General features: G+C 42.1%; 1 protein-coding gene across 1 annotated transcript; it reads right to left on the reverse strand.

The window, feature by feature from the left end:
• Positions 1-4,492: 4,492 nt before the first annotated feature.
• LOC145798030 (uncharacterized) lies at positions 4,493-31,343 on the reverse strand. Its single transcript, XM_082885479.1, has 4 exons — positions 30,939-31,343; positions 30,755-30,853; positions 30,370-30,546; positions 4,493-4,516 (listed from the first exon to the last, which is right to left on the reverse strand). Exons 1-4 carry the CDS (start codon positions 31,341-31,343, stop codon positions 4,493-4,495), a joined length of 705 nt encoding a protein of 234 aa, XP_082741605.1.
• Positions 31,344-72,089: the final 40,746 nt, after the last annotated feature.

Consider the following 72,089-nt stretch of genomic DNA (forward strand, 5'->3'; position numbering starts at 1 on the left):
AGGATGAAGGTCTCATGCCAAGTCACTTCATGTAGCCAGACCTTGGCTTAGGACTTTGATTGATAGCTCTTTTGTAGTTAAAGGGATTGATCCCAGCTGAAACGGGTAATCAGCTTGTGTTTGTATCATATTTTCCTATCAAATATTTAAAAAATTAAATAATTATTAGTAAATTAAATAAGATTATAACAAATAGTATTCTAAAATTTTGTTAATAAAAATTGCAGTATATACTCACATAATTAGCTTGAGCTTTAGATGAGATCCACTCATGTGCTTCCTCATTATAGTGAGTTTCCTTGCAAAACTCTACTAGATCAAGTAACATCTTCTTTTCTTGTGCCTAATTTGATAGACCAAATATTCAATAAATAAAGCTAAGAATCTAATATAATTCTTAAAGCGCAAGGATACGTATCAGTTTTTCTACTCTAATAGGGATTGACCTAGAACCACACCTATGTTTTGCCTTCATCTTTTCTCTGTTCGCGATGTTGCCTTTTAATTGTTCCTGTAAGGAAGAATGACCAATATAACAATGAAATGTATCATTAGTAAGACAAATATGTTGGCTTTTGATTGTTCCTGTAAGGAAGAATGACCAATATAACAATGAAATGTATCATTAGTAAGAAAATTTTAATGCTTAATAATAAAGTAACATATAAAAATGTTAGGGCAAGTTACATGGAAACCAATACAAGTTCAAATTGCAAAGTATTCCAGAAAGCAAAAATACCACAACCACAATACACAAAATTATGTTGAACACCTAGATAAGGCAGATTTGACACATAATTAGTAATAAGAAATTTACACAATCAACTGAGATTTGAAAATTGATGCAAGCCAATTATCACATAATATGTTGCTTCAAACTCAATAATCTTCTAAGTGACTTCTTACATCTCAGTTTATAAAACCTACAAGAGAATAATAGAAACCAAAATCCCTATGCTGATTGGCCCACCATATGTGTGGCTATAAACTGAATTTGTTCCTAGTTTTCTAAACTGTAGATTCATTGGGAATCTACATGCTAGGCCACCAGTTATGTTCCTAGAATGAATTACATTATTCCTCTCTATCCTTTTCCTACATATCTTTTCAACTTAAAAGATATTTCAAATTATTTACTAGTATCATTCAATTCTTTGAAAAATATATTAGAGGACTTGTTGAGATTTCATTATAAGATGGTTTTTCTAGGTAAAAAAAGAATAACAAGAAATTAAGACTTCATTGGGATTATAGAATTTTGAAAATGCATAATTTGAAGCCAAGCCTATAGGATAAAGCACACAAGTTCAGCATCATGACCATTTCATTGCAAACTTGGCATAAGTTTATTAAAGCAATTTTAGATAGCCACTAATCTAATAGATTCATTATTACCGTTCACACTTCTCATACATGTGCCAAGTACCATTCATTTTTCCTTGTTTCATCTTGACAAAATGTGGAATTTAGTCTATCAACGTTGTTTCCCACCTAGGAAACATATTGAAGTTCAAATACCATGTAATTGGGCTGATGTCCAAGCGTATAAGCTAGTTGGTACTTGGTAGACATCCCAACAAAGAACTTTCAAAATCCAAAAAGAAATAAACCAAAAGGAATGAAAACAATTTGGAGGAACTAATCTCAAATAAGCAATTTACACCATTCACAAACAGGGGGCATATAAGCATGGGAAAAATAGATTGTGAAAAAATTCATTTATATTTCACAATATATGGAACAATTACTAATACTAAGCTCATAACCCTTTCTTTCTTCCACAACTCTATCAAATCTCAAGTTCTGTCTCAATACCCTATATTAGTTACTTAGCTAGTTGCTTACCATTATCATGAAACTTCAGATCAAACCCAAGAACAAACAAGAAGTAGTAAAGGCACATACCAGGCCAAATACTCTACAGTAGTTGTACTCGATTGACTATCCTAACTCAAAGCATGCACTTTATAGTTCAAAGCAAAAGTTTTCTAAATAAATACAATCACAGAAACTAAAGTCCTAGTTCTTTATTCTAAGATGTGAAAGGTGCACTTTAAGGAACCATAAATTAATCTCCTATTATGTGAGCCTTCCAATCCATGTTTACTAGTTTCCCTATTTCATTTTCCACTTATTTGGTGTTTATTATGTTCCACTTAAATGCCTAGAAGATAAATCTTTCTAGTTTTTTTGGAATCTCTCCATATTCTAATCAAACTCTCTCTTCGCCCATATAATAATATAGACAAAAATGTTACCGGAAATTCTTTAGTGTCCCACTTTTTATCAATAAGATCTATCCGCTTGGAAGAATCGACATCCTTCAGTGGGTGGTTTCTTGTGTACTCCTCCCTTTTAGCATCCTTCAGCTCCATGAATTGTTTGTGTAGACTATAGGTATGGTTACTTAATCTTCGACCAAAATTTGTGTTCACTGCCTTTTCTATATCAACAGGGTCTCCTTGTAAATCAAATTGATCCTACAAAAAATAGATAAGTCATAGATAATTCCTAAAAAAAAAAAAATTACGATTAATAATAAAGAGATTCCAATCTATTATAAAGATGATTAAAATGTCCTATAATAGAGTAGACAATATACATTCAAGCGTTAAAACATCGCCCTCTTAACAAAGGCATCAACATACTTCCACCTGCAAACACTTGGATCTGGTAAACGTGTTAGCATTTCTATACCAATCTTTGAGGCTAGTTTTGAGGCATAGTCCCCTACTGGTGCACAAAATTTCGGAAGGATAGGGACATTAAGCTTTCCATCTCTATCAACAAGGCCTTGAACCTCTTTTCCTTGAGTTGGGCCACGAACATGCTTAACAGCTAATATTGTGAAGCCATAATATTGAATTAGTTAGTATGCGAACGAATTTAATTAAGATCTCAAATCAATGTAAATAAAGAGTGTGTCTTACCAATAGTACTACCAGTAGTCACCTCAAGTTGGGGCTCCACATTGAGAGGTGGTGAGAGATGGCTACCCACCTCTAGATGTGAAGAGGTATCCCCCTTTTCTGGTGCATGGGTCGATGCCTCAAGATGAGATTGTGAACGGGCTCTCAATGGCATCTCTAACAGCTGAATAACATAATAAAATATGAATATATATGTACAACGATATACATATATATGTGTGTATGAATTGAAAGTAACAAGAAAGAATATATTTCACAATGCATAAATGTATAGTACCTTATGCTCAAAAGAATCATAAGATTCAGTGTCACTACCATCTTCAGCCTCTGACGGTTGATAATCATTATTATTTTCCTCAATTTGTATTTTTTTTTCCTTTCTCAATTTCATATGTTGAACTGTAGCCTTCAAACAAGTTGTTATATTTTTCACTCCCAGAGCATTTATTCTCTCACAGTTTTTATTAATTGTCTTAATTCTTTCTTTCTCATAGTTCATTACCTTCTTAGTTGCGATACTTGATTTGGTCAACTTTTTTTTGTAGTGTCCATTTTGCGCAACTATAAAGCATAATTGAACATTTTTTGGGTAGATAAGCATAGTTGAACGTTAGATGTAAAGAAAAGATAATTATATATTTCTATACATAAAGCAACAATCTCAGCAAGTGGATATGTCATATAGGCTCTAAATCATTGAAATATGGCTAGAGTGAGATGGATGACTTTTCTTTTACCTCTCATATATCATAAAACAAATTAATTATAAAGCCATCATACACATGATATGGCCAATCAACAATAAACCTACATAAGAGTGGATGAACCCCACAACTAAAATTTAACTACATTAATTAAGAACAATGTTCATATAGAAAGTGCAAAATAAAAACTACAAAACCTAGTCCACATTAAGATCCATATCATAATCCACATCAGGTTCATCACACTCTTCATTTTGTTTGTTATCTCTATTCTTTATTATTATTTCATCAGATGACCTAACCCTTATAACAACTTCCACTTCAACACCATCTCTATAACATTGAACATTAGGGTCGATGTTAATTGGAACAACATCAATAATATTTTCTTGTTGGAACACATCTTTTTCTTCTAGTTGATCCAATGGTTCTCCATCACCCACCTTTGGTGTAACAAAGACCCCGCTATGTTGCACTCGTTGAACGACTTTCCATGGTTGACCCCATGGTGGCAAATTATAAGGAATGAGTACTACAGGCCACAAACTATATGAATTGATCATGTTCTCAAAAGGGTTGAACCCATCAACAGCCAATCCTAGCCTCAGATTTTGAGGCTCCAGGGAAAACTTAGGATATTGCACATCAAATTCCTTCCACTCATCACTATCGGCGAGATGCCTCAATACTCTGTCATCTACACATTTGTCCTTGTGCCATCTCATGTCTTCAGCAATCCTTCCTTGACATGTACAATCTTTTCAACCTTGGTGTCAATGGGAAGTACCGCAACACCTTAAGGGGAATCTTCTGACCCCTATCATGATTGATCTTGTATTTGGATGCCTTACCTTTTGGTCATTTATCCAACCTTGCATTTTCCTTCCAAAAGAGTACACAATCATTTATACAAGCATCAATTAACTCGTATGACAAGCCCAAATCACGAAGTATTTCTTAGCTTCATAAAATGACTTTGGAGCCAAATTATCTTTCGGTAAAAGTTTTGTTAAAAACTCCAACAATGTGTCAACTAACTTATTACTCCAATGGTTTGTTACCTTCATATTAAGCAGCTCAATGACAAACTTCAACAGAGTGTAATTTGTGCAACCTAAGTACACCTCACATTTGGCATCATCCAATAGTTTATCAAACGTCTGTACTTCCTCATTCTGGGGTGCATCGTTTGGTTCTCCTCTTATTCAATCTTCCACTAAGGTATCAATACCCCCTAAAACCTGATCTTCATCAATTGCCATTTCATGGTGAGCCTTATTTGATACACGGGGTTCCCTATGCTCATGCCAAATATTGTACATTTCCATAATCCCATATTGAAGCAAATGAATTTGCACATTTCAAAGATTTTAGGAATAATAGTTCACATAGTTCAGACATGGGCACAAAATTTTACCTTCGTGGTCAACAAATGCCATTGCAAATTTAATAAATGATGTCACCCCATCAATATATGGTTGACTCATCCTTCCATCAAGCGTCTTACCCAATGCAATCCAACTCTTGTCCATGTCTAATTAGAGATGAAAGATCAAGATTTTTAATTTGTCTATGTCATGAAATGCATCATGTGTACTATTAACCTATTCCATTTAGGAATGCACAATATGTATCATACAAAGAAAATCATATGACTTCATCAATCTCTAATAAAAATCCAGAGTATCTCTCCTTAGTTCTCCAAGTATATAACATAGATTGAGATAGAACAGAAAACACTATATGTGTAGATGTCCCCGAACGTCCCGGGACAAATCCCGTTTTGTTCATTGGGCTCACTACAGCTCAGACTCAAATGTCACGATTCTGAATCTAATCTCGCAAAGTGCAATGCAAGATCGATAAATCACCAAAGAGTCCAAATCCGGCAAATTGTTTTGAAAAATTGATTTTTAAAAAGAAGTGCCAAACATGGACTGCTTTGCCAGATACAGAGTCACCACCTAAATATTTTATTTTGGGAGAATTTAGGAAGCCCTGACTCGTGCCTAAGGCCACGTGTCCGTCATCACCAAAGTTGCCTCGGCTCAGGAACTTGGGTACGATTGAGGAAGGTCATGCAATGAGCACCCCCGCTCGCCCGATCAAAGATCGGCCACTACTAAACATGATATCTTGTTTTTGAAAACACATGCATTCTTATTCCAGTTTATTAGCCTAGAATTACTATGTGATGCGCACAGCGAAACAAGTATAGACTAGATCGCCTGAGTTGGAATAAAACATTTCATATTTGTTTGTTTGAAAATGGTTTGATGGTACTACTCGCAAGTAGGCTAAGACGTGGATTTTGCCACCCTCAAGTGGGCTTAGAAAACATGGTGATTTGTCACTCTCAAGTGGGCTTAAAACTCGCAATCAATGAATTGTTCCAATTCAAGCAATCCAACCTTCACCCATAGGCATTCAGGAAGTTATATCACATAGCAATTAGCCTCATGGCAAGCATGCTATCATGGCAATCACTCACACACATGCAAGGATGCTAAAGCATAAACACTTACTGAGTACTCCGAGCCAAAACAGAAACTAGTTAGCAATCAATGCATGATCCTAGTTCATGTTAAGAATGCCTAATGCAACACATACAAAATGCAACTAAGATAGGCTCGGCCATTCTAAAATGGCATATGAGATGCTATAGATAACATGTATTCAATTCAGAATTGAAATACAATGCAGTTAGTATGATGCGCCGAGCCCGGTGCATGCAAGACAAATGAATGAATGCGAACATGTGAAGCATAAGGATGCTAATTGAAACATGCCCTAAAACTAACCATCGTAAGCTGGTAAATAAAATGGAGAAAGACGTGGGGTTGGAAGACATGCATCACACACACGCACACTTATTACAACAGTTGGCCCTCTCGACGGAGGGTCCAAATAAATAATACAACACCAACTAGCTAATCTAAGCTAATCTAATTAAGTTAGTTATTACACAATCAAAATGAATAATCAATTACAGTTAATTATTACACAACTCTAATTAATTAGCAAATTAACTAAGTAAGCAATTAAACTAGCATGCAAACTACATGAATGTGGACTGCCTTAGCTCTGCCTTAAATGATAAAGGATGCATACATGCTCGAGTCGCCTTGTCGGGAAATTCAATGCGATGCCCCGGCTTGCCTTTGTTTGCAATTGATTTCAGAAATTTGCACAAAGCTCCAGAGAGATGAAACTCTACCTCAGGAATCTGTGGGAGGGCTAACAACCAGCTGTTGGACTTGGAGACCACCTGCCGACCACTTTTGTGGTGAAAAACCAGAAAAAGTGGTCGGCCAGCCACAAAACCTGGTCGGCCGACCAGTTTCCTCTCCTGGATTCTGGTTTTCTGCGACAAAGGGAAAGAGAGAGGCGCGACAAAGTGTTTGCAACATATGTGTGCATGACCACTCTCCCCGTCATTGCATAAGCTCTAGGGAGTGTAGTCCTCGATCTTTGGGCCACCAATCACGCATTTGGATGCATGATGACCGAGGAGCCAAATTGCACGACTCAATGTGAAATGAATGCACACACAAGCACCTAAAGCCAACAACTCTGTCATGGATGGTCAAGAGTGTTGGTGACCGGGAATCGAGGCACGTTTCATCACTTTGAGTACGAAACATCCCTTGTTTCCTGTGTTTGGACTAACTCCTATTCCAAACACAATGCAACGAACATGGCATGCACAATGCGACTTTAAGTATGCAACCTAAATGCTATGCAACTAAGTGATGCAAACATGCAAAGGATGACATGCAAACATGTAACTAGCATACACAATGCTATGAACTAACATACACAATGAAATGAACAAGGCATACACAATGCAATGATCAATCATGCAACAATGTGGCATACTCAATGCTATGGAATACAATGGCATACTCATTGCAAAAATGGACTTAAACCAAAATGAATGGGCCTCAGCCACACCCAAATCAGTGGCCAATGATGATGAAATCAAGGCACCAAAACATATGCAAGCATGCAAGAAGCAAAGGGCCCAAAGCCTAGGGCACAAGATACAACTGTATGAAAACATGGGAAGGATGGAATATGGCATACAACAACACATGTTCCAACTCTGAAATGACATACAAAATGGTCCCAAATCATGCAAACAACTGGTGTTATGCATGTTGAATGGCTTAAATACCGAAACTGGTGAAGTGCATTACACTAGAGGTATGCAAAGCAATGCCCAAATGAACAAACCAACCCCAAACAGTCCCTATGCAGGCCCGAAACAGTGGCAAAATGGACTAAGATGATGGCTTGAAATATACAAAAATGGAGCTCATGCAATGGCCCATAAATGAGGAATACAAACACAACTCTCAAATGCATTTAAAGAGTGGAAAACATGGGAACATGGCATAAGTATAGGCTCTGAAATAACATACTCAATGATGCCAAGACATGGAAACACCTCAAGTTAAGCATGCAAGGGGCTCCAAAACTCAAGGCTAGGCAAGGATATTACACTACAAGTATGCAAGGCAAGCATCATTCTACCAAGAGGCCTCAAAACAGAGCTAATGCAGCCCAAAATATGAACAAAATCATATTGAAGTATGGCCAAAATATGCTAGAATCAATGGCCAAAACAACATGCAATGTAAGCTAGTGAGCATGGTTTACACTACAAGCATGTGAAGCATTCAAGAGGCCACTAAACCAGCCAAAGACAGAGCTATGATATGCCAAATAATGACCAAAAATCCACTAAAATATGACCAATACATGCAAGAATGACATGCTCTTTTGATAAGCTATGAAGAGGATTATTCTACACATGCAAGAGGCAAACATGAGGTGACCAAACCAGCCCTAGACAGAGTCTAGGCAAGTCCTCAAAGTCACTGAAAATGGCCTGAAACAAGGCTAGGAAGTATGAAAATATAGACTCCTTGGAAAGGCCAAATATGCAAACAAACAAGGCCAAAAGAGAGAGGGTCACCCCTCTCTGATTTTGGCCCTCAAAACAGCATGCCAACCACTGAAAATCCATTGGATTTCAGTGGCTAAAAGGCCAAGCAAAGGCCAACACAAAGGCCTTAAGGCATGGCTCAGAACAAGACTAAATGAAGCATGCAAGAGGGTAAATAACCTCCAACAGGAAAATTGCCTTAAACAAACATGAATAATGCTTAAAAATAAAGCTTTCTTTTAGTTGACAACAAACCTCAAATAAGCATGCAAATGAGGCTAAGAGAAGGATCAAAATAATGCTTAAAAAGGGAGAAAATGAGTTACCCTTGAAGCTCAACAAAGACAGCAACTTCTGGACCAAAAAATAGCTCCTTAACCTATGAAAATGACCTCCAAGAACCTTACGTTGATGGTGGAAGTGTTAGGCTATGAGGTGTGGTGCAAAAGGGTCAAGAACAATATACTTCCTAAGCCTAAATATAGAGACAAAGAGAGAGATATGTGTATGTGCCTTAACCAAAATCTAAACCCTCACCAAAGAGGGGGAGGCCTTCCTCTATAGACAAAGGAGGCCAAAGCTTCTCAAAGAAGCTAAAAAACAAGGCCAAAGATCCTCCATACACGTGTATGGAGGATGTAGTCTTTGCCTTCCAGCGGGCACAGGTGGTAACAACTCACAGAGACAAAACTGAAGGGAGCAGGCCGACCAGTTAAGGTGGTCGGCCGACCACTTTCCCTGGTCGGCCGACCAGGGTGAGTGGTCTCCCTCATGGAAAAGTGGTCGGCCAGCCTATTTGATGGTCTCCCAACTGAATGCAAGCTAGTGGTATGGTGCGAGACCAGTAAATGTGGCTCAAAAATCAAGGAGACCAATTTCCCGACAAGAAAATCAGCTGGCGGAGAGAGAAGTGGTCTCTAAGAGAAAAGGTGATCTCCCACCCTTGTACCACCTCCCAAACAAGGAAAACAAGGTCCATGCCAAAAATGAACCAACACGGATGCAAAACGAGAGTTCGGAGGGCAAAGCGCGCGGCTAGGTGCCCTGAAAACTGGCTGTTGAGCACCAAAAGTGGCGTGCGACCACAAAAGTGGTCTCCCGGGCCACAGTGTTCCTCTAAACAGAGGAAACATGGTATGCTCCAAAAATCAGGGCAAAAGGAGAATGTTAAGCAGTCCCGAGCCGAGGCACACGGCCGACGGCCTCGAAAATCGGAAACTAGTCTCCAAATAGGAATAGTGGCCTACGACCACGAAAAGTAGTCTGCGACCACTGAGAGATGGTCTACAAGCCCTCTCCCTCCCTTCGGGAAGAGAAAACAAGACCTAGCCTGCAAACCGAGTCAAAACACAAAAAGTTCCGAGGCTCGGAGGCAAGGTTTTCAGCCGAGAACTCCGAAACCTCTGGACAAGCACAACATGCACCATCATCGAGCGCTCAGTCGATGATGTCTGAGTCTTAAGGTCGGTCAAAAATGGGGTGTCTACAATATGTAACGAAAACTATATGTATAGACAACAAAACATGCTACCAACTTTTTTTTATAAAAAAGATTCAAATTAGAATTTACATATTAGTAGGCAAGTCACACATGCATGGTATGACTTAAATTTGGAAGAAACCCCAATTGGCTTACAACTTTTAACAAACACCTCAGATGCACACAATCAAAGGGAACATTCTTGGCTTAAGAGAGAGAAGGAAAGAGGGTTTGTTTGTGTGCCTAGGGGGGAAATAGAACTATTCCATCCAAGAAAAAAAATTACTTAATGCAATGATACAAGATAAAGAATAAGAACAATTCACATCACACCCAAAAGTAGCAAATATAAGAAGACACCCAAACCGGCCATTATTATTCTTCTATATCTCCCTCTTTGCAAACACCCATTGCAATTATAATTCCTACATTGCAGAAGAATACCATAAACCTAGTAAGTTCATTGAATGAGATAAAAAATAACTAACTCCAATTCCCATTCGTCCAAAAAAAAAAAGTAAATAAATAAGGATAGAGAAACAACAGCAAATAAGAACGATAAATAGTGACAGGGAGAGAGTATAAAACTAACCTATGAGTTTCTTTCTTTTATTTTTTTGTATGCGACTTCACTTTTACTTGTATTTTAACTAGGGAGCTTCGTGATTTACATGTTGAAAGCTATCCAAAAATTGGATCTTTAAATTATCATGAAATCTAGAAATGGTTTGCTTTGAAATTTGTTCTTAGATTTTATTTTATTCATAATGAGAAATCAATAGCTTAGTTTATTTAACAGAGAACATAGAAAATCCAAGAACTGCAGACCCATTAGAACAACATACTAATAATGAAAACAAAATGAAAATGTCAGAGAAAAAAAATTAAATGCTACAAAGGGTTCATTATAGCAATCCGGGCTTAGACCTGGTCCATTTATTGCTTATGAATCCAGGAAACCATATTCATGATGGTCGTTCTTTTCTCTTCGTATTTGGTTTTGGCTTAGGGGGTCGACACCTCCCTTGTTAGGGTCAACGCTGCCTTCTTATCTTTGTTTTGTTAAGCTCCAAGGTTGACACCAGTGTTGGAAGGGTGGACACCATCTTGCTGCTATGTTCTTGGAATAGCTACTAAAATTTAAGGTCAACACCAGCCTTAGTGGTGTTGACACTTGTCTCTTGTTATTGGCCTTAAGGGTCGACAACAGTCTGGGAAGGGTCAACCCTTGTATACAACAAAATCTGGGTTTGGTTGCCGAAATTTAGTGTCGACACCTCTGGTCCAAGGGTCGACGCCTTGTCTGCTGCAAGCATTGTCATTTCCTCCTGAAAGGTTGACACCACCTACACAAGGGTCAACCCCTGCGAGTTTTTTTTTTTTTTTTTTTTTCAGATTTTAGTTCGGTTTTGGGCCCTACTTCTTGGGGATTTTGATTTGTTCTTTTGGGTTGACTTTGGGACCTTATTCCACTTTAACCTAGCACTATAAATAGGGCCCTCACTTACCCTTTTCTTCACTTTTTCTTTTATTTTCCCTCTCTAAACTGTGAGTCCCTCTTTTCTCTCTCTAACTCACTTTTTCGCTCAAAGATCTTTAGATCTACTCACTTGGAAGCATCTCCTCACCTTGCTCCTTTGAGATTAAGTGTAGAGCTTATTGAGGGCTTCATTTTAATCGGAGCAAATCATCATTTCGTCTCCGTCGACTTTTTGGGCTTTCTTCCTTCTTCCTCTTCTAAGTTTGAGGTAAGGATTCTCCGCACCATCTTATGAATTTTAACTTAGCTATTTGTTATTTTTAAAACAATAGTGTTTTTGGAGATTTTAGACAAATCTAGGATTTTGGTTGGAAATCAAAAAGTGGGGTTTTCAAATGGTTTGTTGGAAATGCTTGTAGAAAGGTGTTTATTGTTGATCTATGATGAAGTGATGGGTTTTCACCTTTGGAAATGATTTGTAAAGAAAAAGGAAATTTTGCCCTAGAAATATCAAATGTTGATCTTGTAAAGATAATGGAAATGATGTTGGGTTTTAGGTAATTGAAATGATATCTTTCCTTACTCAAAATTGATTTTGAAAGAAAACAAAGTTTTTCTCTAAAACCATGGGTTTGGCATGTGTTGGAAAAATATTGAAGAATGATGTTGGTTTTGTAATATCACTCACATCTTGATGATGGTGGAGTTGGATATGTTATATTACTCACATCTTGGAAATGATAATAATGTATACTGTTATTGAAATTTTTTATTTATTAGAGATATCTGTTTTGGGCTATCAGTGGAGGATATCTATGATTGTTCTATTTATCCGCCCTAGTACTTCACCTTGGGGAGCACCGGCTCTTTTTGCCAAAAAAGAAGATGGCGCGTTGCAACTTTGTATCGATTACTGGAAGTTGAACTGGGCAACTAACAAGTACCCAATGCCTTGTATAGATGATTTGTTTGATCAGCTGAAGGAGTCTTGTTGCTTTTCTAAGATAGACCTGAGATCGGCTTATTACTAGTTGAGAGTAAGGGTAGAGGATATCTAGAAAATGGCATTTCGTATGCAGTATGGCCATTATGAGTTTCTAGTGATGCCCTTTGGGCTAACAAATGCACTAGCCATGTTTATGGATTTGATGAACTAGATCTTCCGTGAGTTCCTAGACCATTTTGTGGTTATCTTTGTTGATGACATCTTGATTTACTCACCCTCTGAGGAGGAGCACGACGAACACTTGCGAGTGGTGCTTGAATTGTTTAGAGCCCACAAATTGTATGCTAAGTTTGGGAAATATGAATTCTAGTTGAGAGAGTTTATGTTCTTAGGCCATGTGGTATCCGGGGAAGGGATGCCTGTAGATTCATTCAAGATAGAGGCAGTGCAAGATTGGGAATAACCTAATAATGCTTTTGAGATCCATAGTTTCTAGGGGTTGGCTTGGTATCACCGTCAGTTTGTGAAAGATTTCTCTAGATTAGCTTCACCGTTAACTAGATTGACAAGGAAAGGAATTAAGTTTGTGTGAAGTGAAACTTGTGAGAAGTTTTTTCAAGAGCTTAAGGTTAGACTTACCACTGCTCTAATATTGATTATTCCGGAGAGAGGCTGTAGACACCCCATTTTTGACCGACCTTAAGACTCAGACGTCACTGATTGAGCGCTTAGTGATGTTGCATAATGTGCTCGTTCAGAAGTTTCAGAGTTGCGGCCGTGAGCCCTGCCTCCGGACTTCCGAACCCTCTTTTATGCTTTGCCTCGGTTTGCGAACCAGGCTCGATTTTCTTTGTTTCTTTTCCTGAGGGGAGGGAGAGGTCCCGTAGACCATCTCTAAGTGGCCGTGGGCTACATTTGGTGGCCGTAGGCCATTTTTCCCATTTCGGAGTCCGGTTTCCGGTTTTCGGAGCCGTCAGGCCGTGTGCCTCGGTTCGGGACCGCCTAACCATCTCCGTTTGCTCTGATTTTTGGCATACTTCCTATTTTCTCCCTTTTGAGGGACACTGGGGTCTGAGAAACCCACTTCGTGGCTGAATGCCACTTTCGGTGCTTAACAGCCCATTTTCGGGACCCCGAACTGCGTGTTTTGGCCCCCGAACATTCATTTTGCAACGGTTTTCGTTCATTTTTGGCAAGTACCTCTGTTTTATCACTAAGAAGGTCACTGAAGGGTGGGAGGCCAGTAATTGTTGCAGCAACCAGTTATACATCCTCCGACGCCCTCCGGCGCCCGTTTTTCGCACTTCCGGGCTAATGTTGAACACCTTGGGGTCACATTCTTGAAGTTTGAACCACATATTTGTGATGTACACACTTGGGAGGACCCTAAAAAATGGTGGCTGGCCAGTAATTCAATTTGACCCTTTTGAACCCCTCCTTCCAGGCTAATGTTGAACACCTTGGGGCCATTTTCTTCAAACCCAAACCACATATTTGTGATGTACACACTTGGGAGAACACTAAAAAATGGTGGCCGACCAGTAATTCCATTTGACCCTTTTGAACCCCTCTTTTCCGGGCTAATGTTGAACCCCTTGGACCCACATTCTTGAACTTTGAACCACATATTTGTGATGTACACACATGGGAGGACCCTAAAAAATGGTGGCCGGCCACTAAATCTGCTTGACCCTTTTGACCCCTAACCGGCCGGCTAGGGGGTGTGGCCGGCCGGCCACCTACAGCAAAAGTAACTAGCCGGCCGAGTTCCTTGCACTGTTCACTTTACAGCTGTATAGCTTTATCCCCCAGAAAATATCAATATCCGGGGGATATTTTGTGGGGGAAAGTTGCCCTCCTTTTCCCCCACCTTTACACCCCCTTTTTGGCCCTTATAACCAGCAAGCTATATCACATTCAAGGGTTGGAAAATTTGTTCTTCAAGTCTCAAGAGCCATATCTCCCTCCATCCTTCTCATTTTCCGAAAAAACCTTAAGTCCTATACCTTGTGTTCTTCATCACCACCAAGCTCTACCATCACCACTTCATTTCCAGCAACAAGGAGAGCTTCTCAAAGGCTAAAGGAGCTGCAAATTGGTCCAAGAAGCAACAAAAGCTTTGGTCTTCAAGGGTAAGTGACATTTCTCCTCTTTTGACCCTTTTTCTTGATCCATTTGTAAGCCCTATATTCTTTTCGTTTCAAGCTCCGGCCCTAACTGAAAGCGGCCCTCTTTTGAGCTCATCTTCACTTTTCATTAAGGGCTCAACCCTGTTTGAGCCCTCCATGATGCACTTGCTTCATTGATCCTCTTATATGTCATAACCTTGCATGCTATTTTTGGCCCATGAGTAATCTGTTTTTGAGCATGTTGTAAACTTATATTAGGCTTATTTTGAGCCCCTCTTCAACATTGAAGAAGGGCTCAACACCATTTGGGACTTCCATGTTGTACTTACCTTTATACTCCCCTTTTGGTCCTATTTTTGCATGCAATGGCAGCCTACCATGCTTTTGTTTTTGGCCATTTTACAGTTCTGAAAAAGTGCTTATTTTGGTCCATTCTTCATGTTTCATTTAGGTCCTTTCATGGTTTGGGACCTCCATATGCCACTTCATGTTATATCTCTCTTTTATTCCCCATTCTTGCATGTTTTGTTAGCCTACCATGCTTTTGTTTTTGGCCATTTTACAGGCCTAGAGATGGCCTTAGTTTGGCCTATACTTCATGTTTCATTAACATTTTTTTTCTGTTTGGTGATTATTTTGTATACTTCATGTTATAGCACCTTTTGAGCCTCAATCTTGTGCCCTTTTTTTAGCATGTTTGTATATTGATTTGAGGTTTTCCATATACTGTAAACATTCATATTTTTGGTCCCTCTTCAATATTGTAGAAGGAAATTTTTCAGTTTGGATTTTTCTTATATCACTTGCTTCATTACCCCTCTCTTGGCCCCTATTCTTGCATGCCATTTTTTCCCTACCTATGCTTGCTGTTTGGCCATGTTTATAACTGTGAAAGTGCCCTTTTTGGGACTGCCTAGCTTCTGTCTTTGCATTACATGTCCATATTGTGCATGTTTGGCATAGCTATAGGCCATTTTGGGTGCCTAAATTCGCATTTCGGGACAATTTCATGCATTTAGTGTCATTTCGCCTCATTTCGGGACTGCTTTCCCCCATATTTTAGTGCTGAAATTCTATTAGAATGATTGCTTTCCATTTCATGTCATCACATCGCATTCTATCATCGCCTCGGTTTGCGTGCCCGTGTGCACGCATTTCGAGGCACTTCATTTTCATCTACCGGCATCCTATGTGAGTGTGGCTGAGGCTCTCTCATGTTGGTATAAGCCCATATCACATTTCCATGCCATTGCATTGCATATGCCATTGCCTCGGTTTGCGTGCCCGTGTGCACGCATTTCGAGGCACTTCATTTTCATCTATCGGCCTCTTATGTGAGTGTGGCTGAGGCTCTCTCATGTTAGTATAAGTCCATGTTGCATCCCATATCACATTTCCATGCCATTGCATTGCATATGCCATTGCCTCGGTTTGCGTGCCCGTGTGCACGCATTTCGAGGCACTTCATTTTCATCTATCGGCCTCTTATGTGAGTGTGGCTGAGGCTCTCTCATGTTAGTATAAGTCCATGTTGCATTCTATATGCCATTGTCTCGGTTTGCGTGCCCGTGTGCACGCATTTCGAGACACTTCATTTTCATTCATCGGCCTCTTATGTGAGTGTGGCTAAGGCTCTCTCATGTTAGTGTAAGTCCATGTTGCATTCTATATGCCATTCCATGCCATTTGCATTGCGTATGCCATTGTCTCGGTTTGCGTGCCCGTGTGCACGCATTTCGAGGCACTTCATTTTCATTCATCGGCCTCTTATGTGAGTGTGGCTGAGGCTCTCTCATGTTAGTATAAGTCCATGTCGCATTCTATATGCCATTTCTATGCCATTGCATTGCGTATACCATTGCCTCGGTTTGCGTGCCCGTGTGCACGTATTTCGAGGCACTTCATTTTCATCCATCGGCATCCTATGTGAGTGTGGCTGAGGCTCTCCCATATTGGTATAAGCCCATATCATATTTCCATGTCATTTACATTGCATATGCCATTGCCTCGGTTTGCGTGCCCGTGTGCACGCATTTCGAGGCATCTCTTTTTTACAGCATAGTGCATACTAGGTTGTATCTTAGATCGCATTCTGTCATTTTCTCAGTTTGCGTGCCTGTGTGCACGCATTTCGAGACATCTCATTTTCATAGCATAGTGCATTCTAGGTTGTATCTTAGTTGCATTCATGCATATCATGCATATTGCATCGTGTTCGGGATAGGAGTTAGCCTGGGCACGGGAAACGAGATGCGTTTCGTACTCCGAGTGACGGAACGCGTCTCAATTCCCCAGTCACCGACACTCCGGATTATCCATGATGGAGTTAGGTTTTAGCTGTGTTTTTATGTGCATTCATCCTATATTGAATTGTGCATTTCGACTCCTCGGCCATCATGCCTCGGTATGCGTGATTGGTGGCACGAGGATCGAGGCATGCATATATTTAAGAAATACATTGCTATGCCCCTTTCCTGCTCTCTGTTGCAGTAAAATGAAGAATCAGCAACTTTTCGGAGCTCGGCACGCTTTCCAAGAATAACTGCTAAACAGAGGCTAATTGGGGCATCCCGGTGGATTTCCGCGCGAGACAACCCGGACATGCATCATCCATCAGAAGCAAGGCAGTCCCTGGCTTGCATGCCAGTTTTATTAAGCTTTCTTAGTTAATTCATTAATTAATTAGGAATTTGTATATTATTCGGACTGTAATATTCGGGACTGTACTATTCTTTCATTTGGGACTGTATATTTATTCGGACCCTCTGCGCGAGGGCACAACTGTAATAAGTGTGCGTGTGTGTGTTGTATGTCTTCCAACCCCACGTCTTTCTCCCTTTTATTTATCCGCTTTTGATGGTTAGATTAGGGCATGTTTAAATTAGCAAACAGTATGACAGCATGTTTGCATCATTCATCTGTATTGCATGCACCGGGCTCGGCGCATCATACTAACTGCATTGTACTTTCAATTCCAAATTGAATACATGATAGTTGTAGCATTCCATATGCCATGTTTAGAGTAGCTGAGCCTGCTATAGTTGCATTTTTGCATGTGTTGCATTAGGCATTTCTGTATACTTAGGATTCATGCATGAGTTCTAATGAGTTTCTGTTTTGGCTAGGAGTACTCGGTGAGTTTTATGCTTTAGCATCCTTGCATGCGTGTGAGTGACTGCCATGATAGCATGCTTACCATGAGGCTATGTGCTTATGTGATATCACTGCCTGAATGCCTGTGGGTGAAGGTCGGGTTGTTTAAATTGGAACAAATCATTGACTGTGAGTTTTAAGCCCACTAGATAGTGGCAAAATCACATTTTTCTAAGCCCACCTGAGGGTGGCAAATCCACGTCTTAGCCTACTTGCGAGTAGCATCATCAAACCATTTTCAAATAAACAAGCATGAAATGTTTTGTTCCAATTCGGGCAACCCGGTCTATACTTATATACTGTGTGCATCACATAGTAACCTAGGCTAATAACCGGAATAAGAACACACAAAGTTTTCAAAAATAAATATCATGGTTAGTAGAGGCCGGTCTCTGACCGGGCGAGCGGGGGTGCTCACGAAGTGACCTTCCCCAATCGTACCCAAGTTCCCGAGCCGAGGCAACTTTGGTGATGACGGACACGTGGCCTTTGGCACCGAGTCAGGGTTTCCTAAATTTCCCATTAAAAAACATTTAGGTGGCGACTCTGTATCTGGCAAAGCAGTCCATGTTTGGCACTTCTTTCAAAAAATCTGTTTTTTCTCAAAACGATTTGCCGGATTTGGACTCTTTGGTTCAGACTTAGAACCGTGACTACAAAATCGAGTCCGAGCTGTAGCGAGGTCCCCCGCGGGCTTGTTACAGTTTCTGGCGACTCTGCTGGGGATTTAGAGAACTTGACTCGAACTCATGATATCTGTTTTTTACTACACTTGTGTGTTTCTTTGCATTGCATTTGCATTGGTGCGCCTAGGACACCGTGTTTGCCATCTGCTATTCCTGAACGGTTTGCCGGAGGCTTGTCTTGTCAAGGCATGACCATAAGGCTGACCGGTTGTGGGCTCTGCCAGTATGGGAACACAAACCCCGGTTTTACCGGGGCACCCTCTTTGACCTTTCGACCTAGTGCATATTCGGATCCATAGTGACCATTCCAAATTAGGACAGGTTGCTTACCCGTTTATAAGTTGTTTGAAACCGTTCTGTGCGTAGTGAAACCCTAGTTCCTGACAAAATAGGACAGGGAAACCCTACCCCAACATAGGGGTGTTTTGGCTCTCACTTATCTGTTATGTGCTTTAGAGTGCGTCTCTACAAGAATGCATGTATCAGTATATGAGTTTGGGTATCAGGCCTGCGGGCATCAGTTCAGTATTGTCAGTATCAGGCCTGCGGGCATCAGTTCAGTATATGAGTTTGGGTATCAAGCCTGCGGGCATCAGTTCAGTATTGTCAGTATCAGGCCTGCGGGCATCAGTTCAGTATTATGGGTATCAGGCCTGCGGGCATCAGCCAGTATTTGAGAATCAGCTATCTGCGGGTATCAGATTCTGTTTTAGGAGACAGTGATACAGGGATAATAATCAGTGTTTGAGGACAGTGTGTATTCAGCTTATCAACTGTGTGTTGTTATGCCCGACTGTGTGTCATGCATTTTATTTCAAGCTGTTATGCTGTCCGTTTATCTGTTTATTTATTTCCTTTTCGCTTTATTTATCTTTTGCTAGGTCAGTTCTAGCACAATTGCTTCCAACCCAGCAGGCATTCCCCAAGCACTTTGGACACGAGGTCGTCGACTCCATCGATCTGAGGATCTAATCGACGGACAGCCAGTGTTCCATTCTCTACCCCCTGTTACCAGAAGAAAGCAGAAAAAGCGCAGTGTATCTGAACAGAGATCACCAGAACAGTGGTTTCCCCCATCAGTGGACAGTCGGATTGAGATCCCCATTGAGACAGATCTGCCAGTAGTTCAGATAGATCAAAACAGTATGACGGCACCAACAGGAGTTGAGGAAATGATGTGCCAAATGCAGGAAACCATGCGGGCCATGCAGCAAGATGTCGTTCGCCGGGATGAACTCGCTAAGAAACAAGCTGAGATTATGACCCAACAGGCTGAGCTGATTACCAGGCTGCAACAACAGAATACAGCATCTGCTTCACAACAAATTCCTCCTCCGGCGAGGGCTCCAATACCTGAGCAGACACCTGTTGTTCAGAACGCTCCTCCAAACACTCAGAATACTGTGCCGACTATCCAGAATCTGCAAGAGGACACAAATCTTCCAACGGGGCCAGCTCCGCCCCCGCTTCCGCCACAATTGTCCAAGGTCCATACATCCAATCACCCGGACTCTCCCTTCGAGGTCGAGGTTGATCATACAGCTCTGAAATTGAGCAAACTGGAGAAGCTCTTCAAGAAATCCCAAGGGGTCAAGGCTATGCCGGATATCGAAGATGGATATACCAAGGAGGCCGTAACACTCCCCGATAGGTTCAAAATTCCACCGCTTTGACGGGTCCGGCGACCCCATGGTCCATCTCCGACTGTTTGCAGACATCTTGCGGCCAATGGGCCTAACACGACCACAGAAGCTTTCACTATTCGGCCGAACCCTGTCGGGTGTGGCCGCCCATTGGTACGCAAAGTTACAAGATGAAGTGAAGAAGAATTGGGATGAAATGGCTGAGGCCTTTGTCGCGCAATATTCATACAACACTCAGATCGAGATCACAACCCGTGATCTTGAAACGACAAGGCAAGAGCCCAAGGAAACTTTCTCGGACTTTGTGATCCGATGGAGGGCAAAGGCGTCAATGATGACTTTAAGGCCCACGGACAAAGATCAAATCCGGATGATTGTGCGCAATCTCCACCCAAAGTTGATGCAGAGAATGATTGTAGTCCCCTTCCCTACTTTCGCAGATTTACATGAGATGGGGGTGCAAATCGAAGATGCAATGAAACAGGGTCTGTTTGACCACGACAGAGAACAACCGAGGAGGACGTTCAACCGTAACAACAATGCGGGCCCGAGTGGCGCTGCAAATACAAGAGCCTCGGAAGTTAGTATGGTCACCACCACTCCCCCTCCCCCTCCAAGGCCCATGGCTGCCACACCCTTCTCCGGCGCGTCCGGAAGCAACACACAAACCAACAGATTCCAACCGCGAGGCCAAAGAACCTTTACCCCACTATATATGCCCCTGACCAAAGTTCTGGGAATATTGATCAGAAAAAATCATTTGAAACCCCTGGAGCCAAAGCCATTACCAAATCCACTCCCCCCCTCTTATGACCCAGCAAAATACTGTGCGTACCACCAACAACACGGTCATGACACTGACCGCTGTTACAGATTGCGTCATGAGATCCAGGATCTTATTGACAAACAGGTGATCGCGCCTCCTGATAAACCCAATGTCACAACCAACCCTCTCCCACCACATAACCAACCTCCCCCTCCCAACAGAATTAATTTTATCCAGACTGGGGTCGCATCTTACGATCCTAGCATCTATATTACGCCCACCCACCTACCCAAGCCGGAGGTGCTCCTCCCCAACTGCACTGACTTCTTGTGCATGGTGGACATCTCCAAAACCCAACCAGAACCGATGGTGGTGACCGTCGAAGACGGGGCAGGGCAGATTTTGGGAGAGAATGAGATTGTTGAATCTGAGACTGGACAGAGTTTTGCTAGGGGAGCCTATGATCCAAGCAAGTACATCCTATCAACGAGCCGAATTGGGCTAGGTATAGAATTTCCAGAGGCAGGAGAGCTATGCATGATCCGGGGGGATGGATCTGGGCTATGGGCAGATGATCTGACAGCCGTAGAGGAGGACTTTGCCAACCTGCAATTTTTCGATGACCAGGAACTGGGGGATGCATCAATCAACTGGTATGATTATGAGGGATCAGCGGAGGCCACTGGATGGCTCGAGGATCAACCAGATGCAGTGGGGGAAGCCCAACCAGAACAGAGCCCGGCAGGGGCGGAAGTATCAGTTGTGGCCGGAACGGCCGAAAGTCAAGTTGTATCGCCGGAGAGCGCCGGTGCTAAGAATTCCGCTCGGGACATGGGCATTATGGATATGGGAATTGTTGAACAAACAGCTGTACTGATGCAGCTGGAACGAGAAAAGTTTGAGGAGGCTGAGAGAATTAGGAAAGCTAAAGGCCCTGAGGGGACTGAAAGTGCTGTGTGCACGAAGATAGAGAATGCTGCGAGCATGTTGACAGGGAATACTGCAAGTGCAACTAAACCGGAGCCAGACAGGTGTCTGTTGGCTGCCGATGGAATGTGGTGGGAAGACGATGACTTATGTCTTGCCCACACGGATGAAGACTGGGGAAATAATCAACCGGATGACACTTGGTACCTCGATGAGGTTGACCATATGACGAGAAGTGGGCGGTACTTTAAACCCCCACACCTGGACCAACCCGAGGCATCCGGGAAGGATAGAGAAGCGGAGAAACAGAAGGAGAAGCAGATTGAAGATGAAGCTGTGCTGAAACAGTTAAAAAAGATACAAGCAGACATCTCCATCTGGGGATTGCTAATGGCATCACGAGTACATAGAGAAGCCGTCCTATCTGCTATGGACAAGTCCAAACTCTCCATAGACACCACGCCTGAACAGCTGGTTGGGCTGGTTTTTTTGGGAGGAGGTTCCCCGGCATTAACCTTTTCGGACAAGGAACTACCGCCTGAGGGCACAAATCATAACAAACCTCTCTATATTTCTGTGGAATGTAGAGATAAGTGGATACCGGTGGTACTTGTTGATGCCGGGTCTGCGATTAATGTCTGCCCGACCAGAACGGCATATGCAATCGGGTTGAAGCTCGTGGACTTCGTCCCAACTACCCAAGTGATCAGAGCATACGACAATACCAGCAGAGAAGTGATGGGGACTGTTAAAATTCAAACCAAGGTTGGTCCAGGACAACACAGCATCGAATTTCATATCTTGGACGTTCCCGCAACCTTTAACCTACTTTTGGGGCGACCGTGGTTGCACCAGGTCAAAGCAGTCTCTTCCACTCTACATCAGATGCTAAAATACCCTCACGGGAAAGGGGTAGCGATCGTTTTTGGGAATTCATCAATCCATCCGCCGCCGGAAGTGTCCACACCTGTCTTGGAGATCGAGCACGGCACGGAGGATGTGTTTTTGTCGGGGTTCACTTTGGCCGAGGCTCAAGTGGTGCAGAATGTCATGGCTGTGAATGAGGGTATGTACGTTAGTGCTCAATCTATCTACCTCATGAACAAGCTAAAACATACTCCCGGGATGGGATTAGGGAGAAGTGGCCGGAAGGGCATCTCAGTGTTGGCCGAAGTGCCACACAACCCTCACGCCTTTGGACTGGGTTATCTGCCCACCAAAGAAGACTGGGTGAGGAAAGGGAAAGAAATGGCCGGAAGGGCCAGAGCAAAGAAGGCCGGGAAGCCATTTGAGTTAATGCATAGGCCCATCTGGGGTACCCTAAACAGACGCTTCGTCCGGGAGGGGGAAGATTTTCCATTCTGCGGCTTCCCGGAGCCATGGCTAAACGCGGGGGGGAAGCGCGTGCCTGGTTTTGAAATCTTCTTCGACATACAATTATCTGGGGATGACGTTGCCGAAGCGCAAAAAGACCCACCAACTGAGGTTGAGCAGTGTAGAACAGTGGATCCTGAGAGCACAGAGCTTGAAATGGGGGTAGCACTGGCGAGTCTACTATCAGATCCTCCGATCGACCAAGAGTGCTTGGGGGATAACTCTTCGGTTTCTATGATTGGAGATGAAATAGCTGCGGGCTTTCCAGCGCCGATCTTGGATGCATCTATCGCACCTTCTCTCATCTGGCAATATGAAGAAGGCTTTTTATCTAGCAGTTCCGGGTCAGGTAGTGAGCCGGAATCTGATTCTACCGAATCTTGTGCGTCAGAATCAGATTCCAGCTCGACTGAGTCTGAGTCCGGTATTCCTGGGGGTGATAACCCGGATGCCACAGTCCTGTCTAGGTCGTCATTTTCATTTTCTTTTGAGTCTATTGTAACAGAGGAATCTGACGGCTTGGAAATATTTAATGAGAATGATGTGGATGTGGTTTCTGAGTATTTTTCTGTGCCTTTGATTTATTGCTTAAATCAGGATTTTCAAAATTTTGATGAAAACAACGAGGGAGAAATTCCCCCAGTTTTGCAACGATTAATTGATCAAGAGCAGGAAAGATTTGTTAAACCTTTAATGGATGAAATCACTACTGTGAATGTTGGTACTGAGAAGGACCCGCGGCTGGTCCAGATCGGGTCCACGTTGTCTTCGGAGGAGCGCGAGCGCTTAGTCGCTTTATTAAAAGATTTCAAAGATGTTTTCGCGTGGTCCTACGAAGACATGCCTGGAATCGATCCTGAGATTGTACAGCACCGGATCCCTCTTGATCCCGAGGCCCGCCCTGTCAAACAGAAACTCAGAAGGATCCGCCCGGACTGGGCTCTCAAAATTAAGGAAGAGGTCACCAAGCAAATTGACGCAGGGTTCCTGCTGGTATTTGAATACCCAACTTGGTTGGCCAACATTGTTCCGGTGCCAAAGAAGGATGGCAGAATTCGGGTCTGTGTAGACTTCAGAGATTTGAACAGGGCCAGTCCGAAAGACGACTTTCCCTTGCCACACATTGATGAATTGGTGGATTTCACGGCAGGACACGCTTTGCTTTCGTTTATGGATGGTTTCTCAGGCTATAATCAGATAGTAATGGCACCCGAAGACCGGGAGAAGACTGCGTTCACTACCCCGTGGGGTACATATTGTTATAGAGTGATGCCATTCGGGTTGAAAAATGCTGGAGCTACGTATCAACGGGCAGCAACTACAATATTGCATGATATGATCCATAAAGAGGTCGAGGTGTATGTGGACGACATGATTGTCAAGTCCAAAGAAAGAGAGGGCCACTACACCACCTTACAAAAATTCTTTCAAAGGATCAAAGAGTTTCGGCTGCGACTGAATCCCCAGAAGTGCATGTTTGGTGTTACAGCAGGGAAGATGCTAGGGTTTCTGATAACACAAAGGGGCATCGAGGTCGACCCTTCCAAAATCAAGGCCATCTTAGAAATGCCACCACCAAGGATTGAAAAGGAGGTGCGAGGCTTTCTGGGTAAAGTGCAATTCATAAGACGGTTTATTTCTAAATTAACCTTGACTTGTGAACCACTTTTTGGTCTCCTGAAGAAAGGAAAGAAATTCCAATGGGACGGCCGATGTCAAGCAGCTTTTGAGCAGATCAAAGAATATCTACAGAACCCGCCCGTGTTGTCACCACCAGAGCCGGGGAGACCGTTGATATTGTACCTTTCGGTAACTGAGACTACCATGGGCTGCATGCTCGCGCAAGAGTCAGAAGACAAAGTGGAAAGAGCCATCTACTATCTGAGCAAAAAGATGCTGGATTACGAGACCCGCTATACACCGCTGGAGAAGGCTTGTTTGGCCTTGGTATGGGCAACCAGGAAGCTGCGGCACTACCTGTTAGCTCACTCTGTAATGTTGGTTTCACGATTGGATCCCATCAAATATCTCTTCGAGAAACCAACACTTATGGGTAGGCTAGCCCGTTGGCTGCTGTTGCTCTCCGAATTTGATTTAAAGTATGTAACGCGCAAGTCAGTAAAAGGGAGAGCGGTAGCGGAGTTCCTTGCCGACCACCCGGTTGAGGGGGATGAAGCGGTTGAGTATCTATTCCCGGATGAAGCCATTCTGCACGTCGAAGATGAAACTTGGACGATGTACTTTGACGGAGCGTCAAACCAGTATGGGTATGGGATAGGGGTGTTGCTGATAGCGCCTGACGATTTTCGTATCCCTTTAGCATTCAAGCTCCGGTTCAAAGTCTCGAACAATGAGGCAGAGTATGAGGCATGTATTGCTGGCCTGGAAGCAGCCCTAGAACTAAGGGCAAGACGGTTGGACGTCATTGGGGACTCGAACCTTGTTGTGTCTCAAGCAAAAGGAGATTGGAAAGTCAAGGAGGAAAGGATGATAATTTACCACCAAACCTTGGATTTGTTAATTCCTCGGTTTGAGAAGCTAAATTTCACCCACCTCGTAAGAGAGAACAACAGGTTCGCAGATTCACTAGCAACTCTATCTTCTATGATAGACATCCCGTCCGGAGTCCGGATGCGTCCAGTCATTATTGATCAAAATTTTGCGCCAGCATACGAGTCGATTTCTGCCATAGATGAGGTTCAAGACGGCAACCCCTGGTATTACGACATCTGGAACTTCTTGGAAAAGGAGACATATCCACTAGGGGCAAATGCCAAGGATAAGAGGGCCATCAGAAGAATGGCTGCTCAGTTCATTATCTACGGGGGTAAGCTGTACAAAAGGGGTCATCTGGGAATGCATAAGCTCTGTGTAGAAGCTGAAGAGTCGAAACGCCTGATGGAAGCCATCCATGGGGGGGAGTGCGGTGCACACATGAATGGAGTAATGCTAGCCAAAAAGATCCTCAGACAGGGCTACTACTGGTCAACCATGGAGGAGGATTGTATTAGTTTTGTTCGGCGATGCCACAAGTGTCAAATTCATGCAAACCGCATGAACATCTCGCTGTCAAAGCTGTACAACATGACTTCACCATGGCCTTTTTCAGTTTGGGGAATTGATGTGATCGGAGCTGTTACCCCGAAGGGGTCAAACGGGCATGAGTTTATCCTAGTAGCGATAGATTATTTCACAAAGTGGGTCGAGGCCCAATCATACGCGGTGTTGAAAGCGTCGCACGTCGCAAAGTTCATCAGAAACAACATCATCTGTCGCTACGGGGTGCCAAACGAGATAATTTCAGATAATGGTTCCCACTTCAAGAAAGAAGTGATAGACTTGTTGGAAAAATACAATGTGGCTTTCCATAAGTCATTTACATACCGGCCGCAGACCAACGGAGCGGTTGAGGCCGCCAACAAGAATATCAAGCATATACTGCAGAAGATGGTGGGAACCTATCGGGATTGGCCAGACAAGCTGCCATTTGCTCTGTGGGGCTACAGGACTTCAATCAGAACTTCTACTGGAGCAACTCCATATTCATTGGTCTATGGAATGGAGGCCGTTCTACCCATCGAGATTGAGGTTCCGTCGTTACGAGTATTGGCTGAGTGACAAATAGCCGAAGCAGATTGGCAGCAGAGCAGATTTGAAGAACTCATGCTCTTTGATGAAAGAAGACTGAAAGCACTGTACCACATCCAAGGCTATCAACGTAGAATTGCCCGGGCTTTCAACAAGAAGGTTAAGTCCAGGAATCTGAAAGAAGGAGATTTGGTGCTCAAAGACAACCGAGCTCCCATCCACGACCCAAGGGGCAAGTTCAAACCCAATTGGACTGGTCCTTACATCATCAAAGCTATCTGGTCAGGTGGAGCTGTGGTTCTGATGGATCTAGATGGCTTGGAGTTCTCACAACCGATCAATATGGACAAGTTGAAGAAATACTATCCTTGAGAGGCTCGCTAGGCCGAAAACCCGAAAGGGCGACCTAGGCAAAAGTCAGAGCACAAAGAAATTAGAAAAAATAAAAACTAAGCTCGCAAGGTTGGAAAACCGCAAAGGGCGGCCTTGGCAAAAGTTAGAGCGCAAAAGGAGAGTGAAAATACTCGAGTGAACCTCGGCCTGAACTACGTAAGGCTTGATTCCCATCTTTGGGATACGTAGGCAACTTCACCTTGAAGTTCAGCCGTAAACTTTTCCCCGATCAACTCTGTCCATTTTGATTGTTTCAGTCATCTTTATCCATCAGCATTTATCGTGATCTCCGGTACAATGCTGTTCAGACTAGGGGCAACTTTCCGTTGCCGCGACAGTGCAAAGTTACTCAGACTAGGGGCAACTTTCCGTTGCTATGAAGTGCTGCATTGTTCTTCAGACTAGGGGCAACTTTCCATTGCCGCGACAGTGCAAAGTTACTCAGACTAGGGGCAACTTTCCGTTGCTATGAAGTGCCGCATTGTTCTTCAGACTAGGGGCAACTTTCCAGTCGCAGGGATCTGGGGTTGTGCATCTCAGTGACAGATCTTCGGCGTGTCCAGTTCTGATCCACAACGAAAATAGTTTTGAAAAGTTTTAATAAAAGTTGACTTTGTTCAAATCAATCTTTTTACGACTAAGACCATTTTTGGACCAAAAGCGGAAAATTTTCAGTGCCACAACTTTCAATTTCATTGATTTCAAAACTGAGTTCTCCTGCTCTTGCATTACAATCGAGGTTGCTTTTTTTAGTACATTCATAAAGAAAACTTGAAAACACTAATAAAGCAATAAACTTGGGGCATAGTTGAATCAAGTATCTCTGCGTCCCCTCCCAGAGCTGGACGAAGCATCTGATGCCAAGCTAGGCCCAACCTGTGCCTCCTCATTGAGCCAATCCAAGCACTCATCGGACAAAGTGCAACTGAAAGTAGAAGCAGGGGCCAGGAGCTCTCTAGTCCTCCATGCTGTGGCATATCGGGCAAGGTGTGCACCCCGGATCGGGAAAGCGGCTGGGTACTCAATCCCCTCCGGTGGGCAAGTCTGATCATGACCAAACTGACGCAAGAACCGGAACGGAAAATAGAATACGCAGTGGGTTAGACCAATCAATTGGATCCCAATCAGCCGAGACATACTATAGCTCATTGCCGGGAGGTTGAGCCAAGGACAACGCCAAGCAATGCCGTCTGCAGACAAGTTGCACATCCAATCGAACCACCACCTTTCGTCAAGAGCATTGACTAGGCGCTGTCGAAAGAAGTAGCCTCGAGCTGAATAAGCTGGGCAAGAGTCCACAACCTGCAACTTATCCATTAACCATACCTAGGGGAGGGATGGAAAATGAGAGAATAAAGAACAGAGAGATGTACGATGAGAGAAAAGTAAGACAAGGGTTTTGTGAGAAAAACCGAGCCTGAGGGTCGAGTGATGTGAGCAAATATATATGTGAGGTCGGGTGGGAAACATTACCTGCAGCAGCAGTGGACTCCCGGCAAACCTAGTCGCCTCCCGGCGATAAACAGAATCTAAGCCCATCAGTGTCTCGGCCAAGGTCATGGCAATACAGCTCTTCCCTTCTCTCAAGCCTTGGGCGACTTCAATCAGGCGAATGCTAGCCCCGCCGAAGCCCGAGGAAAGCAGAAAGTGAGACAACAAACATAAGCAGAGGGCGTGTTGCCGGAAACCCTGCCAATAATGGTTGCTGCGGTCACCAGCGTCGGAAAAATGATGGATCAAGCCGAGGATGTCCAGTTCCCCACTGCAGATCAGAGATCGAGCGTCATGCGCCATGAGCCCACACATTCGCCCTAAAGCCTGAGCATGGCCAAAACGGAGCTGGGGCAAGATCACTTCAGAGCATTCAGACTCCATCAAAACCTGAAAATCTTCGAAAGTGGGACACATCTCTTGGCCGCCAAAGCTAAAAACGTGCGTCACTGGGTTCCAGAACCTTGCCGCGGCATGGAGAAAAGGGAGATGCAGTGGAGTACGGCTCAGCGTGAATAGTGCATTCAAACCGAAACCCCGGAAGTTCAGCTTTTCCGAACCATCTAGAGAAGAGATCCAAGATGTGAGATTTTCCGCGAGAAACGCCTCCATCTTTGTCTAAAACTAAGATGAAATGAATGTTCCCGAAGTTGAGGCTTTTATAGAAGGAAAAACACTATTCACGGGGACACGTGTCAAAAACCAGCTGGCTGCAGGACTAAGTGGCCGGCCGGCCACTTTTTTTGGCTGGCCAGCCATTTACTTTTTACAAAAATGGCCGGCCAGCTGTCTCTCTCCACAAAATTGGCCGGCCGGCTCCCAAAGGTGGCCGGCAATGCTGCAGTGTATCCCTTTGGCCCTGTTTTACCCTTCGAGGGAAAATTCCAAGCATTTCCGTGCAACGGGAGAGTCAAAGGCCTTCATTTCCCTCTGTTTCGGATGCGTCCCGGTGCCCAGATCGTCAGAAGTACACTCTGTTGTTGCCAAGTTTTGTTTATCGAGTTGTTGTTTTGATTATCGAGTTGTTGTTTTGCTTATCGAGTTGTTTGTCGAGCGGACGTGTTTCGTGTTTTCGAGTCATTACGCTCTGTTTAAGCAATCTTTGTTTAAAGTCTTGTTTATTTGCGTTGTCAACGTTGTTGCATTTTGCTTATCGAGTTGTAAACTTCCTAAGGTTCTGTTATATCTTAGTAAGTTGAGTTGCTTAGTTTGTTGCGTCGGTTCACTACCTGACTTGGTGATTACATAATGCACATTTCCATTCAATTTTATTTTTGTGCAAAATAAAATGATGCGATACGATGCTAAAGTTTAAAATACAAACACCTTTTCAAAAGCTATTTCATTCCATCATGCTTTACAACGAACAAAGGTACAAGTTTTACAAAAAATAAAACTGCCTAACAATGTGCAAAGTGCTACAAACTACTAGCAGAAAGAAAAATAAAGCAGGAAATAGCAGCATCAATGACCTCGGGAGCGGGAACGAGAAGCACTCCTCATCCTCTTCTGCGGGACAACCTCTGCACCATCATCATCATCTGAGTCGGAGCTGTCATCCTCAGGATCCCCCTCAGCCTCGCCTCTGTTCCCCGAACCAAGACCGGAGCCCCCCTCCTCAGCAGATGTCTCTGACTGACGGTCGGTAGCCTCCTCCTCCTCCTCCTCAGCATCCTCCTCATCCTCATCAGGCTCCACCTCTACAATGTGAGCCCTGCGTCTGCGGACAGGCCCTCCTCGAGCTCCTCGAAAAGGCCTAGATGGCCCAGCTCCTCGGAAAGGCCGGGATGGCCCCGCCCCCTGAAAAGGCTCGGGTGACCCAACTCCCTGAAAAGGCCCAGATGGCCCAGCTCCCCAAGGAGGCCCAGGTGGCCTGGCCTGCGGCTGACCGGACCATGAAGGCATCTGAAAACAAAAAGTTCAATTCAAATACATCAGTCCAAATATATACATCAAATGCAGTTACAAGCAAAGGCTACGTGAAGTGGGTGCATGTAAATACAGTGTACAAGTGGGGTGTGTGTCACATGTGCTCTACACAAGTAGTCTATCGATGCAGTAGAAATCAGCATGTCATCAGAAGTATGATAAATGCCAGAAAACTGAAGGGTACCTGAATGCCCGCGACAGACAACTGTGCCTCCCTACGCAGGACCATGCCCTCGAGTGTGGCCACCAGTCCAACCACCTCCTCCATGTACCCTCGCGATGGCTGCAAATATGAGCTCATAATCATCAATGAACAAAAGAATGTCTAAACATCTGAATGATGAATGAAAAAAAACAGTGGAGCATACCAGCTGTGAGTCAGGATCAATGGCGTATCGATCACTGGGCATCGGAGGCTCTAGCGGGATCGGGGTCGGAGAGATAGCCCCATACTGCCACGCCATCAACTCAGTCGGCATATCTGGCCATCCAGGATGAGGATAAGTAGACAGAACCGGAGGAACCGGTCTACCCCCACCTCTAGATGTACCAGCCCTACTAGTAGAAGGGGCGTCTGCAGCCCGAGCCCGGGCCTGGCCCGAGGATGACATACCGGCAGGCCTCGTCATCGGGGTGCGAGCTCCCGTCAATGGAGGCATCAAATATATGTGACGGTAAGTGGCGTAGTCCCCCTCCTCAAGATATAATAAAGCATCGCTACCCAGCATAGCGCCGACTACCTCCGAGTAAGAGAGCCTGTCAGCAGTCCGCATATTGACTGGGGGGACTGCGGGAGGATCCTGAGAAAGATACCCCCATACCTGGCGCAGAAAGCGTTCCCCCAGGAACCATGCCCTGCCAACCGGCCCTTCGAGCAGGACCGTATACTGGGAGATGCCCGACCCTCCGGTATACTGAAGTCGGAGACCATCACCCAGGGGCGCCCAAGGCTGCCATGAGATCTGCGGATGATAAATGCATAAATCAATCAGAAATCGGGAATATACAGAGCAAATCAAAGATGAAAATGAAAGGAACTGAAAGTTCTGAAGTACCTCCGAATGCCGCACAGTGTCAAAGAACTGTCGCAGGTAAATGAGGGTCTCTCGAGGTCTCGGCCGGTGCGGGCCCTCGAACACTAGTGAGTATGGGGTCATGGGGAGCCCTGCCACCTCCAACTCTGGGGCTAATGCTGGGAAGTATACATAGACCCATAGCTGAGAAAAGCAGTGCAGAATGTAAGTACGAAATACTGAGAGCAAAATACAGACTGTAAAAGTGCGCTGTGTGTGAAATGTACAAGTAATGAAGAGCAGAAATGTAAATCAAGGGGACAGAAAAGTACCTCCCAGGCTCTCCAGTAGCCGCCAAGTAAATCTCCCCGCCCGCGGGAGGTCGCGCTCATATAAAAGTAAAGGGTAGCCAGGCCGGCGCCACCCCAGTTATATCGATGGACCTGTGATAGGTCAACCAGAGCGCTCAGTAGGTATAGCCCGACTGTGTTCCCTCTATCGGCGAACAGAGTAGTCCCGAAGAGGAACATAAGGAAACCACGGGCGTACTGCTCCGTCTCCTCAGGAGTCTCGGGCACCATCTCCGCCCGCCGGAAGTGGGAAGAGAACCAAGTGTATCGGACTCTCCCAGAAACCCTGTCAACGGGCGGGCGAGCCCCCAATAGATACATCCAAGCGGCCTCCCACTCGCCCATATCCTCATCATAGGGGATGGGCCAACCTCCTATGTCCAAGCCAGTCAACACAGCGAAGTCTAGGGGCGTCATGGTCATGTCCCCGGTAGCAGAGAAATGAAAGGAGTTGGTGGTGTCCCACCATCTCTCTACCAAGGCTGCCATCAGAGTCCTCCTGGCAGAGCAACGGGACAACCCAACGCAGAAAGCCCCGAATCCTGCCAAGTCTACCAAATCTCGGACGGCCTCCGGGAGCTCAGCGTACCAGTCCCGTGCGGCGGTGGAGCCATACCCCCGTACGCTGCGGGAACCAACCTGCATTCAGAATGAATACATGTGTCAATAATGAAATGGGATGTGTGCCGATGAAATGAAATGGGCTGTGTGCCGATGAAATGAAATGGGCTGTGTGTCGATGAAGTGAAATGGGCTGTGTGCCGATGAAATGAAATGGGCTGTGTGCCGATGAAATGAAATGGGCTGTGTGCCAATGAAATGAACTGGGCTGCGCGCCAATGGAATGGGATGGGCTATGTGCCGATGAAGTGAAATAAGCTGCATACAAATAAAATGAAGTAGCCGTGTGTTCAGAAGTGAAGTGTACGAACTGTGTGTTCAGTATAATCAACTTTCAACTAGTGTGGGCTGCGTGTTCACTATTCTAACCTGGGCTGCATGTTCAGAAAATTTTAAGTTTGGGCTGCGTGTTCGAATTTCAACTAGCGTGGGCTGCGTGTTCACTATTCTAACCTGGGCTGCGTGTTTAGAAAATTTGAAGTTTGGGCTGCGTGTTCACTATTTAATCTGGGCTGCGTGTTCAGAAAATTTGAAGTTTGGGCTGCGTGTTCGAATTTCAACTAGCGTGGGCTGCGTGTTCACTATTCTAACCTGGGCTGCGTGTTCAGAAAATTTGAAGTTTGGGCTGCGTGTTCAACTTTCTATCAGTGTGGGCTGCGTGTTCACTATTTAATCTGGGCTGCGTGTTCAGAAAATTTGAAGTTTCGACTGCGTGTTCGAATTTCAACTAGCGTGGGCTGCGTGTTCACTATTCTAACCTGGGCTGCGTGTTCAGAAAATTTTAAGTTTGGGTTGCGTGTTCGAATTTCAACTAGCGTGGGCTGCGTGTTCACTATTCTAACCTGGGCTGCGTGTTCAGAAAATTTGAAGTTTGGGCTGTGTGTTCAACTTTCTATCAGTGTGGGCTGCGTGTTCACTATTTAATCTGGGCTGCGTGTTCAGAAAATTTGAAGTTTGGGCTGTGTGTTCGAATTTCAACTAGCGTGGGCTGCGTGTTCACTATTCTAACCTGGGCTGCGTGTTCAGAAAATTTGAAGTTTGGGCTGCGTGTTCAACTTTCTATCAGTGTGGGCTGCGTGTTCACTATTTAATCTGGGCTGCGTGTTCAGAAAATTTGAAGTTTGGGCTGCGTGTTCGAATTTCAACTAGCGTGGGCTGCGTGTTCACTATTCTAACCTGGGCTGCGTGTTCAGAAAATTTGAAGTTTGGGCTGCGTGTTCAACTTTCTATCAGTGTGGGCTGCGTGTTCACTATTTAATCTGGGCTGCGTGTTCAGAAAATTTGAAGTTTGGGTTGCGTGTTCGAATTTCAACTAGCGTGGGCTGCGTGTTCACTATTCTAACCTGGGCTGCGTGTTCAGAAAATTTGAAGTTTGGGCTGCGTGTTCAACTTTCTATCAGTGTGGGCTGCGTGTTCACTATTTAATCTGGGCTGCGTGTTCAGAAAATTTGAAGTTTGGGCTGCGTGTTCGAATTTCAACTAGCGTGGGCTGCGTGTTCACTATTCTAACCTGGGCTGCGTGTTCAGAAAATTTGAAGTTTGGGCTGCGTGTTCGAATTTCAATTAGCGTGGGCTGTGTGTTCACTATTCTAGTCTGGGCTGTGTGTTCAGAAAATTTAAAGTGTGGGCTGTGTGTTCACTTTCGAATTCGGGCTGTGTGTTCGACAAATCAGTGTTTGAGCCGTGTGATCACCTCTTAACTAATGTGTACTGTGCGTTCGCAATTAATTAATGAGCCGAGTGTTCAGAAATTCGAGTGTTGAAACTACGTGTTCAGGATGCAAGCAAAGTACTATGTCGTAAGCTAAACTGCGTGTTCAAGCATGGCAAAGGTGCTGAAATGTACGGAAATTGCAGAATGAAGTAAATACCTCTCGGGCCTCATGAGAGAGGTCATGCTCTGGCTCTCGGAGAAGCAGATCCCCGGGCGCTCGCTCGTCAAAGCTAGTGAAGTGACGGAAGACGGCACGAGGGAGGACGTGTGCTGGCGGATTGTACCTCCCGGGAATAAAAGGTCGGGTCCTCGGGGGTAGAGTCATGGGATCAAAATCATCCCCGGCACCTGGAAAGCCTCCGCCGTGGGGAGAATTGCCCGCCATTTTCAAAGAATCTGCAAAAGGAGCAAAAATGAGCGAAAATGAGCCAAAATTGGAAAAAGTCAACAAAAGTCAACTCTCGGGAAATGAAAAAGTCAACAAAAGTCAACTCCCGAGAAAACCTTCCAAATATTGAGACAAACTTACCTCAAGTGGCGAAAATGAGAAAAGAAGCTCCGAAATCGAAATTTAATCGCTTCAAAGTGCTTGAAACAGAATGTTTTTGCGAAAACAACTTGCGTGGGGCGTTGGAAAACGCGTAAGGAACTCAGATCTGGAGAAGAAAGTGTTGTAGGAGGCAAGAAAGGAAGGGATCTCGGCTGCATTATATAGGCCCCAACTCTTGGATTGAAGGAGCATCAAAAAGGAGGTGAAAATACCAAAATGCCCTCGGATTTGGGCATATGGCCGGCCGGCCACTTTTTCTAGCCGGCCAGCCATTTCCTTTTTGGAAAACTGGCCGGCCAGCTATTTGCTTTTTGGAAAACCGGTTGGCCACCTCCCCTTGGGAAGATAAACGGCCGGCCATGTCCCTCACAGGCTCACCTAGCTCTCTGCAAATTTTGAGGAAGATCGGAGTTCCCGGGACCTGAAAAAGTTTAAGAAAAGTACACTTCCGGTCGCGAAATAGCTCCGCCGGGACTTCAGCTTCAAGCTCTGACATATGTCTCATCATCATTCATCGAAATCGAAGTATATCCTTTTTGAATGAGTTGTAGCCTTTCCGGGAAGCGGATCGGAGGCCGTGATCGAGTTACCTTCGCCGAAACACGCGTTTCCGTACTCGTTATTTCATGACAAACGGGTGCCCTGATTCATGCTCGCTTTGTACTATCATGCACATAACTTGCATTCCCATGAGCATACTCACATTCTTATGCACATTTCTTGACATTGGCATACCTCTATGTTTGAGCATACGTTGTCACCCATGTTCCACTCTTGCACTGCGATGCATTCACTCACCGGCGCTGCGTGTGTCGAACTTTCGGAATCACATTAAATGTATGTTGGTAGCATATTGTTCCTGTTGCAATTTCTCTCTTTTGCAGGCACGATATTGTATGTACGGTTCAATTGAGGCTGGTGCGACCAGACGAATCGCGCAGGTATCGTATCTTCTCCGTGTGAGACGTGGCGGGGATTGAATAATCCTCCGCATTTCTTAACTGCATGAAATGTAGTTGTTGCTTTGCATTCTTGCTTAAAACTGTTGCATCTATTTGCGAATATTTGCCTCATTACAGCTTGCTGCATTTGCATGATCTTTGGGTTACCTCCGGCCCTTTGCATATCATTTGCATTTTGCCCCTGCTTGCGGGCACATCTTTGTCTATCTTGTCTGCTTTGTCTAAGTCTTCGGCCTTGTAAAAAATGGGTCGTCTCTGGGCTTTGACATTCACTCCCGTCACTTGTGACTTCCGAGTTCTGTCAAAGAGGGGCAACTGTAGACACCCCATTTTTGACCGACCTTAAGACTCAGACGTCACTGATTGAGCGCTTAGTGATGTTGCATAATGTGCTCGTTCAGAAGTTTCAGAGTTGCGGCCGTGAGCCCTGCCTCCGGACTTCCGAACCCTCTTTTATGCTTTCCCTCGGTTTGTGAACCAGGCTCGGTTTTCTTTGTTTCTTTTCCTGAGGGGAGGGAGAGGTCCCATAGACCATCTCTAAGTGGCCGTGGGCTACATTTGGTGGCCGTAGGCCATTTTTCCCATTTCGGAGTCCGGTTTCCGGTTTTCGGAGCCGTCAGGCCGTGTGCCTCGGTTCGGGACCGCCTAACCGTCTCCGTTTGCTCTGATTTTTGGCATACTTCCTATTTTCTCCCTTTTGAGGGACACTGGGTTCTGAGAAACCCACTTCGTGGCCGAATGCCACTTTCGGTGCTTAACAGCCCATTTTCGGGACCCCGAACTGCGTGTTTTGGCCCCCGAACATTCATTTTGCAACGGTTTTCGTTCATTTTTGGAAGGTACCTCTGTTTTATCACTAAGAAGGTCACTAAAGGGTGGGAGGCCAGTAATTGTTGCAGCAACCAGTTATACATCCTCCGACGCCCTCCGGCGCCCGTTTTTTGCACTTCCGGGCTAATGTTGAACACCTTGGGGTCACATTCTTGAAGTTTGAACCACATATTTGTGATGTACACACTTGGGAGGACCCTAAAAAATGGTGGCCGGCCAGTAATTCAATTTGACCCTTTTGAACCCCTCCTTCCGGGCTAATGTTGAACACCTTGGGGCCATTTTCTTCAAACACAAACCACATATTTGTGATGTACACACTTGGGAGGACCCTAAAAAATGGTGGCCGGCCAGTAATTCCATTTGACCCTTTTGAACCCCTCTTTCTGGGCTAATGTTGAACCCCTTGGACCCACATTCTTGAACTTTGAACCACATATTTGTGATGTACACACATGGGAGGACCCTAAAAAATGGTGGCCGGCCACTAAATCTGCTTGACCCTTTTGACCCCTAGCCGGCCGGCTAGGAGGTGTGGCCGGCCGAGTTCCTTGCACTGTTCACTTTACAGCTGTATAGCTTTATCCCCCAGAAAATATCAATATCCGGGGGATATTTTGTGGGGGAAAGTTGCCCTCCTTTTCCCCCACCTTTACACCCCCTTTTTGGCCCTTATAACTAGCAAGCTATATCACATTCAAGGGTTGGAAAAATTGTTCTTCAAGTCTCAAGAGCCATATCTCCCTCCATCCTTCTCATTTTCCTAAAAAACCTTAAGTCCTATACCTTGTGTTCTTCATCACCACCAAGCTCTACCATCACCACTTCATTTCCAGAAACAAGGAGAGCTTCTCAAAGGCTAAAGGAGCTGCAAATTGGTCCAAGAAGCAACAAAAGCTTTGGTCTTCAAGGGTAAGTGACATTTCTCCTCTTTTGACCCTTTTTCTTGATCCATTTGTAAGCCCTATATGCTTTTCGTTTCAAGCTCCGGCCCTAAATGAAAGGGGCCCTCTTTTGAGCTCATCTTCACTTTTCATTAAGGGCTCAACCCTGTTTGAGCCCTCCATGATGCACTTGCTTCATTGATCCTCTTATATGTCATAACCTTGCATGCTATTTTTGGCCCTGAGTAATCTGTTTTTGAGCATGTTATAAACTGATATTAGGCTTATTTTGAGCCCCTCTTCAACATTGAAGAAGGGCTCAACACCATTTGGGACTTCCATATTGTACTTACCTTTATACTCCCCTTTTGGTCCCATTTTTGCATGCAATGGCAGCCTACCATGCTTTTGTTTTTGGCCATTTTACAGTTCTGAAAAAGTGCTTATTTTGGTCCATTCTTCATGTTTCATTTAGGTCCTTTCATGGTTTGGGACCTCCATATGCCACTTCATGTTATATCTCTCTTTTATTCCCCATTCTTGCATGTTTTGTTAGCCTACCATGCTTTTGTTTTTGGCCATTTTACAGGCCTAGAGATGGCCTTATTTTGGCCTATACTTCATGTTTCATTAACATTTTTTTTCTGTTTGGTGATTATTTTGTATACTTCATGTTATAGCACCTTTTGAGCCTCAATCTTGTGCCCTTTTTTTAGCATGTTTGTATATTGATTTGAGGTTTTCCATATACTGTAAACATTCATATTTTTGGTCCCTCTTCAATATTGTAGAAGGAAATTTTTCAGTTTGGATTTTTCTTATATCACTTGCTTCATTACCCCTCTCTTGGCCCCTATTCTTGCATGCCATTTTTGCCCTACCTATGCTTGCTGTTTGGCCATGTTTATAACTGTGAAAGTGCCTTTTTTGGGACTGCCTAGCTTCTGTCTTTGCATTACATGTCCATATTGTGCATGTTTGGCATAGCTATAGGCCATTTTGGGTGCCTAAATTCGCATTTCGGGACAATTTCATGCATTTAGTGTCATTTCGCCTCATTTCGGGACTGTTTTCCCCCATATTTTAGTGCTGAAATTCTATTAGAATGATTGCTTTCCATTTCATGTCATCACATCGCATTTTACCATCGCCTCGGTTTGCGTGCCCGTGTGCACGCATTTCGAGGCACTTCATTTTCATCTACCGACATCCTATGTGAGTGTGGCTGAGGCTCTCTCATGTTGGTATAAGCCCATATCACATTTCCATGCCATTGCATTGCATATGCCATTGCCTCGGTTTGCGTGCCCGTGTGCACGCATTTCGAGGCACTTCATTTTCATCTATCGGCCTCTTATGTGAGTGTGGCTGAGGCTCTCTCATGTTAGTATAAGTCCATGTTGCATCCCATATCACATTTCCATGCCATTGCATTGCATATGCCATTGCCTCGGTTTGCGTGCCCGTGTGCACGCATTTCGAGGCACTTCATTTTCATCTATTGGCCTCTTATGTGAGTGTGGCTGAGGCTCTCTCATGTTAGTATAAGTCCATGTTGCATTCTATATGCCATTGTCTCGGTTTGCGTGCCCGTGTGCACGCATTTCGAGGCACTTCATTTTCATTCATCGGCCTCTTATGTGAGTGTGGCTGAGGCTCTCTCATGTTAGTGTAAGTCCATGTTGCATTCTATATGCCATTCCATGCCATTTGCATTGCGTATGCCATTGTCTCGGTTTGCGTGCCCGTGTGCACGCATTTCGAGGCACTTCATTTTCATTCATCGGCCTCTTATGTGAGTGTGGCTGAGGCTCTCTCATGTTAGTATAAGTCCATGTCGCATTCTATATGCCATTTCTATGCCATTGCATTGCGTATACCATTGCCTCGGTTTGCGTGCCCGTGTGCACGCATTTCGAGGCACTTCATTTTCATCCATCGGCATCCTATGTGAGTGTGGCTGAGGCTCTCCCATATTGGTATAAGCCCATATCATATTTCCATGTCATTTACATTGCATATGCCATTGCCTCGGTTTGCGTGCCCGTGTGCACGCATTTCGAGGCATCTCTTTTTTACAGCATAGTGCATACTAGGTTGTAGCTTAGATCGCATTCTGTCATTTTCTCGGTTTGCGTGCCTGTGTGCACGCATTTCGAGACATCTCATTTTCATAGCATAGTGCATTCTAGGTTGTATCTTAGTTGCATTCATGCATATCATGCATATTGCATCGTGTTCGGGATAGGAGTTAGCCTGGGCACGGGAAACGAGGTGCGTTTCGTACTCCGAGTGACGGAACGCGTCTCAATTCCCCAGTCACCGACACTCCGGATTATCCATGATGGAGTTAGGTTTTAGCTGTGTTTTTATGTGCATTCATCCTATATTGAATTGTGCATTTCGACTCCTCGGCCATCATGCCTCGGTATGCGTGATTGGTGGCACGAGGATCGAGGCATGCATATATTTGAGAAATACATTGCTATGCCCCTTTCCTGCTCTCTGTTGCAGCAAAATGAAGAATCAGCAACTTTTCGGAGCTCGGCACGCTTTCCAAGAATAACTGCTAAACAGAGGCTAATTGGGGCATCCCGGTGGATTTCCGCGCGAGACAACCCGGACATGCATCATCCATCAGAAGCAAGGCAGTCCCTGGCTTGCATGCCAGTTTTATTAAGCTTTCTTAGTTAATTCATTAATTAATTAGGAATTTGTATATTATTCGGACTGTAATATTCAGGACTGTACTATTCTTTCATTTGGGACTGTATATTTATTCGGACCCTCTGCGCGAGGGCACAACTATAATAAGTGTGCGTGTGTGTGTTGTATGTCTTCCAACCCCACGTCTTTCTCCCTTTTATTTATCCGCTTTTGATGGTTAGATTAGGGCATGTTTAAATTAGCATACAGTATGACAGCATGTTTGCATCATTCATCTGTATTGCATGCACCGGGCTCGGCGCATCATACTAACTGCATTGTACTTTCAATTCCAAATTGAATACATGATAGTTGTAGCATTCCATATGCCATGTTTAGAGTAGCCGAGCCTGCTATAGTTGCATTTTTGCATGTGTTGCATTAGGCATTTCTGTATACTTAGGATTCATGCATGAGTTCTAATGAGTTTCTGTTTTGGCTAGGAGTACTCGGTGAGTTTTATGCTTTAGCATCCTTGCATACGTGTTAGTGACTGCCATGATAGCATGCTTACCATGAGGCTATGTGCTTATGTGATATCACTGCCTGAATGCCTGTGGGTGAAGGTCGGGTTGTTTAAATTGGAACAAATCATTGACTGTGAGTTTTAAGCCCACTAGATAGTGGCAAAATCACATTTTTCTAAGCCCACCTGAGGGTGGAAAATCCACGTCTTAGCCTACTTGCGAGTAGCATCATCAAACCATTTTCAAATAAACAAGCATGAAATGTTTTGTTCCAATTCGGGCGACCCGGTCTATACTTATATGCTGTGTGCATCACATAGTAACCTAGGCTAATAACCGGAATAAGAACACACAAAGTTTTCAAAAATAAATATCATGGTTAGTAGAGGCCGGTCTCTGACCGGGCGAGCGGGGGTGCTCACGAAGTGACCTTCCCCAATCGTACCCAAGTTCCCGAGCCGAGGCAACTTTGGTGATGACGGACACGTGGCCTTTGGCACCGAGTCAGGGTTTCCTAAATTTCCCATTAAAAAACATTTAGGTGGCGACTCTGTATCTGGCAAAGCAGTCCATGTTTGGCACTTCTTTCAAAAAATCTGTTTTTTCTCAAAACGATTTGTCGGATTTGGACCCTTTGGTTCAGACTTAGAACCGTGACTACAAAATCGAGTCCGAGCTGTAGCGAGGTCCCCCGCGGGCTTGTTACAGAGGCCTTGGCTATTCGGTGTATTGTGATGGTTCACGGGAAGGTTTGGGTTATGTATTAATGCAAGAGGGGAAGGTATGGCTTGCGACAGTTGAAAACACATGAGAGAAACTACCCTACTCATGACCTAGAGTTAGCGGCGATGATCTTTGCCTTAAAGATTTGGAGGCATTACTTGTATGGTGAGAAGTTTGAGGTGTTTTCTGATCACTTGAGTCTGAAATGTCTATTTACACAGAAGAAACTAAATTTGAGATAGAGAAGGTAGATAGAGTTTATAGAAGATTATGATTTTGAGTTACATTATCATCTAGGAAAGGCCAATGTTGTGGTCAATGCCTTGAGTAGAAAATCCATTGGTAATGTGGCTAGTATTGCCATTCGGGAATAGGAGATGTTGGGTGCTATTGGTGAGTTTGACTTGTATCTTAGTAAGTCCGTGGAGTCCATAGCCTTGTTTTCAGTAGTGGCACAACCTACACTTGTGAACCGAGTGATAGAAGTGCAGAAGGGTGATCTTGAGGTAGAAACCCTCTGGGAAAAGATCTCTAGTGGAAAGGTAGAGAAAGGCTTGAATGTGTATCCCGACTCAAGTGTTAGATACCGTGATTGTCTTTTCATGCCGGAGTCTTGTTGAGAAGTACTTCGAGAGTATCACCATTCACGCCTTGCGGTGCATCTGGGAGGCACAAAGATGTATCATGATGTTAGTCGCCAGTTTTTGTGGAGCGAAATGAAGAAGAATGTGGCCGTATTTGTATCGAGGTGCTTTACTTGTCAACAAGTAAAGACCGAACATCAGAGGCCAGGGGGTTTGTTGCAACCCTTGCTTATAGCCAAATAGAAGTGAGAGCATGTCATGATGGATTTCATTATGGGTTTTCCTAGGGCTCAACAAGGTAGTGACGAGATTTGGGTGATAGTTGACTGGTTTCCCAAGTCGGCGTACTTTATACTTATGTACGCAAGTGACTTGGTGAATTATCTTGCCGACCTTTATATTAGGGACATAGTGAGGTTGCACGAGGTCCCAGTGACGATTGTTTCAAATAGAGATCCGTGTTTTACGGGTTGATTTGTGGCAGAGCATATAGAGTGCCTTGGGCATAAGGTTGACTTTTAGCATGTGCGTCATCCTCAGACTGACGAGTAGTTAGAGCGTACCATTCAGATTCTAGAGGATATGCTTCGGGGTCGTGTTCTTGACTTTAAGGGGTTGTGGGAAAGGCACTTACCCTTAGTGGAGTTCGCCTACAATAATAGCTTCCAGTCAAGTATTGGCATGGCACCGTTTAAGGCCTTATATGGTCAACTGTGTAGATCCCCTGTGTGTTGGGCTGAAGTGGGTGATGCACCAATGTTGGGTCCGAAGTTAGTCCAGGAAACGATGGTGAAAGTCTCACTTATCCGTAAGAGGTTGGTTACGGTCCAGAGTCGACAGAAAAATTATGTCGACCGTAGGAAGAGACCTTTGTCTTTTGAGGTAGGAGATCATGTCTTCTTCAAGATATCACTTAAAAGGGGTTTGATGAGGTTTGGGAAGAGTGTGAAATTGTCTCCTAGATTTATTAGGCCTTTTGAGATCCTTAAGCTGATTGGAGAAGTAGCTTATCATTTGGCCTTGCCGCCATAACTTTACGGGGTTCATGATCTGTTTCATATTAGTATGTTTCGGAAGTATGAGCCGGATCCATTGCACGAGTTGGATTGGACCGACTTAGAGGCAGATGAAGATGCCTCATATGAGGAGAAACCAGTGAGGGTCTTAGATACTCGAGACCAAGTCTTGCGAGGTAAGACAATTCCTTTGGTAAAAGTGTTATGGAAACATCATAAAGTTAAGGAAGCATCTTGGGAACGTGAGTTGGAGGTCCGTGAGAAGTATTCAGGCTTATTTGTTAATGTTTGAACATGTACTGAGATTATATTATGTTAATGAAATATGAAAACATTGTATATGTTTGCAATTATGGAAACATTGTATATGATTTGGAAAATGTGAATTGTACTTTTAATGTTGGAACTTGTGTATCGAGTTGAAGAAAATGGATGACCAGAGAATGGGTCATGGTAATGGAATTGATTGATTATCATTGTTGTAATTGGTTTAAACATTGTTTTAAAGTTTGATTTATAATTTCGGAGATGAAATTCCTTAAGGAATGGAGGTTATAGTGATCCAGGCTTAGAATCGATCCATTTATTGCTTATGAATTCGGGAAACCATATTCGTGATGGTCATTCTTTTCTCTTCATACTTGGTTTTGGCTTCGGGGGTCGACACCGCCCATATTGGGGTCGACACTGCCCTCTTATCATTGTTTTCTTAAGCTCCAAGGTTGACACCAGTGTTGGAAGGGTCAACACCATCTTGCTGCTATGTTCTTGGAATAGCTACTAAAATTTAGGGTCGACACCAGCCTTAGTGGTGTCGACACTTGTCTCTTGTTTTTGGCCTCAAGGGTCGACAGCAGTCTGGAAAGGGTCGACCCTTGTATACAGTAGAATCTGGGTTTGGTTGCTGAAATTTAGTGTCAACACCTCTGGTCCAAGGGTTGACACCTTGTCTGCTGCCAGCATTGTCAGTTCTTCTTGAAAGGTCGACACTACATACACAAGGGTTGACCCCTGCAAGTTTTTTTTTTTTTTCCCAGATTTTAGTTCGGTTTTGGGCCCTACTTCTTGGGGATTTTGACTTGTTTTTTTAGGTTGATTCTGGGACCTTATTCCACTTTAACCTAGCACTATAAATAGGGCCCTCACTTACCCTTTTCTTCACTTTTTCTTTTATTTTCCCTCTTTAAACTGTGAGTCCCTCTTTTCTCTCTCTAACTCACTTTTTCGCTCAAAGATCTTCTGATCTACTCACTTGGAAGCATCTCCTCACCTTGCTCTTTTGAGATTAAGTGTAGAGCTTGTCGAGGGCTTCATTTTCATCAGAGCAAATCATCATTTCGTCTCCGTCGACTTTTTGCGCTTTCTTCCTTCTTCCTCTTCTAAGTTTGAGGTAAGGATTCTCTGCACCACTTATGAATTTTAACTTAGCTATTTGTTATTTTTAAAACAATATTGTGTTTTTGGAGATTTTAGACAAATCTAGGATTTTGGTTGGAAATTAAAAAGTGGGGTTTTCAAATGATTTGTTGGAAATGCTTGTAGAAAGGTGTTTATTGTTGATCTATGATGAAATGATTGATTTTCACCTTTGGAAATGATTTGTAAAGAAAAAGGGAATTTTGCCCTAGAAATATCAAATGTTGATCTTGTAAAGATAATGAAAATGATGCTGGGTTTTATGTAATTGAAATGATATCTTTCTCTACTCAAAAATGATTTTGAAAGAAAATGAGGTTTTGCTCTAAAACCATGGGTTTGGCATGTGTTGGAAAAATATTGAAGAATGATGTTGGTTTTGTAATATCACTCACGTCTTAATGATGGTTGTGGGAGCCGAATAAATAGAAGAGTCGGAAGGTGCGTACCCTAGAAATCAAATATTATTCGGCTCCATATTGCGTGACTAGGATGCCGAATACGTTAGGAAGGCTGAATAGCCAGAGATCAGTAGCTCCGAATAAATAAAAGGGGAATGGGATAAAAGTAGGCTCAGGCCCCGAGGTCCAAAAAGCAAGTATAAATACAAGAACCACAGATTTAGAAAGGTATGTAAGAATCACTTCACTTAATTTAGTAAACAAGCTATCTTGAGTGTCTGAACTGACTTGTCCGTCGGAGTTCTAATTCCGACACCCCCGACTGGAGTGTTTGTATCTTTTCAGGTGACTAGCTGAGGATCACCAGTGTCTCCCAGGATCTGAAAAGTATTTCCAAACCATTTCTCTACAATTGGTGCCGTCTGTGGGAATACTCAAATACATCCATGGTAGGCGTGACTGAAGATCCTCCGATAGCCACTGACGAGACCACACAGAGAGATGACCTCACTCCAACAAACTCGTTTGGACCAAAAACCATCGCAGCAAGACTTGCCTTGGACCTCTGCTCATCTTCAAACCCAACACAAAAGACAATACAAGAGACCATGGCACAAGCTAGGCAAACCAAACAGAGGTTGGACAACATCATCGCTGAGAACGAACGCCTTCGTTGTGATCTGGCCTCGGAAATAGCAAAATCCAAACAAACAGTGCGCCAGGCTTCTGAGCGACCCCCGAGGGCAGATGATCGACGATCTCGAGCCCGACAGCAAGAAACTGATGGCCGCTATGCCTCAACAGATCATCTTGAGGAGTTGGCAAATGACGAATATCTCCAACAATGAGTCCGAAGGAGTGCGATCAAAACACCGGCCCTTCCGAAGGATGCATTTCCGCTTAACACCGTCCACATGATATACAGCCTACCAGCAGCCCCGGCCGTGCAAGCGATCCAATCACATCCAGGCCCCCAACAGCAAGTCACGCCAGCAAAGCGGCTCCGAGAAATGCCAAGTATCACCTTTGACGACTCTGATTTGATCGGCTTAACACTCCCTCACATCAATCCATTGGTTGTTGAGCTACGCGTAAACCGGCTCACCGTCGAGCGCGTTCTTATCGACCAAGGCAGTACTTCAGAAGTTATGTATTATAAAACCTTCATCAAATTCGGATTCAACGAGTCAGACCTGACTCCGGCTCCTTATCCACTATTCGGCTTCAATGCCAATCCAAAGTACCCAATGGGAAAGATTAGCTTACCAGTTCGAGCAGGTTCCAGAACGGTGGATGCGGAATTCTTGGTCGTCATGCTGCCATCGCCGTACAATCTCATCATGGGGCGATCGTGGTTGCATACCTTGCAGGCCGTCCCAAGCACCTATCATCAACTGCTACGTTTCCCAACAGAACACAGTATTGAGCAAATCCGCGGCTCCCAGAAATCGGCACAAGCATGTTATCTCCTTGCCGTCAAAATGCCAAAAGAACTGCAAGTAAACTCCATTGAGGTGCCAAATCGGGAGATCCTTGATGATGTTGGGCGGCATCCAAATGAGAAGGCCACGGAAGGTTTAGATCGAGTTGACATCGATGGAAGCCCAGAAAAGTTCTTCATGATCGGCGCTTCTCTGAATCAGGCCGACAGACAGCAGCTGATCTCTTTCTTGCTCAACAACCTCGACGTCTTTGCGTGGACTTCATACGAAATGCCGGGAATAGACCCGTCAATTTCACAGCACCATCTGAATGTCAATCCCAGATGTAAGCTGATCATTCAGAAAGGCCGGCGGTCAGCCACGGAGCACACTGCTGCCGTTGTTGAGAAGGTAGACAGACTGCTTGACACCGGGGCAATTAGAGAAGTCACTTACCCTACGTGGCTCTCCAATACAGTGGTGGTGAAGAAGAAAAATGGGAATTGGCGAGTGTGCGTCGATTTCATGGATCTGAACAAACCAGAATCGACCAGCTTGTCGATGCGATGGCTCGCCATCAACGTATGAGCTTCCTCGATGCTTACAGAGGCTACCATCAAATCACCATGCATCTAGATGACCAGGACAAAACTGCATTCCTCACCCCAAGAGGAACCTACTGCTGCAAAGTTATGCCTTTTGGGCTGAAGAATACAAGGGCAACCTACCAAAGACTGGTCACCGCCATGTTCAAAGAGCAACTCGGACACACTATAGAAGTATACATCGACGATATGGTGGTCAACTCCAAAGAAGAACAGAATCATATAGCCGATCTAGAAAAGACTTCAGCATCTTACGCAAATACAGAATGAAACTGAACGCTTCCAAGTGTGCGTTTGGAATCGGCTCTGGCAAATTCCTGGGTTACATCGTCAATCACCGAGGAATCGAAGCCAATCCGAGGCAAGTCACAGCAATCTTGGAACTCAGCTCCCCCCGTTCAGTAAAAGAAGTCCAAAAGTTGATGGGGATGGCCGCTGCACTCAATAGGTTCATCAGCCGGTCTACAGATCGCTGCCGACAATTCTTTCAGACACTATGGCAGGGTAAGGCTTTTGAATGGTCCGCCAAATACGAAACAGCTTTCAACGGACTCAAGACCTACCTCCGCTCAGTACCTCTCTTGACAACACCCGCCGCTGGTGACCCGCTCATTCTATATCTGGCAGTTTTCGATAGGGCCGTCAGCGCCGTACTGCTAAAAGAGGAGGAAGGGGAGCAACTTCCAGTGTATTATGTGAGCAAGGCAATGGTTGACGCCGAAACACGCTACCTTCCACTGGAAAAACTCATCTTAGCCCTAGTCATGGTGGCAAGAAAACTGATGCATTAGTTCCAGGGACATAGCATTGGGGTGCTAACAGATTATCCCTCCAATCAGTACTACGAAGTGCAGAAGCATCAGGACGTGTTTCAAAATGGGCACTTGAACTTGGCCAATACGACATTCAGTTTTTACCTAAAACCATAATCAAGGGGCAGGTGTTGGTCGACTTTGTTGCCGAATTCACCGGTGAGCTTGCCAACCTCAAACCTGACGAAGTTCGACCAAAGGCTGAAGTTCGACTAAAGCCGAACTGGAGAATTTATGTCGGGGATATTTGGCAATTATACTGTCATGGATCGTCTAACCAAAGGGGCAGCAGCGTCGGAGTTGTAATCATGTCTCCAGACGGCACAATAATTGAGCAGGCCATCAAGCTTGGCTTTGAAGCATCAAAAAACGAAGCCGAATATGAAGCCCTTCTAGCCGATCTGCGGAATGCGCACCTTCTCAGCGCTCGGCGTCTGCTTGTGTTTTGTGATTCAAAATTGGTAATCAGTCAGCTAAAGGGGGAGTACGCGGCAAGAAACGACCGTATGGCGGCCTACATGAAAACGAACAATTCCTTGCTGGCAAAATTTGACCATTACGAGCTGAACCAAATAACACGCGACCAGAACACACACGCGGATGCCTTGGCGTGCCTAGCCTCCGCCATCAATTCTGAGATCAAACGGACCATCGAAGTAGGTTTTATCCCGGTGCCGAGTATTAGCCCTTCGGAGGAAATCCATGTCAACGTTATAGAATCCATCACAGGAACATGGGCATACCGGCTCTCAGACATGTCAGGAAGAAGCCTGCCACGACCTTGGAATTCAATACATTTACGTAACTTCTATCATTGACCCGACCTGTGGGCTTGATACTTATACATATTCCACCGTTGCAATACAAAGCTTCTCGTTTTCTCAAGCTCGCTCCCAAGCCTTCAAGGGCCAATTAAGCCTTCTAAGGCCAAAATAAAGTCTCCGGATTCGAAGCCCCTTTTGGTGCATGACACCTTAGGGCCGATTAAGACTCCGGATTCGGAGCGCCCTTCGTGGATATCACGATTGTCCAAAATAAAGTCTCTGGATTCGGAGCCCCTTTTGGTGCATGACACCTTAGGGCCGATTAAGTCTCCGGATTTGGAGCGCCCTTCGTGGATATCACAATTGGCCAAATTAAAGTCTCCGGATTCGGAGTCCCTTTTGATGCATGACACCTTAGGGTCGATTAAGTCTCCGGATTCGGAGCGCCCTTCGTGGATATCACGATTGGCCAAAATAAAGTCTCTAGATTCGGAGCCCCTTTTGGTGCATGACACCTTAGGGCCGATTAGGTCTTCGGATTCGGAGCGCCCTTCGTGGATATCACGATTGGCCAAATTAAAGTCTTCGGATTCAAAGCCCCTTTTGGTGCATGACACCTTAGGGCCGATTAAGTCTCTGGATTCAGAGCGCCCTTCATGGATATCACGATTGGCCAAAATAAAGTCTCCAGATTCGGAGCCCCTTTTGGCACATGACATCTTACGGCCGATTAAGCCTCTTAAGGCCGATTATGACTCCGAATTCGGAGCGCCCTTCGTGGATATAACGATTGGCCAAAATAGTCTCCGGATTCGGAGCCTTTATGAGAGATGCATTCGGACCACTTCACTGGCCGAATAAATATTCACTGAGAATTGTTCTTAATTCGAGCCGGTCAATGCATGTTTAAACATTTGCAACACAGAACACAAAACTTGCCAATAAGTTGAAATAATACGTTTAATTAAGCACATAACACTTCAAGACCAAATACGAACATTGAAAATAAAAGAAATTCTATTTGTTCGGCGCAAAGTCTGTTCTCGCGTTCCAAAGTCTATTTATTCGGCGCCCTCATCGTCGCTCTTCTCAATTTCAAAATCGGAATAGGGTAAGTAGTGACGATGATACAGGGGCGAAGCCGAATCAATGCCCACGGCTTCGAGAGCTTTCTCGGTTTGAAGGGCCTTGATCCAGCTGTGCTTGAATACACGATTTTCACATCGACAGACCTCCTCGGCAAGGTCTCGTTTGGTCTTCTCTATCCCAACCTTCAGGCCGTCCTGAAACCCCTTTTCATAACCCAAGGTCCATTGGGTCACTCTCTCCTCAACGACCAATTTAGATTGATCGGCCGCCACTGACGCGCTCGTTTGAACATTCTTCAGCTCCCGAAGCTCACGCTCAGCCTTTTCCGCGCGAATCTCCAGGCTGCGATTCCTTTCGTCCTTTTTCTCACTCTCACTTCGCGCTTCCCGCAGACGCATGCCGTCTTCGTAAGCAGTATATAGTCCTTTCACGGCCCCTTGTATGCCGTCTCGAAATACTTCGAAATCTTGACGTCCGACCATCGATTGTTGGACTTCCAGTGGGACGATCTGTCGAGCGAACTCGACTACCACACCTGGGTCTTTAATGATAGAATCTGCCTCCGTCATTGGTCTATTCCTCACAAAAACCACAAAACTCAACGGTTGTGGCGTCGCATCGCTCGATTCTCGGTCGCGGGCACGAAGAATTTCCCCATTGTTGCCTGTCCTTTCGGGGCGATCTGCTTCAACGACTAAGGGGCTACTGTGTTTCCCGATCCTTGGACGTTCTTCTTCCCGTACGCATAGGCTCGCTACTGTGACTCATTACGGTGCCTAATTCAGCCAATCTTCATCCCTCCCAAGTTGCCTGAATGGAAATAAGTAGGGCCTCTGGCGTGCACCCGCCCCATTTATCCTTCAATGTATGCAGCTCTCCCGAGGGAACGTCAGTAATCCCAAACATCAAAAGACGGATAACAATTGTCCAGCCCATGAGTTAGGCCCATTCAGCTTCGCAAGCTCGTGCCCTGGCTAAGGCAAGGGCAGATTTACTAATCTGGTTGGCCATGTTTTCAAGCACAAGCGCCGATCAATCTGTGCCTCAGCCAGCCCACGAGTTAGGCCCATTCGGCTTCCCAAGCTCGCGCCCTGGCTAAGGCAAGGGCAGATTTACTAATTTGGTCCCAAGATTCGGCTTCCCAAGCTCGCGCCCTAGCTAAGGCAAGGGCAGATTTACTAATCTGGTCAGGGGCAGATTTAATAATCTCGTCGGCCGTATTTTCGAGCGCAAGCACCGATCAATCTGTGCGTCAGCCAGCCCACGAGTTAGGCCCATTCGGCTTCCCAAGCTCGTGCCCTGGATAAGGCAAGGGCAGATTTACTAATCTGGTCCCAAGATTTGGCTTTCCAAGCTTGGGCCCTGGCTAAGGTAAGGACAGATTTACTAATCTGGTCGGCCATGTTTTCAAGCGCAAGCGCCGATCAATCTGTGCCTCAGCCAACCCACGAGTTAGGCCCATTCGGCTTCCCAAGCTCGCGCCCTAGCTAAGGCAAGGGCAGATTTACTAATCTGGTCCCAAGATTCGGCTTCCCAAGCTCGCGCTCTGGCTAAGGCAAGGGCAGATTTACTAATCTGGTCAAGGGCAGATTTACTAATCTCGTCGGCCATGTTTTCAAGCGCAAGCGCTGATCAATCTGTGCCTCAGCCAGCCCACGAGTTAGGCCCATTCGACTTCCCAAGCTCGCGCCCTGGCTAAGGCAAGGGCAGATTTACTAATCTCGTCCCAAGATTCGGCTTCCCAAGCTCGCGCCTTGGGTAAGGCAAGGGCAGATTTACTAATCTGGTCGGCCATGTTTTCAAGCGCAAGCGCCGATCAAGCTGTGCCTCAGCTAGCCCATGAGTTAGGCCCATTCGGCTTCGCAACCGAAAGCAATATCATTCATCAACAACATTTTCCTTAACAAGTTGAGCACAACTCATGAAATTTTATATACGCAAATTACTAAACAAAAAGCTACAAGCCCGCATGAAAATGCCTAGCAAAAAACTATGACTGTAGCAACACGTGAAAAATGCCAAATTAAAAACTATAAAAATACATTCGACATCCTAAAAACTATGTCACTCGCCCAGATCAGTCATCGGAATCAGACTCCAATGGCTCAACATCCACTTGTTCATTTGGTATTGGCATAATCAATGAAACTTTAGCAGTAGCAAGGGCTTTGTGCCAGCCATGTTTGAATCCCCGATTTTCAAACTTGGGGACTTGGTCCAAATACTCGGCGAGTCCAGCATTTTTCCCGGCCTCGAATACTTTGGAAGCCTCTAGTCGGTTGTTTCCTTCGCCACCTTCATTTCAGCCAACTCAGCCTCCAGTTTGGAGACCGCCTACTGGGCCAATTTGAGCGCATCTTCGCTCGCGTCCGCCTCCTTCTCGGCATCCGATCTCAATTAATCCGCGCTACGAGCCCTCTCCACCACGGCCTTGGCCCTTGAGGCTTCCTTGTTCGCCCTCAAAGCTTTGACCTCAGCCCTTCTCCTCTGGCCCTCAACTTTCTTTCGTAAATGACCAATCTGTTTGACGGCGTCGCGATGGCGATGGCCCATATCGGCTATCCTTCCGACGGTTTGCAAAATAAGAATTTAAAACCATAACTTTAACAGTATTTGGATTAAGTGAACCAAAGTCCGAATATGTACCAAAAGTACCGATTGGGCGGCTAGTGCTGTCACATTCAGATCTGGTTCCACCCGGAAAGCCTCCCTGTCAGACGGCAACGACACAGACGTAGTTAAGCTGAATGCGACTTCTGGATCTTCAAGCGCTGAAGCATCAGAAGAAATTGGCATGTTTTTTATCATCGGCTGAATGACAAAAGGAATGATCACATTCGATCCCTCTAATCGAGGACGTTTGCCGCCTTGTTCTTCTGAGTCGGTCTCAAACTTGGCAGGGCATTTCTCTGCCTCTTCCTCAACTTCTTGGCCCGCCGGCACGATCAAAGTAGATTCGGCATTTTGATTTTTTTCCGTCTCCACGTCAATAACGTGCAAGGACTCTGATTCGCTAACAGGCAGAGAGAGTTAAGATTCGGTGGCGGGTGGTACTTCAGACAGAAAGGCCTCCGCTCTTCGCTGTGCGACCAACCTTTCCGCATTCGCCTTCCTGGCAAGTTTTGTCAGGCTTAACCCGGCCATGTCTTCGGGGCCTGCGACGGGAAGATCCTCTAAGCCGTGAAAAATGCCGTCAAGTGGAAGATCCCCTCGGCCCAAAATAGATGAAGGATCGGCCGAATTCAATACCTTGTCAGACACGGTTTCGTACTGATCTGATTCGATAATATTAGCTACATCCCGCTCCAAATCAGACCCTTCAAAACCAACCTGCCCCAAGTTTTTGAAGTCGGACAAAATAAGAGCGATAAGAGAATCTTCACCCTCCGGAACCGGGATATTTTCTGCTGCTGAGAAGGTCGTATATGTCGGCTCGTAACGAAGTAGAACGTGGGCCGCCCTTCCTTGTTTCTGAAGACTTCGACAACCGAAACACTTGAGCGCGACTTTGATATCCGAAAGAACGGCATTGTCAGTCACAGACAGGACTTTCTACAAATTGTTCCCTACACAAGCCAAGCCGTAACATTTCAAAGAAGAGGCTTTACAACAAAAATAAACAAATAATAAAAGCGAGGAAGCAATCGGCCACCTGGCTTGCCCCCCCCGTCTAGGAATATGGTTGACGTGATCCTCCCCTTCACCAAATTCCCAGTTACCCTGGACAACGACCATAACATCATCAACTCGTTTCCCAAAACTGGAAAGCATAGTAATTAGCTGATGGTCGATATCCATGGCCCTAAGGAAGAAATGCCCGTGCCGACCAGAAGACTTAGCCAAGGCATAGCAATGCCGGATGGCTAGAATGCGAAGGTTAATTCTAAGGCGATGGTTGAGCGCTATAACCCCCATTATAATTCTAAAGAAATTCACATTGAATTGGGAAGGGTTTAAACCCCAATGGCGAAGCGCAGCCCTAAGAAACGGGTGAAAGGGAAAACGGACTCTACCCTCTGTGATTGACAAAAGAGGAAAGACAATCGTGGTTTTGTCCTCCCTCTCCATATCAAGAGTGCCGTCTGCCACAAACGACAGACGGACATCATCAGGAATGGAGAAATGGCATTTAAAGCCAGCAATTCGATCTGACGAGAGAAAGTCTTTTAAATGTTTCGCCATACCCTACAGTTTATAAGAATATGCCAAGGAAGGAATAAACCAGAAAGAGTCTTCAAAGCAAGGAATGAGAGAACTTACAAAGGACGAAGAGGATATCGAGAAGAGAGTTGCAGGGACAATTCAAAAGGCAATCCAGCGACGAGCGTCATAAAATAAATACTCAAAAGGACGTCAAAATTTTAAATCGCAATAAATAGACACGTACGAGAGGACGAGAAGTCGACACGACAACCGAAAGGGGTGCGCTTAGATATCCGCATGAGGATGAGGCCAACCGCCGAATTTTGGCTCTGACTTTTCGAAATTCAGAACCAAGCACTCCAGCCAACTGTCGTTGGTAAAGTGCTTGGGGGGCAATTGTGGGAGCCGAATAAATAGAAGAGTCGGAAGGTGCGTACCCCAGAAATCAGATATTATTCGGCTCCATATTGCGTGACTAGGATGCCGAATACGTTAGGAAGGCCGAATAGCCGGAGATCAGTAACTCCGAATAAATAAAAGGGGAATGGGATAAAAGTAGGCTCAGGCCCCGAGGCCCAAAAAGCAAGTATAAATACAAGAACCACAGATTTAGAAAGGTATGTAAGAATCACTTCACTTAACTTAGTAAACAAGCTATCCTGAGTGTCTGAACTGACTTGTCCGTCGAAGTGCTAATTCCGGCACCCCCAACCGGAGTGTTTGTATCTTTTCAGGTGACTAGCTGAGGATCACTAGCGTCTCCCAGAATCTAAAGAGTTTTTCCAAACCACTTCTCCACAATGGTGATGCAAGATATTGATGATGATGGTGGAGTTAGATATGTTATATCGCTCACATCTTGAAAATGATAATAATATATATTGTTATTGAAATTTTCTATTTATTAGAGATATTTGTTTTGGGCTATCGGTGGAGGATAGCTATGATTGTTGTAGAAATTGCATGAGGATTAGGAGAATTGAAACTATTTTTCTATTCATTAGCATTGAGCATTGTTTCATATTTATACTTTGGAAATGTGTTTCATTTGAGAAAATGGGTGAATTCGAGAATTGAATGTTATATATTGAAATAAGTTAGCCGGAGTGTCTAAGGTGAAATACTCGAAAATCGTGCGTGTACATGGGTACCGATCTCGCAGACGAAATTTTCGTGAAATGGCAATAGTAGTGCTTGTATAGCCTACGTTTACATGGGCCCCGTTTTACGGTTTCCACCGGATGAAATTTCCGAAAAGGTTGGATTTGTTTTAAAATTTCCTAAGTATGATTCACTGTCGTGTTTTCTATTCTAAAGGACATGATTGATAACTGTGATATTAATCGGGTATCGTATGATCATGAGAAAGAAGAAATGAAATTCTTTGGCACGAGCATTGAATATACATTCACCTTATACCTTTGTTAAAATTCATATGTTGTGTTGGATTATTTCTACTAGGCTTTAGTTCACCCTATATGGGAAAAACATTTTTAGGTGCTAGTGATATGCCTCCACCAAGGAAATAGCTTGGGAGGACTTAGAGCAAGAGCTTCATTTTTGTTTAATTGTGTATTTGTTTTGTACAAGCCAAGGGCCGTTAAATGTACTGGATTTAAATCCATTTTGTTGTAACCAAGTACTGGCTTAGAAAGTTGTAAGCCTTTAGGGAATTCTCTTAATTGTTTATCTTTCATCTTACATTCTTCATCATGTAACATATGTTGTAGATTTAGGTTTAGACTTGTGAATGTATATCCGCATATGTTGTACTTTTGTACAAGAAACTCGAAGTAAATGAATGATAATTATTTCATCTTGTGTTGTTGTTCAATTAATATTGTAGGCTGGTTATTGTATTTATTTCGAGGTGTCACATTCATAACAGGAGGGAAGAGAGAAAGGAAGAGAGAGATACATGTGTATCGTGAGAGTCCCGTCTAATCAGATTGTGGAAGAATGCTTCAGCAAAGAGTTGGTCCCTCTGTGTTGGGTTGCAACGGTAAGCAAACCAGAGAAAGAACGGAGGTAACAAGTGAAACACAGATGAAATTTGAGGGTCCTCAAGAGTAGCAATGTCTCCAATTTCCTTACAGATCCTCAAGACAACAAATATGAGGGTCCTCAAGACATAGATCCACAACCCCTCAACTTCTCAGCCCTTAGAAGAAAAGAAATTGCCTTTAGATATGTATTAGTAATTGTTTTATATATTTTTTGTGAGGAAATTTTTTTGTCTACAATATGTCCAAAAAATCTATTTTTTTTTACAAAATAATTTTTGTCACCAATCATCAATTTTAGGCACTTTTTTTGTGTGGCATCAAATATTTGGCTTCGTTTTTTGACAAAAAAAATTCCTTATGAAAGTAAAATTTTCAGCTTAAAAAAGAAAAAAAAAAAAAACCCTTCTTTTGATTTTTAGGACAAAATTAAAAGGTTTTGTTTAGTTTCATTTTTTGGAAGAGGTTTTTAAATTAATTGGAGGCCTTAGTGATTTTTTTTATATATATATATTTTTGTTACTTTTTTTGTTTATTTTTACTTTTAGTTGTGCATCTAAAAAGTAAAAAAATAAAAAAAATTAATCAAAATATGAAAAACAATTCAACAATGACAAATGGAAACCCATTTAAAAATAATTTATGAGAATTTAATTAAAAAAAAAATTTAACTTCCAAAACTAGCGAACAATAATATGAAAAAAAAAATCAAGTTTGAGTTATTTGTTCTTTTTTAAATACAACTAATTAAAATATACTTAAAAAGTAAAATATTTATGAAAAATCAAGAAAAATCAATTTTTATATTTTTTTTTTAAAAAAAACATGGCAATGTACTAAATTTTTATATTTTTTTTGTATGTAGTGAATTTTTTATAGTGTTTTCATAAATTTTCTACTTTTTAAGTTTGTCTAAAGGGCAAATTACACTGGTGATCCCTATAATTTGTCTTTTGTGTCATTTTAGTCCATACACTTTCAATTGACACAATTTTAAACTTTAATTTTAAATTTTGTGTCAAATTGGTCCAATTGAAAATGTCGTTAGTGTTTTTAAATGAAAATAATTACTGAATATAACTCACTGAGGTTAGTAAATTTATAATTTTATTATAAAAAAATGGCACATGCCATTTATATACATATTTTTCATTTAAAAAAAATTAAAAGTTATAATCAATTAGACCAAATTGAAACAAAATCATAAATTCATGGTCAAAATCAAGCTAATTGAAATTATAGGAACCGATATGACACGATACAGGAACTACTGCTGCAATTTGCCATTTTCTAAATTAAAGAGATCTAAAAGGTAAGAAAAAGAATTATAATATTAAAAAATATTCACTAAAAAAATACAGATTAAAAATTAAAAATTAATTATTGAAATCTCCATACTAAATAAGGTAATATTTTCTATTAATTTTGAAAATTAAAAAATTATTATTATTTTTTCTCTGTATTTTTTCTCACAAAAAATAGCTAAATTAATTTTCTTTTTTTTTTTCTTTTTTCTTTTTTTATTTTTTTGTAGAGGGGTTTTGACTTTCGATTTTTCTAAAATGGGTGTTCTAGACAGAAAGGGTCGAGTTGGTTCAGACAACAAGAAAAAGTGCCTACGTGCAAGAGGGGCCTTCACTGTAAGAAAGAATAATGGGTTTGTATAGGGTGCCTTCTTGGATAACAACTTCAATGTTGGCATGCACGAAGGGCTTAAGTGTGAGATAGAAGAGAGGGGCTTTAGTGTGAAAGAGAAGAAATGGTTTATAGAATGTCTTTTTGAGTCACGACTTCGATACTTGTGAGAAATGAGTAGGCTCAAGTGCAAGAGAGAAATAAGGGTTTGTAGAGAGTGTCTTCTTGGGTCACGACTTTAGTGTCCGTGTACATGAAAATGAGTGATAAGGGTCAAAGTGTGTTTCTTGGGGTCACGGTTTCACTGCTCCGAAACACAAAACTAGAGCATTTTAATAAAAAGAAATAATTAGTGATAAAATATTTGTGTCTCCTTAAATACAAGGACAAAGAATTTATTATTGGCAACAAAATATTTTTGTCTTCCACAACTTAACCTTATGAGACGAAAAATATATTCGTTACGCAATCAATCATAATCCGTCTTACGCAGGTAGAATTTATTAGTGAGAAAATATTTTTGCCTCCCACAACTTATTCTTCCGAGACAAAAATATATTTGTCACCCATTTAACAAAAAAAAATGAAACGACGTCGTTTGCATGATGAAGTGTTTATTGGTAACGAAATATTTTCATCTTCCACAACTTATCCTTCCCAGTAAATAATATATTTGTCGCCAAGTAAATGGAAATATGCAACGACATTGTTTAATAGGTAGGAAATTTATTGGTGACGAATTACGTTCGTCGCAAAATATATATATATATATATATATTTTGTGACAAAAATGTTCGTCTCCAATGAGCTAAAATAATTAGCCCCAATACAAATGAAATTGGCGCCTCATTTTTGTAGATGAAATTTTGTTTTCATCTCCTATACTTTTGAGAAAAATTAAAACAATTGAAAAAATTAATATTTCATCATCTTTGGGTTAAATTTTACGACCAAAAAAAAAAAAAAAAATCATCACCAAATTTCCTCACAATAGCCTAGATTTGTTGTAGTGCATGGGCAAGTCAGGTAAGCATATATTAATGAACATAGGTAGCATATGAATGTACATCTCGAGGACAAACATGAGAGCTTACATATTGTGTGTGTGTGTGTGTATGTGTGTGTGTGTGTGTGCGCAATTGTTGAGTGTCACAATCGTTAGAGTTAATCGTAGTAATAATCAGATGGCTGGACCTCCAACAGGAGAATCTACACACGATTAAGGAAAGTCAAACCACAAGAAAACAAGGGCTATTTGTTAAGTAAAGATAGAGGCTCCCCCTCAATCAAAGAATCAGATTTTTTTTCTTATTACTTTTCTTTGTTTCTTTTGCTCACTCATTGGCGGGTTTCATGCTCAAGGGTATGGAAACCAAAACAGAGAACCATAAAGAAAATAAAGATGGCCTAGTTGGTGCCTCTGGGGTATCCTTTTCCTCATGCCTTGACTATAAAGAACTGAGGGGAAAGTCGTGGAGATGCAAAAAGATGATAGGTGGTTAAGAGACTCAACATTACCCATGATCTGCTAGTATAGGTCAATTCCTCTAGAAATTCATGAGACACAGTGCTAGTAGTTCATAGAGAAATTTGATCACTTATGTGGAAACCCCTGCAACAGTTGAACTCAAGGATGTGTACACAATGAGATCATGAAAGCAATGAGCATGTACATTCAAAACGAACCAGGGACAAAGACACATAAAACCTTGTAAGCAACATGAGAGGTGTTCAAATAAATCTATGTGCAAAGATGACAAGTATCAATGATAATGAGATTATAACATCCAAGCACACAAAACGCCAATCACACACAGCCACTCATGCAAAAAGTCATACTTTAGTTTATGAGCACTACTCCCAGGGTGTTTTTAAGGAACTCAAACCTAAGAAAATCAAGGGGTTTTGTAAAAATATTTGCTCTTTGATGCTCAGTGGGTACATGTTCAAGAATAACAAGGCCCTCCTCAACTAACTCTCTAATGAAATGGTGACAAATGTCAATATGTTTAGTGCGAGAGTGTTGGACTAGATTTTTGGAGATATTGACGGCACTAGTATTGTCACAGAAAAGAGTATGTCCTGGTCTATACCATAATCATGAAACAATTGCTTCATCGAAATCATTTGAGCACAAACTCTCTGCAGCTATATATTCAGTCTATGTGGTTGAAAGAGAGATGGCATTATTCTTTTTGCTATGCCATACAACCAAATTATTCCCAAGGTAAAAACACCCTCCGGATGTGCTTTTGCAATCATCAGTACACCCTGCCAATGATATCGGTTGTGGTGTCGGACGAGAACCAAATCCCATACCCCAAAGTCCCACACCCCAAAGTCCCACTAACATACTTGATAGTTCGTTTGACAACTAGAAGATGAGACTCTTTAGAACAGGCTTGATAATGGGCACAAACACCTATACTCAATGTAATGCCAAGTTGATTGGCTGTGAGGTATAAAAGACTCCATATCATATTCCTAGAAAGGGTAAGATCAACATCAGTGCCAAAGGAGTCTTCAGAGAGGTGAAGACTTCTGCTCATGGGAGTTCGTGTATATTTGGCCGACTCTAGACTGAACTTGGACACAAGATTTTTAGCATACTTGGTTTGGGAAACAGACATACCCAACGACAATTAATTAATTTGAATCCATTAAAAAAAAAAATCCCCAATCATGCTCATTTCAAACACATGTGTCATGCAATTTGAGAAATATTTCATAAGAGATTCAGACATGGATCCAAACACATTATCATTAACATAAATTTGAGCAACTAGGATATGCGACTTTGTATGTTTCACAAATAAGGTCTTGTCTACACTACCCCTTTGAAAGTCATTGTCAAGAAGAAAGGTAGTAAGCCTTACCAAGCTCGAGGGGCTTGTTTCAACCTATATAAAGCCTTGTCTAACTTGTAAACATGATTTGCAAATTTAGGGTCTTCAAACCCCTTTGGTTGCTCAACATAGGTCTCTTCCTTCAAGTACCCATTCAAAAAAACACTTTTCACATCCATTTGAATCAATTTAAATCTAAAAAAGCATGCAACAACAAATAAAATACGAACAGATTTGAGACGTGCAACAGGGGCAAACGTCTCATTATAGTCAATGCCCTCTACTTGTGTATAACCTTGAGCAACCAACCTAGCTTTGTTCCTAATCGCTGTACCATTCTCATCAGATTTATTTTTCAATATCCATTTGGTACCTATTACATTCATATCTCTAGGTCTAGGAACAAGAATCGAAACTTTGTTACGTTCTAATTGACTTAATTCTTCATGCATTGCATTAACCTAACTATCATCTAGTAAGGCCTCTTTTACATTCTTAGGTTCAATTAAAGAAATATAACACATATGAGATAGCTCCTCTTGAATTTGCTTTCGAGTTTTCATTTGGTCTGAGACACTCCCAGTCACTTGTTGTATCGGATGATTCACCCTTGCCGATGGCTCCAAGATAGGACTGGTAGTGACCTGAGTAGTAGTGGTGGTGTCCCTTTGTGCATTTTTTGGACTAGGGCTTGCCATAGGAGTTGGTGCTTGTTCACTTTCTTGAGCTTTGCCTTGTGCTTCTCCTTGACTTTGTGGTGCCATATCCAAAATTTAAGGGTCACCACGTTCTTCCTCATGTAGAGATGCAATTGGGGAACTTGTATCATCTACAACCACATTGATAGATTCCATTATAGATTAAGTGCGAAGATTATAGACACAGAAGGCTCTACTTGTGGTTGAATACTCTAGAAAAATACCTTCCTCACTACGGGAGTCAAATTTTCCCAAAGGCTCTCTATCTTTGAAAATATAACACTTACTCTCAAAAGTTTTGAAGTATTTTACATTAAGTTTCAACCCTTTTCACAATTCATATGGAGTTTATAATGTACTGAACCTTAGATACACACAATTCCCCACATAAACTGCGATATTTAAGGCTTCAGCCTAAAACTTTGGAGGAATTTTCTTACTAAGGAACATGACCCCAGCCATCTCTTGAACAATCCTGTTTTTCCTCTCAACAACTCTATTTTACTATGGGGTAATAGGTGCAGAGAATTCATGCTTAATGCCATGCATATCACAAAAAATCCAAAAACGAGCTATTTTTAAATTCACGGCCATGATCAATTCAGATTCTTATGATATGCCCGATAGAAATACCCTATTCATTTTGGATTTTAAGGACTAAGGATTTGAAAGTATCAAACATATTAGATTTTTCTATTAAAAATTTTACCCATGTAAATGCGAGTGTAATCATCAACAGTTAAAAAAATATATATATCTTTTACCTCTAATGCTTTCAATACGAGTGGGTCTCATAAGATCCATATGAACAAGCTCAAGAGGACGTTTGGTTGTTAAACTATGTACTTTCTTGTGAGGGACTCGAGTTTGCTTCCCTAATTGACATGGCCCACACACTTGGTTTAAAGTCTTACCCATTTTGGGCACTCCTCTCACAATCTCTTTGTTGGCTATCTTAGTCAAGTCTTTGAAATTCATGTGACCTAATTGTTGATACCGTAAGTCTAGATTACTTATGATGACCAAGTGACAAGTGAGATCATTAGTAATAACAATCCCATAGCAGTTATCAGATGTGCAAACCCTATGCATGACAATATTTCCTTTTTTGTCTAAAATTTCACATTTATTTTTTGAAAATAATTCTTCGATTTGAGTTACACATTTGACTAATGCTCAAAAGATTGGCTTTAAGGCCATCAACAAGCAATACATTTTCCAAATTAGGAAGACCGAAGACATTTATAGAGCCCTTACCAATGACTTTAGAAGTGCCACCATTTCCAAATGTAACAATTCCTCCTTTATATTTCTCAAGGGATGTGAAGTAGGATTTGTCACCTGACATGTGACGAGAGCACCAACCGTGAAGATACCACATGCGTGAGTCACATGCTTTTAGTGCAGTGTGAACAACAAAACTAGTCAAGTCACTCTTTCTTACCCATATCTTTTTGGTCTTCACAAAAAGGGGACTGGCATTATTAGTAAATGTCTTAGCGTTGTGAATACCATTATGAATCTTGGTCTTCCTAGACATGTAAGGTTGTCTCTTGACACATGAAGTATTAGAATTTCTAACTTTTTAAGACACACTACCAAACAACTCAAAACAATAAGGCAAATGTGGCCATACCTACCGCAATGATGACAAATGAAAACAAGTTTTATCTCCCTTTTTGTGGCCATACCACCTTTAAATTGATGGAGAGGCTTGTTATCCTATTGGATCTTCAGCTTTCCCTTGGCTTGAGTTCTTTGTCATAAGTTATAAGAGCCTTTCCTTTTTGCTATGTTGCATCACCATAGCATATCCCACTTTTGTCACCGCCCATTTGTTGAGACCCAATGATGTCTTCAAGTGTCTTTGATCTTCTGTTCCACATATCAATTGTGGCTCTAGCATTTTTGAGTTTTTCCTCTTTCTAACCGACAAGCTCTTCTAAGCAACTTGAGACATCTCGAGGGATTCAATCTTTTCTTCATATATGGCATAGATTTTCAGAAGCTCATTCCTTTCGGTCTCATAAGTCAGAAGCTTTGCACAGAGAGCTTGTTTATCACTTGAAATCTTGATGACATCCTTTTTAGCTGTAGAAATCTCCTCATTTAACTTAACATTCTCACTTTCACATACTTTGAGTTTGATAGTGAGTTTGTCATTCAAATTGGATAAGTTTAGAGATTTGCTATATAATTTTTCAAAAGCTTGTTGAAGTTCTTCATCATCTATCTCATCATTATCCTCTGAGGTTTCATCATCTTCTTTTTGCTCTTGTTTCTCCTCGAGAATCCAGTCAAGTGACTAAGGCACTGATGTAGGTATCACTGGATGGTTGTGAAACTGACTCTGTTCTTTCATTGAATTGTATAAGAACAACCCATGCATCTTTGGCATTCTTACAATGAGAGATCCGATCTTGTTCACCTTCAGAAAGTGCTTCTCGGATGGTGTTCATAACTCTTTCACTACTCTCCACGTCAGTTCTTTCAACATCACTCCATTCCTCAGATGGCTTGGCAATCTTTGGATTGGTGTCCGAATCAATCACAAATGGTACTTCAACATTCTCCTCAATTGTGCGCCAACCTTTCGGATCCCAAGCTCTGAGATAGACTTTAATTTTACACTTCCAATACAGATAATTACTCCCATCAAAAGTAGGAGCACGATGCAGGCTAGGCCCACGAGCATTCTCAACTGGCTTGGGAGTTAACTAAGTGAAGCTAGAGTAGAACGTCGTGTAGGCACTATCTCCATCTTCATCGGATTTGGTTTCATCAGTTTCTTGCTTTGATCCGCTTTCATCATCCCAAGTCACTGTGTAGACTTTCTTTTGGTCCTTTTTCAAAGGACATTCGAGAGCAATATGCCCAAAACCTTGGCATTCATAGCACTTGACTCCTTGGACTCTCATAGTCTTCTTTTCAGTCTTCAGAGCAACTTTGGGTTGAATAGCTTTGGGTTTATCGTTAACCTTATCTTCTAAACTAGTCCTTGAAATTAGGCTTCTTTTTCTTTAATTTTTTTTTTAAATTGTTTAGTAAACATAGCGGCCATTTCAAATTCTAGATCAATTTCTATCTCAAGGTTCTTAGCAATCTCATAAGCACTAGTAAAGACCACACTATCTTTTTGTTTTTTCTTAGAAATCATATGGGTTTCATAAGTCTGCAGGTTTCCAACCAACTGATCAAGCTTGAGGTTCTCAACATCTTGAGCCTTCTCTAAAACTGTCACTTTTGACTGGAACCTTTCGAGTAAAGATCTCAAAATTTTTTCCAACCATTTTAGATTCAGGAATTTTTTCACCGAGTGTGAAATAAGAATTTACGATGTCACTAAGTTTAGAATAAAAATCATCAAACGTCTCATCCTCTTGCATAAAAAGAGTCTCAAAAGAGGAGGTGTTGAAGTTTTGACCTTTTAATAGCAGTAGTACCCTCGTCAATAGTTTCAAGAATGTCCCAAATCTCTTTTGCTACCTCACACGTACAAATATGTCAAAACTCTTCCAGTGTGACGAAACAAAAGAGAGAATTGAGCGTTTTACTGTTCAAACTCGAATTTTGATAATCTATTATATCACATTTATCAATTGGTTTGGGAATATTAACACCATCGATGATAACCATATGTTCACTCCACCTATAAATAACAGAGTGCCAAAACTTTCTCATCAATTGATTTTAAAAACACCCTCATACGAGCTTTCCAATAAAAAATAATTTGTCCCATAAAGTAAACGAGGTCTATGGGTCGAGTTACCTTCGCGAATCGAATCCATTAACACAAATCACACAAAATTACACTCCTATAGTTTTTATAAAAAAAAACAAGAACGAGTGACCTGCTCTGATACCAATTGACAAACCTACGTGATTCGTGATTTGAAACAGATTTAATTGCAACAATCCCCAAACAATCAAAACTAGCAATCTAAACCATCTAGCACGTACGAAAGTGATTTAAATTATTTTTCACAATTAACAAATTGACACAAACGATTTTTAGGTGGAAAAAAAACACAAATGGAGACCTCCAATTGTGATTGAAAAACTACAGGCGAAACACCACTAATCAATCCACTGTGACGAATGAAAATGCACAAGATTACCAAACAATTTACCCAACACTCTATAAAATTGTCTTCAACAACTTGTGTCTCTTTCACCACCGCCTTCTTCTCAAAACTAATTAGTCGGATCTTAAATCCACAACACCCATGCCGAATCCACAACAACGAGCCGCTTTAAACTCCTTTAAAGCCTTCACGCTTGAATCTTCGGAATCCACCGAACAAGAACTCTTCAATTTGAATGATCAAACAACCCTTTGATGTAAATGACTTAGATCGTGAGATAAACTCACAAAGATATCAAAGGAAACAAGTAAAGAACCTCCAGATAAAAAACCTAACCCTCCAGAATAAGATCTAGAAGCTATAATCTTATATTCTAGCTTCCGCGTAGCTTTATAGTGAACAGGGTTGCGAAGACTGCTTGAGCCATGGAATGGTCGCTCGAGCAGTGTGTCTCATACGTGTGAAATCAAAACTGCCTTCGCTTGAGTGAACATCGAACTCTTCCAGCATTTTTGCAAACAGGTTGAACTTCTGAGAGCAGGGATTCTGCGCTCGAGCGACCACTCCATCGTTCGAGCGATTCATGATGAAACAGGCCACTGATTACAATTGGTAAAAGCGTTTGTTTGCGTAATTGATAACACAAAGAACCTAACACATCTTGCATTTTATCAAAAACATAAAATATTTCTTTCAGAAAAAACACCCTGACCTATCCGAAAAATAGCAACTTTTTTGCAACAAGGCCGACACAAAACTACATTTTTTTTTAAATAAAAAGAACAAAACAAGACAACTTTGCCTATTCTAATAATAAAAAAAAAAAATGACAACTCTGCCTATGGATCAGTGAAGGGGAACAATGCAACACTCTGCCAGGGAAACCGAACTCTGGTAGTTTTAACAGGTTGCTTAGTTGTGGGTTGTGCTCGTCCCAGGTGGTGGTAATGGCTACTAGAGTTGTGATACGTGTTACAGTTGCCATTGCTTGAGGCGGTGGTTGGTTACAAAGTTGGCGACAGAGATCACAATGAGGTGTTTGCTGTTGTCTCTACTTTCAGGGTCCGTAATAGCAATGGTTGTTTGAGACAAATTAGAGAAGAAACAGAAAGAATCTGATTTTATATGTTGTTTTTCAAATACAAAAAATTCAAGTTTTAAATTTCAAATTATAAGCGGGATTTTTGAAATTTGAAGAAACTTTAAACATTGAACCGTCAATGTTATCTCATCAATGTTGTGTCTATTAATAGTCTTTAAGGTGATTCAGTGTTAAGGGCGTACACGAGACTGTGTGCATAAGGCGCACGGTCACGGGTTCAATTCCTCCTGTAATTAAACTTGGGATCTAAGTGAGAATCGCAGTGGTGGATTGTTGTGATTGCTCTTCTGAGAATTAGTCGAACGGGTCAAAAATCAGAGCCCAAATATCGCGGTTATCAAAAAAAAAAAAAAAAAAAAGGTGATTAAGGGTCATTTTGAGAAGTATGAGAAAAGTCACTTTATTAACTTAATGACTTATTTATATTACATTACCTCTCTATTTTTTACATATTTTTTATTAAAAAATGAATAAATTAATTTTTTTTTTCTACTTTTCAAAACAAGCCTAACTGCTGGCAATCTAGCAAATTCACTAACATAAAACTGGATTGGCATCCTACCATTGGTTTGGAGCACCATCTGGCGGTGCTGACATGGTGCTCTTGGAGCATCGAATAATTTCTCCTAGAAATGGTATCCATTGAATGACTTGATATAAATTATTAGATTTGTTTGTTTTTACAGAGCAGTCATGCTTCCGACCCTCAGTGGGGTGACCCCCACTGACAACCCCAGTGACGTGTCAGCTTATTATTGGCTGAAAAAAAAAAAACAAAACAAAACAAAAACAGTTTTTTCGCCCAATCACAGCCGACCCTAGCACCCCCACTAGGGGTCCGAAGCTTTATTCTTTACAGAGCGGTGAGTTTCCAGTAACATATTATGGGCTCTTTGAGAAAGAGTCAAAAAGGTTAAAAATCAGTTTTTAATCTATTCTAGATCATATCGTTTCTTTATTTATATATATATATATATATATATTTAAAAAATTTAAAAATTAAAAAAATTAATTTTTAACTAACTTTCTAAAACAACCCTATAATAAAAAAAATTAGTTACAAGCTAACATCTTCATTGTCAAAAAAAATAAATAAAATCTTTACCCTCGTCATTGTGACGTCTCACTTTTTAGATCAACTGTAGTACAGTGCATGTAACAGTATTCGTTGAAAATTAATTTTTGGATGGGTAATGATACATCCCACTAAAAGTGGTGCTCTAAAGCACCACTAATGAGTTGGCAAGCACTTTAACCAAAAAAAAAAAAAAAAACACAAGACACAAGCAGTGGGCCCCGTCCATTGCCACATCACTAGTGGTGCTTTTAGAGCACCACTTTTAGTGGTCTCAATCATTATTGTTTTTGGATAGGAACCGACTTAAGATTTTAGGGGTTGTTTGGGATTAAGTGTACTTTTTGATTTTTTGAATAAAAAAATAGAGAAAAAAAAAGATGATTATTTAGGGTAACTTTTTGACTTTTCACGAAAAAATGTGTATTAAAATATTATATAAAATAACAAAATTAAAATATTACCCCTATGCCCTATGCGTACTAACAGTGCTGGTTGAAGGACCAGTACAGATTGCTTTGAAATGCGATGGTGCCTTCAGAACACATATATATATAGGATGAGGCTTCCTGAGTACTGTTGGGCCCGTGGGGGCCTACTACGGATCCCGTTTCGATAATTCGAACCGACCAATATATAGAACTCGTCGAGTACTATATGCTTGTAAAAAATCACGTTGATCAGATATCGATAGCTATGTGATCAAATCAGTTTTATATGAAAAAAATGGACAGTGAAGAATAAACGGCTGACAAAAATTTGCTTTGATCATATAGCTATCGATATCTGATTAACGTGATTTTTTACAAGCAAATAGTACTCGACGTGTTCTACATATCGAATTCTACATATCGAATGGTTCAGACTATCGAAATGGGACCCGTGGGTAGCCCCCATGGGTCCAACAGTACCCTCTAGTTTAATGAATATATATATCTAATTTTTTCATAAGATATATGAAAAGTACCCCCACGGGACCACATGTGAGTTTGTACCATCACTGAAAGGTACAATTTTGGCTTTTATTTTTTATTTTTATTTTTTTGCACTTTTTGGTGAATAGTGATTATTTTTTTGAGTTTTTTAGTAATTTTTTGACTTTTTATCTTTTATAGACGATGCCAAACAAACACTTAATATAGGGATTAATTAATATATATATATATATATATCTTAGCAAACAAAATGTTTAAAAAATATGGACTATAAAATCAATTTTTATTTGTACAAAAAGTGAAAAATTACATGAAAATATATTATCTATATCTACGTCAAATTACAACAAAATAATAATAATAATAATAATAATAATAATAATAATAATCTATTTATTAAAGTAAGGTGACTTGAGTTTTACTCAATGCACATTATGGACCACGAAACTACTCTATTTTAAGCGATGGGCTTGTCTTCAATTCATATTGTGAACAAAATTACTATCTAAAACCCATTGCAGACCCTACTGTGTTGATCTAATTTATTCATTTTGTTGGACATACACTAAAAAAATTAGATTAATTAGATAATCGAAATCTTATAATTTCATAATATTTGACCTTACACAAAATACTCCATAGTCTCAATATTATTCTGGTTGTCTATTTTTTTTAAAACATGATTAAATTGTTTAATTATGATATCAAATTAAATTTTATTTTATTTTATAAACAATATATACATGAAAGTTTATATAATAAATAGAATTAATTATTAAAGTGAAACTTGTAAATAGCACCATCCAGTCCAATCTTGATAGAGTCAACTTGCCATCTCCACTTGGTTGGTAGGTGAGAATAACCCATGTGCAAAGGACATTTAATTCAATGTGTTATTTGCACATATATAAATGGCACTATGGAGAGGTGAGTTGTGCATAATATTCCGAACCCCTCTTATAGTTGACAATAAAGACAATGGAGGATGGTTTGCATAGAGTTATGGTGGTGGTGGTAGTTTTGGGACTGCTGGTGGTGGTTCTTGGTCCTGAAATTTGTCAAGGAAGACTTATAATATGTGAATCAAAGCATGGCTTTAGTAGAGGACGACGAAACGACAGAGAATCACCCACTAAAAATAATGCACCCTCTGCACCCAGTTACGGCCAGCCAGGTCATCAATCTAAGTTTGGTCCTCCACCTCCAAATTCCTGATCTTCTTCTGTATGTGTTGTTTCAACTTCTTTATTGCCTAATTCAAGATGATGGGTTCTGAATTATTATTATTGCTCAAAATAATCACAAAATCGGACACAATTATATCACATCATACCATGTGAGAGTGTAGTAGTGTGCTATTCTGTGATCCGATTCCCATGTGAAGGGGTTATATTTAGTTGTGCGACAAGATTTTATGTACGTAGAATCATTCTCTCTGTATATTCAAACCTTAAGATAGTTTGATACTTGTTCTATAATCCCTTTTTATTAATTCTTTCATTCTTGGGCTGATTCATGTAGAAGAAAAAGTTTAGCAATTTTATGGGTGGTGTTGATTCCAGCTTCTGATCACTTGAAACAAAACAACACAACATAGCTCCATTTCTTCCCTTTGCAATATGAAAAAGGGAGCGGCTACCATGTGCACGGTAAAAAATGTGCAAATTATATTTATTTTATCACGATACATGTAATATGATTACAACGTGTTTTGGAGGCTTCGAGTATTTTGGTGTTCTGTAGTTAAGATCTACTTGTTATTTTTTTTTTCTTTTTTGTATTTTGCTTTGGTTTTTTGTTCTTCTTGTTTTAAAATTAAAAAATCTCATGAGGCTGAGGAGATTGGTTGTGAGATGCGAGTTGTAGGAGAGTTTTCACACTCTTTGAATTTCACTATGTGGATTTTATTTTTCTGTACTTTTAATTCCTTTTTTTAATGAAAATTTTATTTTGCCATTAAAAAAAAAATATGAAAAATGTTATATAACAAATATCATAACAAATCGTAATTTTTTTCGTCAAAATAATTCATAAATTTTTAATCACAAATTGTTCATGACATTTACACTCCACTCAGAACATAATTACAATAGTTGATAACTTTGACTTTAAAGTTACACAACATAATTCGTCATTAGTAAAATTTAACCACAAAGTAACTTCAATTATAAAAATCATAATATTCTTATGAAGTGCTTACTTTTAGGAGCGCACCGCATAGATTTATACTATGAAAAATATACGCAGAAGAATAATGCGATATAAAAAATAAAAAAAAAAATTCTTATTTTTCTGATATTACACTTGTCATATCATTATTCTTTCTATTTCTTGGCTGAATAAATTTTTAAGACCCTATGAGCAATAAAGAAACTCACATTCAGCTGTTAGCATTCAATGGTGCTACATACACCAATTGATATATCAATTAGTGTATCAATATATGTTATGATATTGTTAATAAATAACTTGAAACAAATCAAATAAAAATAAATAAATTACTTACATAATTTATTTTACCGAACCGAATAAATATTTAAAAGATTAAGTTGATCTTAAGACGAATTCGTTCTGCTACGGTGCTTAGGGATAAAAGGCGTCTATCTCCCAGAATACAATGATCTTCACAAATTATAATAGCACTCTAAACAATTTGTACGGCGAACCAAACATATGTTCTATACTCTCTGAATTTTATTCTAAAACTATATGAAGATTATATATGCAATTGAGCGAAATCTGGATAGCAAAATTAAATTTTTCAGTCTATTTTCGGATACCCAAGACTGCTGGAAATGGCCTCTATTTATAAGCAAACAATCTGTCTGAACATGAGTGAATTTTGAATGAACAAATTGGTTTTGAATTCAACAGGTGTAGTTTCAAATTTAAATACATAACTGCAGCAGTTGTGAATATGTCCAGAAATTGCTGGGCAATTTTGAACCTGTTTGGCAGTTTTGAATCTATTCGGGTTCCAACAGATCTGAAAAACTATTTGGAAAAATTGGACTGGAAGAGGTAACATTGGACAGGAAATTAAATTCAAGTTTGAATTAATTACGTTAAGAATTTTAGAAAAAATTCAAATAAATTTTCTTCAAAAAATTAATACTAGAACCAACCCGACCTACACCCCACACCTGCGCCCGACACGGCTCTGCCAGACGGCAGCGGCGGTGCGCGCGCGCATGTGTAGTGATTTAAGCTAAGGTTTTATTTGTTCATAACTCATCTCTTCTACAAACTTGGGATGTCCCTTGGGGCTCAACTCAAATGTTGCCACCTAGAGCTTATATACACACACATGCTCTTTTAAAGTTTCAATATAGGACAAGCCTTACAAGAAAATCCACATTTAATTCTTTAAATGTCTATTCCACGAACTGAAAAAACGACGTCAACTTCCCATTCACTCATAAATGGTTTTGACGAACCATCTTCACTGTGTGACTTGCTATGTGGCAAGGAACACATCACCTCTTCGGACCCACCCCAAAAGAGAAAATGCAACAATCCGCCACATGAATGAAATTTGACAAAGAGAAAATGCAACAACATGATCTAACTACAGAGAGTAGAGAAATTGAAGATATTTTGCAAAGGATAGGTAGCTTTTGGCTTTGAACCTTCCATTGTGAGACATTATCGGATTTACTAGCTAACCAATGAACATGATGTCTTTAACTATTCAGCCGTTTGTGTAAACCAAGACAATAGAACTTACACAGTATATTACCAGATACAGTTTAATTCTCACTATTGTGTTCATTTTGACCCTGAACAACCTGGTCTTTCATAAGTGCTCTAGAGAATTGCAGCCCTTCACAAATCTCATAGAATCGGCCCAGTGCACACTCATAAAGGTGATTCTTATGAAGAGTATCCTGTCATACTCTACTAGGTATACCTAGATATAAGAATTATTAAAAGTATTACTTAACCTAAACGCGACAGACATCATTATGTCATCATAGAAATGGGTAGGAGTTTGACTCTCCAGTGATCCTTCTCAGTCATACACAACTCGGTTGTCCCTTTGAACCTAGATCTTCGGATCTCCAGTTA

Source organism: Camellia sinensis, chromosome 8, assembly GCF_055761805.1.
Source record: "Camellia sinensis isolate YWXY chromosome 8, ASM5576180v1, whole genome shotgun sequence".
Taxonomy (NCBI): Eukaryota; Viridiplantae; Streptophyta; class Magnoliopsida; order Ericales; family Theaceae; genus Camellia; species Camellia sinensis.

Coding starts and splice junctions, on each gene's coding strand:
- LOC145798030 (XM_082885479.1), bottom strand. CDS start 31,343: ATGCGGACTGCTGACAGGCTCTCTTACTCGGAGGTAGTCGGCGCTATG. Junction 30,854..30,938: donor TTGATCCTGACTCACAGCTG/GTATGCTCCACT, acceptor TCATATTTGCAG/CCATCGCGAGGGTACATGGA. Junction 30,547..30,754: donor TGTCTGTCGCGGGCATTCAG/GTACCCTTCAGT, acceptor TTTTGTTTTCAG/ATGCCTTCATGGTCCGGTCA.